Here is a 60,710-nt window from a genome sequence, read left to right on the forward strand (position 1 = left end):
TTGTAAAATACTCATTGAAGTCCTGTTCCATTCACCGGAATAGAATGAGACTTCACAGCAAGTCTGGAGAGCTCTTCTGAGGGAGATACTGTATCTATCATGGAGCAGTAGATACTGGAAACTTGAGAGCAAAGCAACACGAACACTGCATATATAATAGCTTCACAAAACAGACATTGAATGCTGGGTGGGGATAGAAGAGAACTCTGCAGTGGAACTGGTACAGTGGGGCAAATGGGTCTTTTTCTTCAGACCTTTCCTATACCTTTCATGTCTTACTTACTGTTTTTTTAAGTAGCTAGGGTTCATAATTCTATTTAGCATTTTCTGTTCTTTCTTCTACCTCACTAAGGAAAAGAAATTCTGCAGATCCTAATTCACAAGGAAAGGGAAGCAAGTCATCAGCAGCGTTTCCTCAGGTGTTGATTAAACAGAATGGAGAAAAAGAAAGGGACTTCAAGCTATGCTCCTCCAAAAATAACAGTGTTCATTGATACCTCTTCTTTGTTCAAGACATGGGCAACAGTAGCAGCCTGTGGAAGATCAGATGCATCTTGATTTTTCTCCACTAACACAGCCTGCCAGTACTTTTGCCTCAGTTTCTCTCATTTGGTTCAGGCTCTAAATCCTTTTGAGTTGACTACGTCCTCTTCAGAGAAGACTTTGTTATTTTAAAAGGATGAGAACAGCCCAAAATAAAGCCAAGACATACGTATTCTGCCCATTCTGGTTTCTGTCCTTGGCTGGTACTTTGACCATCATGGGAATTACAAAGTGTCAAAATAAATAAATAAATAAATAAGAAGATGGAGCCCTATTGCTGGAAAGGCTGAAGTAGCTGGTGGCAGTCAAACCAGTCAATCATTTTCTGACAGCTCTACATCTGACAGAAGGATTGCTTGGCCCTAAGTCTCGGCAGCTTGCTGTCCTTTGCAGTCGGAGTTGAATGGCTGTGGAAAGCTTCCCCTTCCTATACACAATCAAGTGCTGTTCCCTGGAGGAATCTCAGCTGCTACACTTGTTCATGCCTGTGCTCTAGTACAAAATGTATCAAATTTAATTGGCATTCTAGCAAGGGTAGAGTAAAACTACACAGCAGCTAAAATAAGGAAAAGGGAAAAAACTGTACAAGGATGCTGATCTGGAGGCACTCTCAGGATATTAATAAAAGAAACAGATGCCAACTTCAACAGGTAGGACCAGGAGTCAAGCACAACTGCTCTTCTTGCTAGTGTACGGCAAATCAGGGAGAAAAATGTTATTTTTTTAAAGCAAGCTGGCAATTTAAGTTATTAATTTATGCAACACTTTCTGGTATACTGGAAATATGCTGACAGAAGGCTTGTGCCCAACTTGAATTCCTCATGCTGAGAGTGAGCAGATGCAGTAAGGGGTGAAAACTGCAAAAAATATGACTGTACTGAAATCAGGTGGGGCACAATGCCTCCTGGTAAAACTTTTAACTTACTCCCAAGAAAGAATGGCTGAACATACTGGAAGAGGTTTATTTTCTGCAAGACAATAAAAATACAGTTCTAACTGCACCCATTTTATACTACACAGAGTATTTCCTGGGGCTCTTGCCAACCTTTCCTTTATTTCACTTCCTCTTCTTCAACCAATAAATCATCGCAAATCTCATCTCCATTTGTAAGTCCATTACTGCAGCCACTGACTCTCAGCTGAACTGAAGGTCTGAGCTATTGAATTATACCTACCACTACATTTCTACAAGCACAGTGCCTCTTTCTTGGAAACAATTTTCCAATTGATTTTGAAAACACCTGCCTGAAGCTTAAAAGGCAGGCTGACCCGAAGCATGTTGTATAGTGGTCTCCTGGCAGGGGTGTTCCCACACAGCATCCCTTCACTGAGTCAAAGGAGGAATTTTATGTGCTGACAAGAAAGGAAAGGCAACAAAAAGAAATGTGAAGGAAAGAGAAAGTCAGAAAAAATGAGAGAAAGTTATAACTGGTAGGGGAGAAAATCTTTGCATTTTTCATATATAGGCTACGCTTTGCTACAAACAAAACTAAATTTGAAGACAATATCCCAAGGAATGAAGAAGGTGGGAAGAGAATGACTGCAACTAGCAGGATTTGATCAAGCCCTGTTATCAGCAAACCCGGTTGTACTAATCACATCCTTAAGGTTCTTTGTGGCATTGCAGCACACTATAATGGCACATCCTAAGGATGATATTTCCTCATAGGGATGATTCATTATAATTCAAGCACTGAATCTGGGAGTCTCTGAATGAACTAAAATGTTCAGTCTAATTTCAGGACTAAATGCTAATGGTCAGAAGATATATATATTTTTTTAAACATATAATAAGAGTATGATCCAGTTAGAACTGAAAGCTTTACTGAGTAAGAAAATATAATTATAACATGTTTGGAAGATTTTCTGATACAACAGTTTCTCCCCCAGAGAAAAGAAGAAAATGCCTGTAGAGCTTGGTTTTAAATGTAATTACTAGCTGAGCAAAATATGAATTTCAGATGCAAAGCCAGGCTCCACGTGCCATCAAAAACCTCAGCTCTACCCTCAGCTATCAAGTACAGCAAGAAAAAGACAGTAAATAATAATTTAGTTCACTTTTCACACTACTGACTTTCTTCCGCCTTGGAATCGCCTTGCTAAAACATGTTTTGGGGTAATCTTAAACTATATTCTCAAAATATGGACAAGGTCTTCCTCTGTACTCTTTGCACCATTACAGCTACCTGAGTTTCCCAGATAACATCAGCTGTCCTATTTTATTCTGAAAATTTCAGAGTGATCATACTCAATTAAAACTGTTCAGTTGTTATGGAAGAGCACCAAGACTACTCAATGATTCTACACCTTAAGAAAACCATTGTCAGGACATAGGTACTTGAGCTTCCAAAAAGCTCAGGCCTTTATACAAGAAATGCAGGTCACTTGGTTTGACAGTTCCACATTACTGAGCAGACGTGCCAGCCATTCCAGATTATATTATCTTTCCTAGGGTCTCAGTCATTCATTACTTTTACTGAGAGGTTTGGACTGAGCTACCATTCTGTTTACTGATGAATTTAGGATGTGAGTATCCTCAGAACGGTCCATACATGCCATGCATTAGCAGCTCCCATTCTGCAGATGTGCCAAAAACAGGGTCAGTGCTCTCTCTGGCACTAGACAAGCACTACACTGCTGAACTAAACTAATAACTTTGAAGAGTCTTCAATTCACAGAAGCACAATGAGAACCAACATATTGGGGAAAACTTCTATTTATTTCAGCTGGTTTTCTCTGCTTCTCTGCTCACCTCCCTTAGCAGAAGAATGTGCAAGAAAGATGCTTTAATTCCCCAGAGTCCATTGCCGCTTCCCCGTTTTCAGATTCCTGAATTTCATCACAGTTTTTACAGTTTCCACAATTTCCACATCCAGTTCGGTGCTGAGAGCATCAAAAACATAACAGAAGGACTTTGGAAAGAGTACTTTGGTGCAAGTGTCTAGCATAATTGAGATTTAAAACTATCATGTCACAGAATACATGATTAAGTTTACAAAGAACTTTTAGTTATACTTATCAAATCATGTTTGTGCCCAGAAACATTTCAGCAACAAGTAGCCCAAAGTAATTCCACATGGGAAGCAAAATGTGCATTCTAGTCTGTTAAAACTCACAGATATGCTTTTTAGGGGTACAATGAGCTGTCTCTCACAGCTAAGATAAAACTCAAACTTTAAATAAATAAAACTTTCTCCCACCTACTATCTCTGTCCATATCTGTTTCTGGTTCCACTACTGTTAGACTCCCCCACATTTTATTTTACGGTTCTCGTGCTGTTTGACACCCGTCATTCCTGCCTCTTACCCTCTTTCTCACAGTGGTTCTTTGTTGTTGCTTTTGTTTTCCATTTCTCTTCATCCACCTGCCCCTGTTTTGAAAAGTAGTTAGATTGCAAAAACAGTTTTCCTCCTAAAGTTAAAACACAAGCCTCCTCTTTCTAATACAACCATTTTCTTCAATGTTAGCAGTACAGAGGACTCAAACCTCTCGGAACTCTACCGAGGGGAGGAAGGAGAGAAGTGATTTGGGCTTCATTCCGCAAAACATAGGAAAGTTAATACACTCCTTCAGTACTTACAGTAACACTGCATGCCTCTGCTGCTAGTTCAGCATCTGAGTGTCTAAATAAACAAGTTTAAAAAGAAACACTTGATATTAATTGGGTAATCTGGGTAAATACGATAACAAAATGTTTATATTGCATGTTTATATAATCCTTTATATGCTTGCAATACCCTTGGAAAACGCCTTTGTTTCCTCCCGTGCTCGCAGACACGCTGGCAGGGACACAACTTGCAGCGTGCCCCCGTGCCTGCCCCGCGCTCTCCCCAGGCCCCGCTGCCGACACTGAGCCGGGAGCCGAGCGCCCCTCTGCCTGGGGCACCACGCGGCAGCTCTGACTCCAGGCTGCAGCCTCTGTCCTCTTTCTCACTCCATCAGCTCCTTGGTTGTTACACTTGGCTAAAACTACGAGGATGAGTGAAGATCACACTTCGAGCGGCGTTAGGGCAGGGTAACTTGATAAGATAGCGGGAACGAGCCTGAGTTCCCGCTGGCTTCAGCCGCATCACAGCAGCTCTGTCGGCTACCGCCTCCGGCCGGGATAACAGGACTGATATCCCCACTCCCAGCCCCTCCCGAGGCTCCCAGCACGGCGCTGCCGCCGGCTGCGAGCCGCAGGGCTCCGGCGCGGGGCGGAGCGGGGAGCGCTGCCCGCAGCTCGCCGAGAGGTGGCAGCGGCGAGCCCCGGCCCGGCCCCGCCGCGGGCAGCCCGGCGGCTGCTGCTCAGGGCGGCCTGGGGGCTGGGAGCTGCCGGAGCCCCGGGTTGGCGGCGAGGCCGCAGGCCTAAGCCCCGCTCCGGCTGCCCGCAGCAGATCCTGCCAGCCGCACCGCAGGGCCTGCCTCCGCCCGAGCCCCTAGGGAAGCACGGGGCAGAGAGCTGGGTGTCGGTCAGCCCCGGCACGGAGCGCAGTAAGCGTGCATCTCCACCTTGGGGTGAGGCCTTCTGCCCACCTGCTGCGCTTTGGGCGTTCACCCTGGCGTCTCCCTCACTCTTACCTATTCCGCAGTGTGTTGCGCTGCTTGCTTGCTTCACTGGGAGACTGGAATGGGACTGCTGTATTCCTGTACTGGCCAGCCTGACTGACGGCCCCAGAGATACGCTGCTGCTAGGGCTGCCTCACGCTGGCAGCAGACGTCACCCTGATTTACTTCATGTACCACAGCACAGTCTGAGGGTTCTGCTAGCACCCTGAACTCCACCTGAAAGCCTACTGGCACCTGCCTCTTCCGCGCACTTTCTTGTGCCCATACGTCCTTAGCTACAAGGCTGGGAAGGGTCACTTGTCCAGCCTTCCACCTGCTTTGGGGTTCAGTACATGCTTGGACAACTTGGGAGTTAATCTCTCAGTTCATTCTTGTCCGCTGATAATAAGACACAAGTATGGAAGAACTCAGAAGCGTCTTTTGCATGCCCAGTCACTTCCAAATTCCTCACTAATCATATTTGTTCATGGGAAACTTGCTCTTCTTACATCAACTCTGGCAGAAGGTGATTAAACAGAGATATTAAGAGGCTTATAAGTGACATTAGGATCTGGAAAGTTGCTATTTTGTAGCAATCGTACTTCCTTACAGTATTGTAAGTTTATTCCATGCACTGAAGAATATTTGCTATTCAGTACAGCAGAAGAAAAGCTTTTCTATACTGCTCTTTAAGCATCTACCCGCCTAATTTGAATAAATTTTTAAATGGTACAAGTGCAGAAAAGTCAAGATTATATTTGATAGCTGATGCACACTAGCTGGGCACAGAAACAGATGCCTCTTCACTTCCTATCATGAGCACTGTCCAACACTGGACAGTTAAGGTATAGCACAGGAAGAAAGCAGTGTTTCCCTGCTGTGGTATTTTCCTCCCAGCTTTCAGCAGTTTCTGATATATCAGAACCTACCTCAAAAATAGTTTTCTTGGGAAACTAAGACACCCAGAAATGTAAGAATTCTTTCCCAAGGTCTTGAAAAGAAAATGGAGTATTATTTTCAGAGCCTTAGAGTAGCAGTCCATAATACATTGCACTTTCCTTTTGAAAAATTCACGAGGAGAGAAGTCATGATGGCTGCAGACAGTACGTCACTCAAAGGAAAGGGATGTGCTAATCTTAAGCCTGTGAAACCTATTACTGCTCTGTAGGGCCAGCCCTATTGTTTTTATATCATTTTGCACATCAGGTTCCAAACACAGTTGACTGCTAGGACTGACTTCTTATGGGCAAGATTTTCCAGAAGTAATTTGCACAAGTGTCAGAGAGAGGCTTGCTTCATTTGTCAATTATCTAGATTAACCATTCCCAGCAGATGTAGAAGACTACAGACCCACTCTAAATAAGAGGACAAAAATACTGTAGTAGTTGGATCTTTCCAACCACTCTGAAAAAAAGTAGCTGGGGTCTCAAGAACATTCAGCTTTACCAAAGGTCAAATGAACTTACATTTAGTCTGAAAAGATATATAAAACTATCAGGCCCACCATCTCAACTGATTTCCCCCAGACTTTCCAGAAACATTGATAATGCACACAGTTTCCTGTGACTGCACACAAACCTCCAGCTGTGTTAGTCTCTAGTTCTGACTTGGATAAGATAAAATGAATGTCACTGTTTACCCCTGCATGAAATAGGCATATACTTTCTCTAAAAAGTCAGACTTCTACAGGACAATGAAGAATGAAAAAAGTTTAGGTTCCTTGTTTCCAGGCCAACTAACACAATTTTTATTGATTCCATTCCATGAACCTATGCACCCTCACATGTGCATACACACCTGCTCCCTTCTTTTTATAAAAGCTGTCACAATCCAGTGTTGCAAGACACCGACCCTTTATTGTATCCAATGTCTACTCTTGCAGATTTACTACCTTTGTTGTACTGCCATCACAGCCAGAATAAATCCTTTCCTCTTTCGAGAAGGTCTGTCACTGAAGGGTTAATTCTCTCATGTATCATTCTCACGAACTGGAAAGAGTGAATTCTGTGCATGACAGATTCTAGAGGTTTCTGCAAGATGCAGATCAACTGAATATTCTGGTTAAGTTAGCACCACACGTTCTTTTCTAACAAGCCTCCCCTTGGGAACTGCAACCTCATTTAGACTTGTAGAGACTTGTCTTCAAGTATGAGAATTTGAAATCTTGTAAAAATTAACCTAAAAATAATACCTTAAAAGTCATAGATGCAAAAGTAATGCAAACTAAAGAGATGCAAAGCCTGCAGAAATTAAGCTATTATAATGCCAGGATAATTATCAATTCCTTCTGAAAGTCTTTAAATGGATTATCAAGAAGAGACGTTTCTTTTTATTGCTATCTTCAGTGATACTTTAATATCCTTGACTTGCCCTTAAATATCAAATAAAGGCACTCTGATTTATGAGGATTAAAAATCTCTTTATTTATGGTATTGCAGGGGTTTCACAATAAACGTAATGGCGTGTTGCCAAGGAATAAAAGCAATTTCAGTCATAGTCCTAGGTGAGAGCTACCATTACCGTTTAGCCTTCAGACTGGGCAAAGCAATGGACTCCTTTTATAAACAGGTGAATCAGGGGTCAAACCAATTAACAGATAAGCTTTCATTTAAAAATGAAAGTGTATAGACTCTTGTGAAATGAAAAATAAAGCTTTTTCTGTCAGTTATTGAAGTCGATTTGAGAGAGATTTTATCAACAAGAACACTACTCTGAGGTGGTGAGGTGTGTACTGTCAGTTTCTACCCCTGCTTACAAAATAAAGGATTTATTTCTTCATATAACTCAAGTGTGTCTGCCAGGCCAGTCACCAGAGCTCTAAAAGAACTGATTATTATGGCAGTGCCAAGTTCTTGGTAATTGGACAGAGTAAGACTGAAAAAACATGACAGAATAAGTTAGAAACTTACCAGAGATATCAGGAGCGTGGACAGAAATACAAAATTATTCTTTATAGGAAAGCTCAAACCCTATGTTGTAGCAAAACATTCACTGAGGGTATGTGTACTTGTATAATTCAAGTTATGTTTCCTACCCTGGAGAGCATTTTGAGAAAGGTACAAGGAGTACTCCAGACCATTTTTCAGGAGGAGCTCACAATTACCCAAAGCGTGTTTTATGTGCTTTTAGTCCATGTGATCTAACTCATTACTTCTTAGAGAAGGTGATTTTTCTTAATTACTTCAACAAACTGAAGATGCTCAATGTATATTTCTAGCACAGTTTATATGAATTTCTTTGTCCAAGGTGCAGTCACAGAGGACTTTGTTCACCATGTTTTTCTGACAGTTTGTTCTTGATTTGTTCAAAAAAGCATTGGTAAGAAAGCTAAAGTTACCTGCAAGGTAATTAGCAGGACAGGTTTGTTAGCAATAAATTCAAGAATGTATTTTGTATTGAAAACTATTTAGCACATCCAGCAGCCATGCAATCAAAGCTTGAAGGCTAACCTCCCTGAAAACCACGGTCACCGGCCTAGAACATAAGCAAGTTCTAATCCTCTTGAAAATGGGGATTTAGTAGCCTAAAAAACACAGCATAAAACAGCTGTATTCTAGTTCAGCAATTTCAGAGTCACATTAAAATGGATTACATAGAAGAGTTGAATTATGCTCAAGTGCTCTTAAACACATTACAAAATTTTACCTTCCCTTTTGTGTTTCTGCAAAGACCTTGATTTATACCTGTGCTTTGGGCTCTACAAGCTCTTTCCAGGCTTCCTTCTAGATAAAATAGTTTTTTGGTTTCGCAGGATAACATGACTGTTAAGAAAATGCAATACCTAGCGTGTGTGGTTTAAATTACACTTGTACCAGTACCCAGTACCAGTACCCCACTGGTGTACTTGGTACACCAGTACCTTCACGTATTCTGTGTTGGCACTCATGCTTCAACATGCACTGGATCCAGCATGTACTAACTCTTCCTGTAAAGTAGCCCAAAATAATGGATTAGTGATCATACTGAATGCTGTAAGAAATAGTCTTGATCTATTCACAATTTAGTAAATGATTTAAAAGTTATTTTGATTGCTTTTAATCTTATACAGCAGAGAAAGACCATGTTACTCAGAATCTCATCATAGCTATAGCTGCTCATATGTGGTTACCCCATGCCTGACAAATCAGGAGCATCGTCAGTGAAAGCATGAGTCCCTACACAGCCCTTCCTCTGTCTCTGTTCCAGTATTTTCACTGCTTGTAGGCTTTTTATGGTTATAGAGATAGGAAAAAAATAGTTTACCATTATTACCTCCCAGTCCTACAATGAGTCTTGAAGTGTTTGGAAGGTATTCCTTGATATCAAGACCTTAGGCATAATTGGATTACATTTTATTTTGCATGCATTTCCAGCATTTGTAGTTCTGAAGAAAACTGATGCTTTGCATATGCAGAACAGGCAAATAAATTCAGTGTCTGGAGCTTTGAACTTTTTAAAGTGATCTCAAGATTTTTCCCACAGCTTTCCAAGAAATGCAACAATTTAGGTGAAGGATAGCCTTTGGAAAACAGTGAGGCTTTGTCATTAGTAGATCTGCAGTCAGCATACCAAGCACTTCCTCTGTTTCTGGAGAGAATAATGTCCTCCACTCTAGGGCCTCTCATGAATTTCCTGGTACTAAGCCAGTAGAGTAAGACATCATAAAAACACATGCAGTTGGGCCCTCTAAAGATTTCACAAAAGGAATTTAAAGTTTCATTGCTCACAACAAAATACTTTTATCTTTGTGACACAACAAAATGCAGTATTGTTGGGGGTATTGCCATAGCTGTTCGGTGCTACAAACAGGCATTTTGTGGCAAGGTAAATGCAGACTTTGCAGACTATGAGATGTGCAGCTACAGGAAGCTTTCACTTACAGTACCATAGGCTTCATCTAGAGTGCAGTGCAGTCAGTGAGGATCCTTCAGTAAACTCACTTTAATTCCCATGAGCTAGATCGCAACAATAAGGACTTAGGCAGTCCTTTCTGTTTCCTAGGGGAAAAAGGTAGCATTTCCTGGACCCTGATGTTCTACTCTTAACTGCTACGCTCAAACTAATTTTGAATATGAATGAATACAAGACCAATTGCAAAAGCCAGCTTGCACAAAGGAAGGGCCAAGAAAGCTACCAGAAACAGTCCAGAAACAGAAAGACAAATGGTATGTGTGAATCAGCACAAAGAATGCCAAGCAGAAGAGAGATGGTAACATGCCAAGTGTCTAATGTGATTTCACAACAGAAATTCATAACAATAGACAAATAATTCATGATAGACCTAATTTGATCTCCTTTAGAAGGTTTTTCTTATGAGGTATTAAAAGCTTAATGATATAATGCTACATTACAGCAGAAACTGAATTGTTTTATACAATGGCAGTAACCATTAACATACTCTTACAGCACAGATTGTAGTAAAGCCAAATACGCAACTGTTCATTACTTCCATGCAACAGCTTTTCTCATGATTTTATCCAAAAATCAAGGTCATTGAACTATTTCTAGATCAGTTCCTTCTGTGTTTTAGAACAGGAGGTGTATCACTTCACACACTACATCCATGACACATTCATACTAACTCCTGAAAAAGAAGGGAAATGGCAAGGAAGTACAGCTCGGCATTTCTAATGAAATGCTTGATTCAGTATTCTAAAAGGCTGCATGAGACTAATTCTTCCTGCACCGCTTATGCTTCAATCTGTTTTGGAGAGGGAGGCATATTAACCGAAGCATCAAAAGGACATGAATCACTTTCTTGACCATTGTGCTCTTACCCTGCTGCAACTCCTGTTGACCAAGACTAACAAATTACATGCTATAGACTTCAGTCTCTGCTGTCCACCTTCACATTCACAACACATTTAGAAACCAGTTTCACAAGTTATTTATAACACCTGCTGCATTCTTACAATGTTTGCAATAATATCCTACCTCATCTAGCATCCTTTTTATTCCTTACACTTGGATTCTACAGAACTTTTTTTTTTTTTCTAAAACAAAATATTAAAAATAGGTTTTAAGTATTCTGTTTTGGCTGATTCTATATTCCTGATACAAGTCCCACCAGCTGAGTTGATTATTCTCCTTCTCCCCAACTGTTATAAGTAAAACATGTATCTAAGCCTTTCCTGCCTTTGTCTTTTATTTCCATTTTAGTTATGCTTAGGTACTTCTAACTCCAACAAGAAACTCATTATTTAACATAAAGTCATGTTAATGTCAATGAGCTTTAGATCAAACATCTAATATTAACAAAGCAATCAAAAAATGATAATTTTACCCTGATTTTTTAAAAGTTAAATGTCAAATAATTTTTAGCTGATTTAAAAAGTCAAAATTTTGGTGTAGTGCCAAGTGTATCATACCATTTGATTTAAGCATCTATGAAAACATGCTGTTTTAAAGAAGAACTCCCCACTGAAACCCCAAAACCAAATCCATAGACTTCAGTGAAAACTTTCCCACTGACTTTAATAGTCTTTGGAAAAAGGCCTTATAGTTTACAGAAGCTCTGTTGCAAGTGGTTCTAGCCAGGGCTATCTGCTGACATAATTCAGGTGTAAAAGAGGCTGCAGCCTAAGAAAACTGACCTTGTTCATTGGCTAAGCCTGAGAGGATGTAGTGGGTTTATGTGGAAAGGTTTTGGTAGCCGGGGGCCATAGGGGCGGTTTCTGTGAGAAGAATCCAGAAGCTGCCCCATGTTAGGTAAGCGTCCCGCTGCTGACCAGAGCTGAGCCAGTAAGCGATGTTGGTTGTGCCTCTGTGAGAGCAGATTTACAAAAGGGAGAGAAAAAACAGACAAACAAACAAAAAACCAACAAAAACTGCTGTAACACACAGCAGCCAGGAGAGAGAGGAGTGAGAAACAGCCTTGCAGGCACCAAGGTCAGTGAAGAAGGAGGGGGAGAGGTGCTCCAGGTGCTGGAGCACAAGTCCCCTGTGGCCTGTGGAGAGGCCCCTGGTGAAGCAGGCTGTCCCCCTGCAGCCCATGGAGTACCACGGGGGAGCAGGGTTCCGCGCTGCAGCCCGCGGAGGAGCCCCCAGTGGAGCAGGTGGGCCTGCACTGATGGGGGCTGCAGCCTGTGGAGGACCCCTGCTGGAGCAGATTCTGGGCTGGAGCTGTAGCCTGTGGAGAGGAGCCCAGGAGCAGGGGATCTGGGGGAGCTGCTGCCTGTGGGGGACCCAGGTTGGAGCAGTTTGCTCCTGAGGGATGGACCCTGTGGTACGGAGCCATGTGGGAGCTGTTCTTGAGGAGCTGCTGCCTGTGAGAAGCCCACACAGGATCAGTTTGGGAAGGACGGCATCCCGTGGGAGGGACCCCACATGGAGCAGGGGATGAGAGTGACCGAGAAGGAGCGGTGGAGACGAAGTGCTGTAAACTGACCACAGCCCCCATTCCCCTGTACCACTTGGGGGGAGGAGGTGGAAGAGGGTAGATGGGGGGAAGGTGCTTTTGGTTTCTTTCCTTTGTTTCTCACTTCTCTAGCTTGTTACTAATCGGCAACAAATCTTACTAGCTCCCTACTCTGAGTCTGTTTTGCCTGTTATGATAATTGTTGAGCGATCTCCCCATGCTTATCTCAACTCTTGAGCCCGTTGCATCGTATTTTCTCCCCCTTCCCCTTTGAGGAGAGGGAGTGAGAGAGCAGCCATGGTGGAACTCGGCTGCCCACCTGAGTAAAACCACCACAGAGGAATTGCTCTAAAGAAGGAAAATAGTAGTGTTTTGTGCCTTTAGTCTTGCTTCTTGCAGGAGAACGAAAAGTAGACATTGGTAAGAGGAATTTGGTTGGCCCAAATCCAGCTAATTCCTTTTATTTTTTGTCTGATGTACAATTTAAATGCAACTTCCTCCCCTTTTTGAAAGGCTCTAGGTCAATGTTTGTGTGTATGTAGTAACAGGCTACTCCGATCTATTTCCTAATTATACCTGAGACTAGTGGATGCAAACAGGTATGAAAAATTAACATGCTGCCAAGGCTAATAAAAGAAAGTCCTATTACTTTCTGCCTAGTGCCCATGGTTGCATAGAACATGAGCTCAACTCACTTATGTGGAATAGTCAAAATTCAGAAGACATACATACTGTTTTTAGTGTACTATTACTACCCCATTATGGTAGCAGCCCTATAAACAATATACCTGGAAAAAGATATCTTCAAGGTGAGTACTAAGGATAGAGCAGTAGAAACAGAAATATTTAGCCCATTTTGTACAAGCTGGAAATCATTTGCAGTTCATCTAGGTCTTGTCTTCATCCAGAACTTTACAGAACCATATGATTTGTTTTTAAAAAACAAACTGGTGCATCTTTTTTCCTTCCTTTTTTTTATTTAAGTCAGACTGGGTTAGATTGATTTTGACATAATCTTTATTAGAGGCATGGGAAATTGAGGGGCGTTAGTTACTGACCACAGTATACCATGTTATAAACATAACAAAACCAGGTGATATTCTTGGTACTTCAGTGATACTACAGAGTTTAATGTTCCAACACTTGTTGCCAAAATTACTTGCAGTTAGAGTTTCTGGTGGTGACAGTTACATCCCTAGGGATATTTCAGCATGAATATAAATCTCAGGTTGAAGAGCTGGATATATGACAAGTTAATACTATTACTCTGAAAATATAGTTTTATATCAGTAATTTTAATACAGTGGTATGTAAGTTGCATTTGACTTGTAACGGTCTCATCAGCAAGGAAAGTTTTCAGTCTGGGTGCACAGCCTCTTTCTGTAAATACTGGAAATTACACATTATTTGTATCATCACTTCTTTTCCCTGATGTGTTGAGTATGCGACAACAATTCTTTCCAGTTCACATGCACCATTCAACCTAGCTTTTCTTGGCCTTTCAGACCTCTGCTTAGCAGCAATGTTGCATTAAAATAGTTCAGTTGCTTAAAATAGTTCAGTTGCTTAAAAATGGCCACAGTTATTTTTGTGGGCCTTTCCAGGTGTTTTTTCTTTCATAAAGGAGGAAAACAGAGAATCTAGCATATAGTTCAAGCATGTTTGTTCTAGTAGTTGGCTGATGCACTGAGCTTTTAGGAAATTCACTGGTGAGCATTTCAGGGTGGTCAAGCAGATTTTCTGTAGCTGCCTGCTAGGATATGGAAAAGGCCAGACCTTCACCCATGCAACTGGTAAAGCAATGGCTGACACCTCAGATTGAATTTCACAAAAATTAGCTAGTTACATCCATTGTTTTTAAAACAAATTGCTACTCATCTTGTGTTTGAAGGCAACTCATTCCAGAGATTGCAGTATGGACAAAAGGCTTATTCTGGAAGATTTTCTACGGTTTAACTTCCCTTTTAACATCTCCTTCTCTGCTATAACAGTCTGCAAACCTCCATTTTTTCCTCTTGTGAGAATAGATGCTTGCCTTTTGCAGTATTTGGGAGTGTAAAAATTATTTCAGCTACTCATTTGTACTGTGGAAGACTTGATACTTTATTATACTAAAGGCTGAGATGTAATGAGAGCAAGTCTGGTGGATAACCTGGTGGTAAGACCTTTCTGTCATCCGTGCTTGAAAGTAAAGGTCAAATATCATCCATCTGAATGCAAAACTTGCCAGCAAGTATGTTTTCTGTACTTTCCCCCCCTAATAAACAGGTCCAACAAAACACCCAATATAAGACAATGTCATCTACAAACTGTAATCAATACATCATCATTATCAGTGTTTCACAGCATTTCCCTTAAACCTGCAACAAGCAGCTCTACACCAGCCCCTGGTTGCCACTACACCAGGATTCACTTGGACTTAAGTATTTTCTTGGAGATTGGTTAAAGACTAATTGTTCTAAAAAATTTATCTCCTCATTTGATGGCACAGAATGAGAAAAGCAGTAATAATAGTTATACAGGAAACAACTCCTAAGAGCACTCAAATTATATCATTAATTAACAGTATTTGGTCCATTTCAATTTCCTAATTCTGCTTCTGCTTACATCACCTTCCTAATTCTGCTTACATAACCTAAAATGATGAGGTACCTACCAAAAAACATTGAAAGGTTTTGGTAACGTTGGCCAAATTATCTAAAAGGTTTGAGGGAAATAGCTCAGACATGAAGCACTAAATACATATTGCTTATTATAGCGTTTTGTGAAATACGATATAGTGTTGTACCACAAGAGAAAAGGAAGTCCTCAGGATCTACAACGTGAGAGAAGCAATGCATGGTTATTGCCATAGCCTATTCCAGATATCTCCTAATATTCAGAAAGAAAGGTGAAATACTGAAACCTAGGGTATTATATGTTAAACCTTGAAAACTGCTGCTTGCATGGCTTCCTTTCCCGAGTCAGATTTCTACTTAAAAAGTCTTTTCATAATTAAAATGTTCCCTGTCTATTTTTGACCAAGTCAAAATTCCTACAGAAATTTATTTTTAGTGAAAACTGGACATAAAGTTGCCATTACACATTTATTAGACTAGGACTCCAAAATGGGTGTTCCAAAAGGGGCTGTTCTAGGGAATACTATAAAACATAAATGTAATTACAAAAATACAAATATTTTGAATTAAACACCTTCCAATTATTCTTCCTAAAGGATAAAAAGCCTGACTGCAAAAGCAGTTCAAATATGCTGTAATTACAAGCCCTTCCATTAAAAGAAAAAACTCTAAACATATGCAGAGTATTGCATTTGATCCAGCAACTCAGTTCCTGGAGTTATGCTTATTTAGCCAGCAACCAGAAGCTTTTCTGATCTTTCCTGTGGATTCATGGGCATAGGATATTTAGTACAGCAGCTTAAAGAATGAAATTGAGAAATTAGGACATGCCATTTTATTACATAGGATGAAACATCTAAATTCTTCTGCTTGAGGATATAAAGCAAATATTAACAGCCTGTGGGTTAGAGAAAGTCTATCCTGTGGCAAGACATTCAGTAATGTGTGAATAGACATTCATTTACCTGCCTCTCAAAAGACTAACTTTGGCTTCTGAGCACTATCTTTAAATGGGCACGCAGGCTGACTGTATAGATCAAGCTGTTCCATATCCAGCTTCATGTACTCACCATAATTCTAAAAGCAAAAAAAAAAAAAAAAAAAAAAAACAACAAAACAGCAGAAATCTCTTTTCAACTTTTAAAATAATAATATTAAAAAAATTACTTCCACTTGACGCTATTTGCAACAAGAACTGGGCAGTCAGAGTGCAGTGAATATCTGTTCCCTGGACTAATTGTGATTGGTATGCCCTTTTCCTTTTGTCCTTAGCCTTGTTCATCCTGTTTTAAGCTGTAGCCTACTGCAGTTCTTTGCAATGTCTGAATACCTCCTGATATAAGAGGAAATACCCACTGAATGCTACCTAGGTGTTACTACAGACCATAACACACTCGGCATTCAGATCACATACAAGAGAACAGGCAACGATTCTCTTCTCTAATGTGCAAGTCATTTTTAAGAACACTGGTTTAGCTTTCTGCTAGTTTCAGTGGAAGCTAAATTCCACTTGCCAAACTTCTCACAGCTATGTCTTTTAACAACAGCATCAAGACAACCTTCAAGAAGAACATTCATCCTGGATCACAGCACTCAAGATCATAGTTTCTACAGTTAGCCAGCACAAACTTTGCCTTGTTATTCAGTTAGAAGATACTATTACAAATAGTGAGCAATAGCTAAGACAGATGGCAAATAACAGCTGTGCAGTTGTGGTATAGTCATTTTGTTAGAACGTAATCATCTAAGCTGTCAATTTAGCACTATAAATTAAAATGGCTGGTCAGCCAATAGCACCAGTGCTACTAGGGTGACTGAAGAGGACCAGAGGTTTTGAAACAGGAGATGCTGCTGCTTGTTTTGGACTCCAATCTTTGTGAGACTAATGACTGGTTTACAGCAAAAGCTGTGCATAGTTGCATTCCAAAAGGAATTATCTTCTAGATATCACTCATGTTGCAGATACTATTTGATACGAATAGTCATGTGATAACATCAGACCTGGAATGTCTCTTCTATGCCAAAGAGGACACTAAGATAAAGAGAAGGAAATGCTATCATCTCCAACAGCATCCGCCTTACCCTGATTCACTGCAGAACTTCAGCTGGAATTCTTCTGGCTTCCAGTTAAGTATTGTAAACCTGTCTCAAGGAGGGAGTTGCCTAAAAAGTCTAAGGATACAATTCTAAAACCCAAGGAAAAAATAGTTCTTCACAGAACATACAAGTCTTCAGACAAGACTAGTCCTCTAATATCTATCAGTTGCAACTGTCTTGCATCTTGCAGTCCTGGTAAGAGTCCAAGCACTAGGCCCCAGCTTCCACTTTTTTTCAATGACATCATGAAGCAAGACATGATCCTCAGAAATGCTGAGAGCAGATGGATGTCTTCACAACCCACTGCTACAAACTTACCTATTCATAGGAACAGAAGTGAAGCACGGTAAGTTGCCTTTGCAGACAGAGACTAAGAACTTGGTCTGGTAGATGCACGCAGTGGTAGGGAACGGGTAAAGGCCCTTATAAAACTGTAAGAACATTAAATTCAAAAGAGCAAAGAATACTAAAATCAGACTAGGTGGAGCAAGAAAAGCAAAAACGATTACTTATAAACCAAGATTCTAAGAACATACATTCCATGTTTTGCAGCTGGGAAATATCCAATTCCATGAGTCTTAATAAATCACATACCAGGATTGTAGTCCAAGTCCCAAAGGTATCAGTGGAACCTCAGCCATTTCACAGGTGCTACTCACATAAGTAACGCTGAAGAATCAAGATTTAAGATACACCAAGACTATGGAAATAACACCTGTGATACCATTCTCCTAAAGTTATACTAGTACCACAACTTCAGTGTTCTACTCAATTTCAGGAGTATGGGCCTTTAACTAAACAAGCTGAAAGTGTCTGGTGTCTGTCTTCTTAGTTACTACAGATAATTCTATTCTATTACCTTTTTATTAGTATTTATAATTCAGTTAATAAATACCGTATTTCTTAACCACTTTCCTTTTTTTTTTTTTTTTGTATCTGAATAAAGTCATAATCTTTGGGAAAAGTAGAAGTAAACATAGTTTCTACTTATGCATTCTACTTTCCTCCTCTATACTGTCCCCACATAAAGGCATATTAAACAAGATCTGTCCCTATCAAAAATATTCTCGAAGCATGGTTAAAACAAAACTATCCCAGAATGAAAACAGCTCTGACAAATCTACATTACAGTTGCAGCAAAGTCCCTTGGGCATGCTTTACTGCACATTGTGCTGCTTGGGTGGTTGAAGGCATGAGAATCGAAACACCCCTGAAGTAGTCTATTATGGAGTAATACGTGCCTTATTGTGTTTTTGTACTCAGATGAACCACACAATTATCAAACTAACACTTCATTCACTTCATCTCATTGAACTTAACCTATACCATTTTACAATTCTACACTTACTTGAGCTACTTCAGCTTAATAGTAAATTAAAAACAGCAGTTTTATGAACTCCTATTTATGCTAAGAACATAACTTGTTTTTGCCTGCTGTAAGATTTGCAGGTTAAACAGTCTCATTAATTTTGTGTATGATGTCAGCAGGACCTGTTGAGTTAATTTAAGGATTCAGTATGTAGAGAACAAATCTCCACAATTGTTTCTGGAGCAGTGAAATAACTTTTATGACTTTTCTTCCCTTTGTACATGGATCCACTGGATCCTTTATAGCTAATCTTATAAAGGACTGAAACCTAAAAATATAGTGACTTGCAGAATTAAATGCAAAGTTTGGAAAAAGCCTAATTAGGAATAACAACTACACCTAGGAAAATTGAAGTGCTAAATATTTTGACAAAACAGTATTTGGTACCACTGCTTATTTTTAAACTAAAGTTTCTGTAGCTCAAAAGGCTTAATTAACTGGTTAAGAACAGCAACAGCCTTGAAAATCTCCACAAGCAAAATAAACTGTTATAGCTCATTTCAATGAAATTCATGGCATACTAGTCAAGGCAAACACTTTATAAACGCATTGTTTTTACATCCATACGTGAATCACAATCAGTCTTAGCTGCTACTAGGGATTTTGCTCAATTGTGAAGCTGTAATATATTGCATGGCTTTGAGATTTCCCTTTACGTTTTGACTCTTCACTCTTCTTTGTTCAAGTAATAAGTTTTCTTGTCAAAGGGACACAGGAATATCTTGCTGGACATTCCAGTAGATAGTTTTACTTTCTTCAGATAATGAGGAATAAAAAACTATTTGCTAAAACATTTTACTAACACAAATGCTTCTGCATCTGTGCCCAGATAGTCATATAAATCAGAATGACGTCTTTTCCTGGAAAGCATGGCACACTGGACACTTGACAAGACACTTTACATGCTACTTTAAATTTATTAGCTACTTTCCTACTACTGCTGAAAGAGAAAGTCACTGTCCAAAGGTCTGTGTTCTCTCCATATATGCCAAATAGACCTTTTTTTCCTTCCAAAGTGTACCATCCCCAAGGATTAGCTGTTTCCTTATGCAATTGTACAGTAGAAAGCATTTATACTTTATAGTAACCAGAAATTGTTACGATCTTCAGGCAAACACTAACTAAAGGGGGTAACTTCCCAACTATAACAATTTCTGGAAGTGAGTTGTCATCAGCTGAAGCCTTGAATCCAGAGACGGACAAATCCAGAAAGAAAGTGTCTTTAAACAGATGTGTTCTACCTTTCAAATACTTACAATTCATAAAATATTTCCTTAATGTATAAAAATGAATATTTACTGCTTAGATATCAAGTCTGCTGCAAGATCTATGAGCATCATTAGTAACTGTAAATACATCCTCCTGAAAAATAAAGGATTTATTCTTTTAACAAGAGAAGTAGTTATTTGCCCTTGACTTTGGCATATGCAAAAGTTGATTTCCCTTTATGGGTAAAAATTACCGAGGAAAAAAGGAATATAACTGGTTGCACATGCTAAATTTCTCAAGTTTCATCCAGGCTTTGATTCTTCTTCCATACACTGAATGAAGTCCTGAATATACTAGCTGTCAAGCTTACATTAATGATAAAGCCTAATTAGAAGGGAAGACCAAACTGACTGACTTCATTCAAAAACTTACCACCTAATGCTCCAGTAGCACCACTAACTGTATGTGCAAGGACAACCCAATTCACAATCACCAGGTAAGTCAGTAACCACGTTGGAGCCTGCCAGTGTCAGTTCTGGTGCCTACACATCCCTGCTGACTCTTCCTTTTTCTTCCATTCGCATATCTGACTTGGTGCCATGCTGCACAAGAGAAGCTTTATCCTTTTCTTCCCAATGTGCAAACTAGAAAGATTTTTAGCTATGAATTTTTGAAAGTTAACAAAGATATTTACTTAGTGAAGATTTTATCAGCTTTACCTTAATTGCTAGAAGGGAATAACTAGTGATAAAAATCATATGCTTTATTAATATATAAATAAATTATGATAGCAGCCTTTCTATCTCTCAGAAGTTGGCTGAAAAGCAGATTGTCATGGCTGGATGGCATTTACTTTTCTATTTGTCAATATTTGTAGAATTTTATTACTTGCCGTGCCAAGTTTAAAATGACTAATGGAAATATTAAAATGGAATTAACCTAACTAAATAAAACTGGTTTGGTGTTATTTCCCTGGAAGTGACTTACTGTGCTTTCTGAAACAAAGCACGGGGGAAAAAATGGGTTATATTCAAGCTTACAAGTTGTTCATTTACTTATTCACTTTCAGAAACTTTCTTTTCCAAGCAGAGGCCAGCCATGGTGCTTTATAAGAACTGTACCTCAAATATTTACATTTTTATTTACACAGAAGAGAAGGTTAAAAATGGCCAGAGGGTTCCCAGCCCCACTAACTTATCAAATGTTCTACTTCAATTGCCACTGTAGTACTGCTCTTTTCCTAATGGCCCATGCCAGTAACATCACTGCACTGAAATAAGTCACTGCTACAAAGTTTTGCCAGCCTAACAGTGTTAGCCTTACATGAAAAACACACACCTCTAGTTGATACGAAGGTGCTAACAAAACTCCAGCAGTCAAGAGAAGACCTCTGTCAAAAGAGGAAACCTCTCGTCAAGTTGGTTTTGCTGCCTGCAGTGACAGCATAAGTCATCACAAAAGTCAACACACAAGTCATCTGTGGAATGAATACAGCTCGCATTTCCTATACGGCATTCCACCATCACAGCCACAACAGTTGCTGTTCAGAGACATTAGTAGCTGTAATATTGTTGGGCAATCCATAAAAGAATCAGAATAAAATGATTAATCTCCCTTTACACTTTTCATGCACTAATTTTTAACTTTTTCAAAAGACAGAAACCAGCATATGAAGTAATTCATTGAGTTACTTGCAATAAAGTGGAAATAAATTTACTTAGGCAAAGAAACAAAGCTTTGAAAGCCCTATAAGAATTGATTGCTGGAAGAAGATAGCCTAACTGAAAAATCAGAAAGGAACCAGAAGCCAGAAAACAAAACACGATCTCACCTTCAAAGAAGTAGCTCTCTAGCCAAAAATATTTAGGGAGCTGTGGGAGGTACAGAGCCAGACACACATCAGGTATCTGCATTACATCTGTTCTATACAGACAACATAGCAGTGCTCTAGCAGATCCCGCAGTCGCTACCAGCAAAGCTCTCTTGTAGCTGTTATCACATGTGCTTAAGTTGTTTCCACGGGAAGCCCAGGCAGAAACATTGACAATCCAATAACATACTCAGAACCTGAATGATAGAAACCACCTTTCCTTTTCAGGTATCAAAATGTACTGTTAAAACACCTACTCTATATTAGGAGAAAAGGGAGCAGGAAGACAGTATGACTTTAGTTCACTCCTCTTACTCTTGCATTGCTTTATCCATACAGACAGTTAATTCCAACTCCACTGCCACTTACTTTTGACTTATAGATTCTATATTAGAAGCATGTCAGCTTTTTCATTAAACACAGACTCGGTCCTAGGGAAAGCACACCATGGATGTGGGAGTTTTTGGCACCTTAGATTTATGACCCTTGTATTCCTCCTTCTCTTCCAACAGCCTACATGCAATCATATTCACACTTCTTCACTCCAATCTCTTAAGTCACCACTACCAGTATTAACATCTCAAAGTCTTCATTATCACTGCAGGGAGGCTCCTGCAACTATGAAGACACATTTTTAGTCCACATGTGATAGATGCAATCCATCTATTTCTAATTTAATACAGTGAGCCATGTTTAAGTCACTGGAAGAAATTTTCTTGAGGCTGAAGGCAGAGTTTATGAGCCACTCCTCACCTCTTGGCTTCTTTACCTGTTTTTCTTTTATTCTTCCAAATACTTTAAAGATCAAGAGAATAAACGGGAGTTGCAGTACTATACCATAGAAAAGGTGTTCACTGCTGCATTCTGCAGGTTTCCAAGTGCTGGAATAAGAGAACAATTGCTGACATAGAACTTAATGCATTTCTTAATTCACTTTTACCTGGTTAAATAATAAGCTGTTATTCTCACTTCATAGATAGGAATACGAACAGACTAACATGGCTTTATCCAAGGTCCTTTGACACTCACTGGTAGAGCTACCATTAAAACAAGTTGCAACTTTTCCTCGTTTGCTGATTATAGGGCCATATTTCTTCCTGCCTTCTTTACCTTCAGTGGCACCCTTCATTCTTTCTTTAGAACCTTCTAAGCACCAGGTCAACTGAAAAACTCAGACTGACTTACTGGAAGATGAGTTGTGTTCTGCAGGCAGTTGTGGTGCCAGTACATTGCCACGAGTTGAAATCCATATAGTTTGTGGTTACTTCACTGTGAAGCAGTGACTAAGATGACTGGCTTTGTCTCATTGTCATCTACGGCAAACACCAGTATTGGCTTTAAGGTCTATAGTATAAATGAGTCAACTTAAGCACAGTAAAAAGATTTGCAGAACATGGATGCAAAAAGCCAAGATGCTCATGCATATCCAAAAACCTGAATCTTTTAATGTCAACTTACATTATATAAGGGTAATAGGATAACATGACCCTTAGTCTAATTCTGCTTTGCAATTGCTTGCAAAATTATGCAGCTCATGACAAATAAAGTTTAGCCATAAACAGTTTTTCTGATTAAATCTCATTGTTAGCAGTGCAGCACTAGCTGGGCAATCTGCTAGCACTGAACACGTTAATGCAGCAGTCTTCCTCTTCATTCCAACTTCATTTTTTCATTTTTTGTACCTTGAATTGGTACGTAAAACATTTCATGCCTACATCGTTCAACAGACTCAACATTCAAGACCGCATAACACAACTGCTCAAAAGTTAAACAAAGGCACTTGAACTTAGAATGAAATGCAATGGTTGGTTTTAGTTTGTCACCACTCTCCCTTGCACATTTCCTTGAAGCATCAGCTCTTCCTTATCAGGGATGTTTGGTCAGTCTACTTGCGAAAACACTTGCCACACTACTGTCACAACAAAGGTCACCTCCAAAAATACACATGGCTCTAGGATTAAAACCTTGAATCCCAGCCCTTGTATCAAAGGTATTAGACTGATACATTGCCAAAAATGTAATAGCGTGCAATGATATACTATCTGCAATTAAATGTTATCATTACATGGTCACTGCAAGAGAAAGATCTCAAGTTAACAGAGCCATGCCTCCTGCAGTCTGCAGTTACAAGAAATTACAGGAGTGTTGAGCTTACACTAAGATTTATGTACTGGGTGTGGCTTTCCGTTCAAGAGTAATTCTTCCCAGAAATTTATGAAATGTGTTGACAATAAGTACTTAAACACTTCAATAAACTACAGTTTTGCCTACAGTCTCGTAGGCTGTAATTAACTTGTTCATTCTCAATGCTCTGATCTTGCCAACTGCAATGTGGATCTTGGTGTTGTGGTACAGCTTAGGTATGTGCAGGAATAGTTTTGTGTGGATTATCTTCTTCCATAGAAAAAAATATTCAAGTTCCTGCTCTGGACTGGAGGGCTTTTCCCAGATTGTGGCCAAACCAGATGAAAAAAACTCTTCAATCTTACTTTCTATATGCCAGTTCAATATTATAATAGCCTGAAGAAAATACCATGATCTCTTTGAAAAATATTCTGTGGAGTAGGTTTTAATTCTGATGGGACAGCATAATTATTTTTTTGGCTAAACAGTCCATACAATTAGAAAATCTTTAAGTTGATTTCTTTAAATCAGAATCACAGAATCTCTTCACTTAGGAATATTTTCTAATGCTAAAATGATTTTATTACATTTATACATACTGTATCCAAGTAAGATAAACATTAAACTGTACAAGCCAGTGAATTTGCTCCAGGAATTCAAAAGATTAGCTGAACCTTGACATCCATACTGCTGCCAGTGTGGTGGCCCAGGGTCCATGTGTTTCCTCCTTCCAGAAACTGTTCCAAGTACTGAGTTTTTTTGTTTGTTTCTTTTTAAGCATGTAGGCATGTAGGTACCATCAAGATGATTTTGTGGCCTTCATATTTCCTGGGGATTTGATTCTGTGCAGCTCATAGCCTGGAACACTTCTCAAGCTTGTCATTATGAGCCTTCAGGTCTTCCTCCCTCTCATCAACACGGAGGAGATATACTGACAGCAGCTCATTGTCATTCCCATGTGCTTTTCTGATTGCCTGAAGTGATGCTTATGCACTTCCATTATCAAGTCATCCTTATTCATTCTGTTGCTTTGCCATCAAATTCAGAATCTTGTCACTGACACTGATGAGTGATCTCCTTGTTTGCCTGGCCATTCCTTGACAGCTCTAATACTGTTGCACTTGTTCCTGACAGATTGAGGAGGGAAAAAACTGGCTAGTGCCCTTGAAAATTCATCAATTGTTTTCTGTCCACAGGCTTTCACATAATACCATTGTGCACTGTTCCTTTTTCTTACTACTGTGCCAAACTTTATTTTACACTTTTGTAAAGTTATCATCCCAGCCAAGGAAATGGCAAGTGAACTTCACCTTCCAACTATCCAAACATTTTGGTGGTTTGGGAGGGAGATGAGGAAGCAATGAGCAAAGACACCCAATAGAAAGACAGCACAGCAATAAGTGGTATTCTCTGGCCATCTTTCAGCCTGATGCCATGCCACAATACATTATAAAGGTCCAGGTATCAGAATCAGAATGTCTACTTCAGGCACCTAAAATGGAATCCTCTATGACAGAAGTATCTGCATCTTCCTGCAGACTCAAAAAAGAGCAATGGCTGAAGTTCAAAACACTGGCCAAGGGATGTTTGCCTCAATAGAAAATTTCAAAGATTAGATGAAATTGTTATTTACATTTTATGTGATATTCCATCTCAACACCCCAGAAACAGGTAACTCACATAAATAACAAAACCCCTCCTGCATTTGTGATAGGGTAGCTCAAGGAAAGGGTAGTTTGACACGGTGATGAGTGCCCTGAAGTGCGGTTCTACAGTAGCCAAGGCTGGACACGATTACCATTTTCTGAGATGATCTTTTACGTTCATTCCTTAAGCTACCACTTTTACCCTAGAAAAGTTATTTCCCACAGGCCAAAATTTTGCTGTTTCATACATGAAAATGGGAAAGCCAGAAAGACTGCCAAGTGCATGTGGAAGACTCACACAGACAAATAGAGCAGTATGCAGTAACACGTTTGTCTGTGGTTCTTCCAGGTCTACACAAATGCAAAGTTGCAACACCTAATGTGTGATGACAAATACTGCAATACTTAAACCAGGATAAGTCATTAGACATTCTGATTAAAAAATATAAAAGTAGTCACAAATCACAACTAGTAACTAAGTCTATCTAATCACAGTATTAAAAAGATCACATTGATAATATTGTTGACATTCATTTCAGAAAGTGGCACTGCAATTCCATCTCTAACAACTTAGCCTTTGCTCACGTGTCAAGGTGAACTGCTACTTTTGATGTAGGTGCTTTAAGTCTACCATGTGTTAATTCTATTTTGCAGTTCATCAGTAAGTAATTTTGCTAATTTCATGTCAATCCAAAGACAGTAACTATATATAAGTTAGCACAAATACGGAAAATGATCTTAACATGAGAATGAGGTGCCCTGCATGCTCAAAGTTTACTGCCAAGAGCTTTTTGTAAGAGGTACCTCAAATACCTGAAGAATCATATATGCTGTTGAATTATGCTTAGCCATCTTGTTCTGCTTACATACTGCAGACATTGCTGTTGAACTCTCCTCTAGGTGTGGAAGATATCTTGACATTTCAAAGGCAAAAGTAATGTGTGTAGCTTGCAAAACGTTTTTAATTATCGTGCAGTTGGTTGGCAAGATTGATAGTGAAAGTAAGACAGCTAAGTTATAATCATTTCTGTGCGCATGCAAGACATTCAATGAAAGAAAAATAAAATATGGTTGATTCAAAGAAGACAATCAGGGCATTTTTAAAGAAAACTGAGGCCATAGTTTCTATAAGTACTCAGGCAATGAACTGGTCATATATATTCAAGACTAACTTTAATAGTTAGACTATATTCAATTATTTTATGTCCTGAAAGGGTCTTTTTTTTTTTCCTTCCTATTCTTTAGATTGAGAAACATATCTTGGATTCGCTGTTTTATAGTAAGTAGTGGGGAGGAAGACTGAGCAGCTGACTTGTTGCTGCAAAACTGACACATCAGATCTTTGGGAAAGGTACTTGCTCATCTCATCAGGTATCTCGCGTACTAATTAAATTGATGGATTATTGGACAGGGAGAAATCTTCAAAGCTGTTTTAGGAACGCTGGAGGCATTCTGTAGAAACAGAAATGCAAACAGCTTGATGGTTAATGGGATACAACTAAATGCACAAGTAGTATGTTACAATACTGCCTATGGGCTGTTAGAGAACCTTCCCTCTCCCCTAAAACACGTGTATTAATGGTGATACATTAAGGAAGCTTTCAGCACTTCAACGTGCAGCTAGCTTATTCTTTAGGAAAGTCTGTTCTTTAATCACATTTATTTACCATATATTCGCTTGTAAGCAGCACTGACATGACATCTCAGCCAAGTGTTACTTGCATATAGGATCAAATACCAAGTCAGGTATAGTGCAATATATACACAGACAGCAATTTATGTCTCTAGTATTCTATTAAAAAAAAAAAAAAAGAGAGAGAGAGAGAGAGAGAGAGAGAGATGTCTGATTTAACTGAAAAAGAAAAATCCTAGCCAAAATGTTACTTCTGTTCAAGCATACATGCAGTTTGATACCATGGTGCCCAAAAAGCATTTAGTAATACTAGAACTTTATTTGAAGTGTGTGGGAGAATAGAGACCTGTGCATTCTGGCAGGATGCAACTATCTGACGATTTCATCTTTACCACTAATTATTGATTTCATATTTAAAGGCTCCACACAGTTCAGATAAAATAAAACACTTCCAAGTTCTCACAGTGCTTTAGAGCATGAAGTCAGATTTCAGTGTTGACCACCATAGAATGGAATGGGACACCATGCCCTCCCTTCCACCCCCATCCCTCAAACAGGGCCTCAGGTTCTGGGAGGCTTAACCACACCAGCCACTTAGTCCCTAACTTCAGTCTTGCTAACTCTTAGCAAGGAGAACTAAAACAAGAAAATTTTCTGAAGTTGTTATGCAAGAGACTTATTCTGAAATCACAATTCCTACATGAAATCTACAGTCACAAAACTTATGGTATGTAGGGTTACTAAACATCTTCATATTGATGGAAAGAAGTTAGAGGAATGCATAGTATACTTGAGTCTCAAAAGATCATGACTTACTGAATGGTTTTGAATTCACTGACCATAATGGGACATCAGCTTTCTGGTTACCCACATGATACAGAAACTGTTCCTTGCAGCTCTGACCTTATGGTGGAGGGGGATCACTGACCATCAGGATTCTGTTACCTGGGGAAAAAACAGAAGCTAAACTTCACACGTGGCAGTAGAAAAGGGATAAAAGTTGCCAACCCTGCTTTATCTCTGAATGCTGCTAGGACAGACCACCTTCACAGATTCTGAGCAAGGCAGAGGCATGACCAGGTAAGCCAGTGCAGGACACAACTCACATCCCTGCAGAACAATTTCAGCTTATACCACTTAGCAGTTCACCCTTAAAAACTTTACCGCGATGCCACTTGTCACTCATCACTAAAACATTTATTTCTCAAGGATGTAAGCCTTGACACCACAGTGATTTAGACTGAACCGAGAAGCAGCCTAAGGCTACACAGCATTTATGTCACACGACCTCCAACAAACACGTGCTAGGAATGCATTAAGAACAATCATTTCACTAGTATTTTGAAGTCTCTTGCTAGTTTGCGATTGTGATACAACACAGCCACTAGATGATGATAACTGAAAACAAATTTGCTAAACATGCTTTTGCTATCAGTCCTCCTCAGAGGAGAACTAAATGACAAAGACTTAGCTGTCAGCAGATATGCACAGACAAAAAGTTGCAATGGTGTTAGAAATTACATACAATGAAGCTGAGACCTACTTCATGCTTTTGGCTAAAAGCAAAACAATTTCAGATGGTGCTGGCAATTTATTTGAAGTCACTTATTCTCCAGAACAAATTTGAGCCAAATATTTGATGGTATTCAGCAGCTTAGTCTGATTTTTCCAACCTTGTTTATGAACAATGGCAGCACTCCAGTTTTATGAAATAAAGAAAAATGACAAAAAAGCTGCTATATTGGATTCTGCCATTTGTAGGAAATAAAGATAATGTGATTACTCTTAATGGGTTTAAAGTTTGGCAAGTCAGCCCTGTTAAAAAATACACCCATCTAAAATATCAGATCAGCACAGAACCTGTAACTGATCACTGTTCTAGGAACTGAACATATTTCAGAGTTGTTTTTAAAAAACAGAAGGGGAAATATTGCAGAGTATGTTTTTCACTACAATAATTCTTGTAAAGAAAATGTGACAAAGTCTTGGTGTTCCTTGAGTCACTAACACTGATTTTATTCACATACATGAGGCAATACCAGTGTCTGGCTAAATAAGAATGCTCTTAGGTGAAATTCACTTTCCATTTTATAGTGTACAGGAGCAGAAATGATTACAGGAGAGAAAAAATAGCTGCTTCCCAAATGCCTGACCAGCATGACTTCCCTCTGGATGGCTGTAGAGTCCTTGCTACCAGGAAGTTAGAAGTATGCATTGGTGCTTTACCTACATGAAGGGAAACTGCATACTTCAGGAAAGGCTCATATGACTACACCGGCAATGACCCCAGCAGAGAAAGAACTTATCTGGCAGAAACATTACTTTGACAGTATAGTTAAACTGTGATTTAGAGACCACATGCCTAGCTCTTACTGCTAAAATTTACTGCTCCAAGTGGAAAGGTAGCCTGCTGCTACAGTATTACAGTACTGTGTACTGTAATTGTGCCTATTCCAGCAGGACACAGGCTGGTGACCCTACCGGAGAAAGCTTACATTCAAAGCCTCTGGCTGGCTAGAGAATGGACCTGATATGTTTGCTTTAAAGCAGTATCTAGAACAGCTGAAGGATGATGTTGAACAAATGATTCAGAAAAAGCTTAGATTGCTCTTGGCACCTTGCTTTGGAAGTGCGTTTCACACAAACTGTCAGCGCAGGGCTGTGCTGACTTGGGTACCTATATGTAAAGAGGCCCAAGCAGGTATCATCTTCCCTGCTCAGGCCTCTAAAGAAATATAGGTGTTCACAAACCATTGCTGGTGTTTGGCACTTTCTCATTGATCAGAAAGATAGATGACAGGCAGGAACAAAATCAGGACTATTTATGGTCAGGAAACTGTTTAATATTAAACATTTTTTCCCCTTCTCCCCTTGGTAAGGACAAACATTTCTGCTAAAATAACTTCTGGGGAAGCCTCATTCTTTTTAGGCCACTAACAAACTTCCTCCTAGACAGGTGAAATTCTCATTCACAAGGAAACCTTCCTCATGTTCTCCAACAGTATCGAACAAGTAGTCAGGGCCACTCTCAGACAAAAAGAATATAGAAACTGCTGACGGCATGCTGGAAGAAGAGCTTTCAGCAAAAAGCAGTATGCAGCATCATGCTTCTTCCCAAGTTAAAATCTTCAGCCAAGCAAATTATATTTCTTTAAACCCTGTTATTTGATAAATTCTTAAACTGGGTATACATTACAGGACAGCCTAGTGCCTAGAATGAAACCAAAAGGTATCCTTCCTGATTGCTTTTATTTTTAGTTTAATTTGTGATTACATCAATTCCAAGCAGTTTTAACATAAATCATAAAAGGCATAGAAGTCATTCCATTCACACTGGAAAGAACTGATCTCTAATACCATCTACTTCAGGATACCGCTTATTAAGAAAAACAAGCTACTGAGGACTTCTCTTGCATTAGTAGTTTTATCACTCTCCTACAAGTAGTAGCAATGGATTTTTACAAAGCCAGATCAGTCCTTAAGAAGTTGGCTTAATTTATAAAGACATTGTTTTTTTTCATGATCTAGAACCTACAAAGCCATCCCAGTGCTTTATGACCCTTATATATGCATTTTGTTACCCTTTACATAGGAGACTACTTTGCATTGACTGTAAGGTAAAAATATACAGTGAAGCAGGTACTGAGAAACAATGAATCCTGCAGTACAAGACACCCAAATGTTAGTTACTTGTTCCTGCTTATCTGAGCCAGCTGAGGCTTTAGGAGAGAAAGTACCCATATTCCATTATCTAGGTACTTCCTTCTTACTATTTTCTGCTAGAGCCTTCTGAAGAATATTTTGCTATTTTTGACCAGGCCCTGGAACCAAGAAAGTTAATATTCCACAAGAAAGTTGGACTGGAGTTTTATTTGTTGATTCTCAATAGGCTTTGCTTATCAAATATTCTCATTTCAGCAACTTCTACAGTTTATGGCAACACAGTTCTGTATTACAATAAACCACTCTTCATGGTTTAAGAGAATATAAAATTAAGGATTAGCCAGTAAATATTACTACAGCGACCAGACAACTGTCAGTACCACATGACTCAGTTTGGAATAATCTTTCCCCCTTCTCCCACCTCCCTGATTTTCATGGAGATTTTGATTTTCAACTCACATTGGAGTTACTTTTTATTAAGTTCTGGGACCTACAGATAAGCAAACTGGGAAATTTCTTTTTACATGTAGCCCTCAGCATGCTTTAACCCATTTTGGACACAAATTATATTCCTAATGCAGAGTGCTCTGCTGGCTAAATTTATCTGCCATTGTTCACAGAATCAAATACTCAAATGTAGCAGTCTTGCTTTCTCAGCCCTGCACTATTGTACATACCCACTCAGCTTCCACAGGCATCCCACTGAAATGACAAGTAGGGTTGGCTTGTTTGGAGCACAAGGAAACACTTGCCAAGTCATTAGACATCTTCCTTGATACATTTAGCTTTTTTGATCTCACAGGTAATCTGAAAAGTTCTAGAGGATTTTTTTGTGGTTATGTAGAAATTGTGTTACTTAGAGCAAAGAAAGCCCCAGGTAAGCTGAACTGAAATGAAAAACTGAATTGAAACACCTTTTAAAAGACCTCCATCAATCCAAATGTTGTGGATGATGAATCAATTATTTCCACTAATCTATACAGATATATACTGTAAAGGTTAGTAAAATTTCATTTAAGTTTTCTGCAAAATACAAGATAGCTGTTGCTGAAAGTAACTCAGCAACAGAAGATTTTCTTGACTTCATAAACTCTAGTAACTTAAAATTATCTACTTGTTGAATTCATGGCTCAGTCCTTTGTGACCATCTACCTTTTCCAGGGGAACTTCACTAAAGATTTTCTGAATATTTGCCTTATTGTTGGTTTATAAAGCAACTATAGCACATACGTGTCTTTCCAAACCACTCAGCTCCCCCTTTCTCCCTCGAATAGTCTTCCTCTTTGATTTAGTCCCATAAGTAGTATTCTCATATGTATATGTATTCTCATAAGTAGTTCAGATTCCTAAAGGTATGCAGGAGACCAAGCACTGAAGAATGCAGCTACACATACCTCATTGAGACAGTTACCTAATATCCTGGTCATCATTTAAGATCTCTTTAAGGATATACACATTAAAAGATGCTTGTTGCTTTTGTATGACATTTTGGGTAGGGTTGTTGCAGTATGAGATTATGGGAGAGCCTTCTGTGGTTTCTGAACCAGAAAGGTTTGGTAGGTGTGGCTTACCCCTAGTTTAGCCCCCTTGAGTTCCCTGCTTTTGATTCTCACAGGGGACTTGCTGAGGCAAGAAAATGAAGTCCTTATTAAAGCACCAGGTATATTTTTTACTTGCTGTTCTTCAAACAAAAAAGTCAGAGGCTCTAATTTTACAGTCTCATTACTCTATCATAAAACAGTATCTGGAATTCATGTGTTGGGAAGTAGGAGAATAGGTGGGAAGATACAGGTATGAATGATTTCTCTAAATCAGAAGAAGTGTCTCAAAGATCTATTACAAGATGCAGCACTCAATAGGTTCTTATTCATTATATTGATACTGCATCTGTGGCTATAAGAGCAAACAGTACTTTAAAAAAACTTTTTTCTGACGGCTAGTATTTAAGTCTATATTTGACCAGTAATTCTATATGTTTGCCAAAATATAGTCGATTTGCAAGAAAAGTATTGAATTTTAGTATCTTATTAGCAGAGTAGCCTATTCAAAAAAATTACAGCTTGGATTTTTTTTTTTTTTAAATATTGAATAACAGTAACTTGTAATATTGACTGTTTTTACAGTATATGTTAGAGAGGTCTTTGTGGACTTCCATAATCCTTCATTAATTAAGTATATATGTTCAAAATCACTTTGGCATTTCTCATACACTATCATACAGAATCAGGCAAAGAGGTATGAGCTTCATTAAAGAGTTACTAAAAACTGCGAGAATTCACACTCAAAACAGGGACAGTACAGTTACTCAGTTCTTACCGCATTTATCCTGGTTTACGTAACTAACTTGAAGGAATACAGTTTGTCAACAACAAATAGTATGGTCTACACAAAGTCATCTCTCCACTCCTGTCACTGAAGCACTCTCTAGAACAGCCCTGCTCACTGACTGTATGTTGTCTGCTATTAACATTCTGCCCCATCTGTGCCCAAAATTACTTTGCCTCCTACTTTTGAGTATTAAACCAAAAACCACAGTAATAAACATTGTAGCTCAAGCATTAAGACCTTCTATAATTACAATTAGAGCGCTGATTCTTTACGGAGAGGTCTATTGCACAGCTGTGAAGTACAGAAGATACTAACTACAGAATCTTAAGTTTCCGGGTGACAGAAGAGGGATTTCTCAATTATAAGTCACTTAGAACTGATTTGTTCAAGTCTTCACAGTGCACAGCTCTTCCTCGTAAGATTGATGCAGACTTGCTGGATAAATGCACAGCTGAAGTCATCTAGCTAGTATTTTTTCCTCATTAGTTTTTCTAATCCTCTCATCCTGAATTACTTTTAACACCGAGTTGAGCCATTTAGGACTAAGCTGGCATCATGCTTCTCTAGGGTAAAATACTACTTTTCCAAGAAGGTCATAGGCCTTCATTGTGTTAGAGCAGAGGCTCTAGACCACACACAGTCTTCCCTTTCACATAAATGAAAATACCTGCCTTTTTCACAGACCCTTCAGTCTGAAGGTTGTCTTTTTATTGCATTTATTAAACCTACCCATGGACCAGGCAAGGCAAATATGTTCCATCCGCCTTGTCCACCAGTACATGCACACCCCTCTGCTAAAGTCAGCAGTGAAAGGGGGAAGAACAGGGCTGTTTGTCTTCAGTTGATGTCCTCAAGATGTCATTAAGCCACAGGCCGCTGCAGAAGAGAACTGATGGCATGCTGGTTCCTACATGACAAAACTTTCTGAGAGTGGGGGGGATGTGGAAGTTTACAAGTTCTAACAAGCAAGGCTTTGCTACTGCCCCTTTGCAGTGGTCTCATGGTTGGCCTCCACCGTCATGACTGGAAGAAGGGCAGGAAAAGGGACAGGCAGGGAAGCCAGCCAGAACTTTGGCCAAAGACACTGAACAAGAGACAGAAACCAAGGCCACAACAGTGTTCTCAAGCTTATAGCCAAAGACCCCACACAGGGTTCCTTCTGCCTTCCAGAAAATGTCTATTTTATGTCAAGGAGTATCACTTAGCTTCATATTAACAGCTCAATAGGATTTTACAGAAGTCAGGAATTTCACTTTCCCATTTGGCATCACTCTGACATTTCAGGGCCAGCTTAACTTGGTTGATTCCGGTCTGACAATACGGAGCCTTTTCCAGCAGTTACTGAAAGGATTGCTATTTTAAAATGCAAAAAACATCAATATTTAAGCAAGCAGAATATATATATGATATAGATTTTAAAATCCAATTTAGTTGCCAGTATTCTGCAACACTTCATTATCAAAAAGTGGGAAGATACAGTTCCCAGCAAAAGGTACTACGCTGCACTTAACCTAAAACAAAACCCAAGAAGCTCAACTTTCACATGGATCTAAAATAGCTCCTCCAGAATGGCAAGGGGCAGCATTAACATTCTTGTACTTATGCAACTTAAACTTGTTTCTGTAAACCTACTACAGGTGAAATTAAATGACCAGCCTTTATAACCGAAGCCCATCCTACTAAAGTACAGTAAGTTATATCATCTCAGCATCCAACCTATATCAACTATAACACTACAGATGCAAAGACAAATGTGATCTCCATAAGAGCCCTGAAGAGTCTGTACATACCTTTCATGCAAGGTATGCAACACTAATGTGTTTAATTTAGGATTTTCTGTTTGTTCTTAAGGAAGTTTTTAACTTATCCCAAGTTACTGGCAAACTCCTGACACTAGACAGTCACTGGGAACTTGCATGGAGTTATACTTTTAATGCATATGTCCTTGAAAAATAAATTTTCTTTGTGGGGTTCCAGCCTTTAAGTTTACTACCTTTGTTAAAGCATTCCCAAATAGCAGCTCTAACTTCAAAGGCCAATGCTCCCTGAAGGGACTTGGCTCTGTATGTCACCCATCTAAACTACATGGAGTTCTACTAGCTGTGGGAAGCAGAAAACTGAACTTGAGTTTCAAGAAAAACCTTTCCAGCACATGAAGCACAGACCTCTCAAATATCTGACCACAAATCTGAAGGTATCAAGTCTATTCACATTGCCCAGCTACAAAAGAGTTGGAGGCTTACAATTTTGACTAAAAACAAATTAAATATATTTTAGGGGGCCTGCTTTCTTCAATTCTAATACAGTAAGTAGATACTTTGAGAAAGGAAGAAACTGGAAAAGTCATCTGTAAAACAATAGTAGGTTGAAACAGGAAACAAGTGTTCACTCTTTTCCCCTTTCTCACGCACAGGTAGACAAGGAATGCAGTTACTTCACTGCATAGCATTACTTGGGACAGTTCTCTAATGGGAAAAAAGATCTTATTTCAGTCTCCCAGGAGAGATGGATGCAAACATCTGGTTATGATGTTGGAATCTATATATAATGCTTAATTTTCAATACCTCCAGGCAAACAGCATCCCAATTTTAAGAGTAGTATTTATATTCCATCTTCTTTCATTCTACTTGGTAAACCACATTTTCACAAATTTTCCTACACTTCACTTTGCAAGTAGATGAGTTTAGGTAATCTTCCTGTCTTTTGGGAATTGTGGTATGTAGTGAAGTGGCAACCAGCCACTTCATATGGTTTTCATCGCCTTCAGTCCAAACGACCCTTCTCCATTCTATTATGTGAACTAAAAGAGCTAGAAGAGAATTTACATAGCACGGATATGAAGATATCACATAAAGTGTAAAAGAGGAAAAAAATTTAAGAGCCATACATTTTTTTTTTTTTTAAGAGTCCTTATTTGTTTCTTTTAGGTTCCATATAAGGTAGTTATTTACCGTTATGCAGTGACTATTTTTGGTTTGATGAGAAGAGCCCTTGCCAGCCCTCCTGGGTTCTCATTCCGTCTGGGTAGCCTCCCCAGCCAAGTTCTCTGAAACCATGAGTTCATAATAAATATTTTTTCCTAGCTGCTTTACAAATATCATCATCGCTATAATCCCATAGAAACACAAGGTTGGAAAGGACCTACAAGATCATCTAGTCCATAAGACTTCTGAAAAAGCTTCTAACAGTACCATTTGGCATATTACCCATCAACAGAATTTTTCCAAAGCTTCCTGATTATTCATGAGTGGACCCTATGTTTTAACAGTTATGGAGATGTGTACACCAAAAATCTGGGCTGCTGTTTACCTCATAGCACAACTAGGGATAAAAAAAACAACCTGCAGCTCTTCCCCAGCTTTTCTATTACCTGACCAGATTATGCCCTGCATTCCCAAAAGCTACACTAAGCAAAGGCAAAAGTATGCATGCTTGCATTTGCCATGAATGCTCCCGGAACAATGCTAAAGAAGCAGCACCACTATAGCAATTCTGCAAAGCTGCTACACAGCCAGTGTAATCTTCCTTCCACAGAAGGAAGAGCTCTTCTGCAATACAGAGAATAGTAGTAGATAATAGCATCCAAATGCAAATTAAGATAGTACTATTAACTTTGTCTCTTGGATTTTAAGCAGCAATCTATTAATATAGAGACAGAAAATTCATGCTTGCTTGTTTGCCAAAAACTGGTTTATCCTGATTTTTCTCATTCTTAAGAAGTCTATTAAAGTTAAGGACTTATCTAAAGAGATGGATACTGTAGCTGATGAAGTCTAGGTAAATTGTTCACCAGTAGACATAACTTTGCTGCCTCCAGTTTGATTGAACCAACCCCAGTTGCATCCAAAATTCAACTCAGATTTGAGAAGATGCTCCTCCCTTCTATGAATAATGCCTTGAATAAGCTTTCCAAGATATCTTTCAGGCTGTCAGCAGTCGTTATACTTGTCATTTAGTAGCTGTACTGCGAACATGCCGTCAGCTAGAAATGCATTCATCTTATTAACTAACTTCTGAAAGCCCATGGTCCGTTTTTCATTCCAACAGATTCAGAAAATTCAATTAAAAATTACATTCACAACAGAACCATCAAGACATTGACATACCCCCTTCTGCTATGAGTAATAGCCAGTGTTTCAATTTTTCAACTTCAATAGAGACTGGAGTTTTTCAATTTCAGTGAACTCCTTTGAGATACAGAAGCCCTTTGCAGCAGATTGGAGATGAAATAATCAAGCCCATATATTTTGCTGATAACACTTCACTTCAGAAGTCTCAGGTGAGTATTAGTTATTTACTAGAAGTCAATCCATTATTTAAGTAAGGCTTTTTCTAGCTATATCGTGTGGTCCTGTAGTTGGAAACATGTAAGTGAAGATTTAAACATTCAGAAAGCCAATCCTCTGAGAGAAATGAGAATCCCAGTTTCCAAGCTCTTAAGGTGACAGCCTAAAAATATATTTCTTTTTAAGTACTAAGAGGAAGATTGCCATGACCTTGTTCTTGTCAGCATGCTATTTAGAAATAAAATCCTGATTTGCAAAGTGTCAGATAAACACAGCTGTGCACATGTGCTCACTTGATTGCAGACTGCATGCACAGCTTTGTTTACATGGGCCAAATCAGCCTCAAATTGCATTTGCAATCTTCCATCTCACCAAGTCAGCAGAGGCTTCACAGGGTCTGCTGGCTATAAACTGCCATCATGGACACATTTAGCTTATTTTTTTATACTTGAATATCCATACTTCTCTTGTGTTGATACTATCCTAATGGTTTCTAACAAAGTTATAAGGGCCATAAATAAAATATTTGAACAGAGATCTAGAAAATGACCCTATAAAAGGCCGGCTGTTGCATCATTGAGAGTTGGTCACAGTTGTGTAGCAAGTCTGTTGCTAAGTTTCTGGTCCAGTTCCCCTTCCACAAAAAAGCCTGTCCAAAGTCAGTTTTTTTTTCTCCTTTCATAGTTTTCATCATTTCAGAACGGGAAACTCAGTAGTAAAAGGATTGCCTCAATAAGTTTATATAAAGCTTCATAACCTACCTTGAGTATATTTTAACAGGTATTCTTAATTAAATTGATGTGCAGAAGAAACTCATGCAAGCTTAGCTATGTCTGCACAGTGTTCTTTAAAGGGTACAATATGCTTTTGAGCTAAACAGTCACCATACAGCACAGAAATTTCCCTTCTAACGTATGCAACCCCAAATCTATACCAGAAGCAAAGAGCTTCTTCATCATTTAAAACACCTAAAAGCTTTATGACAGTTCAGCTTTTTGCACAGAGTAAAGTTTACCAGCAAGGTGATGTTCTACTCCAGAAGAATTACAGCTGTTTTATCATTACCATTTTTACAGGAAGAAACAGATCGGATACATAACTTTAGGAAGTGCTACTTGCTGCTATGACTGAAATAACTTTCAGTTAAAAGTATATGCGGGTTTGAGTGAGAAACTTAAGTATCATAAGATTTCAGCTTCAATTTCAAATTTCTTTTGCTTAGCTAGAATTGATCAGATCCCAAGGGAAGGTGAAGACTAGTACACTGGAAAACAATTTTGCTCCCCCAGGAAGGGTGGTAGCAGCAGATACAGCCTAATGAAGACATGGGATTAACTTTGCTTTTACCTCAGAGGCAGTTTGACCAAGTCAAACACGGCTGAGAAGACTGTCAGATAAAGCATTTTGATGCAGAATTTTTAATCAAAGATGCATGTGATAATTTCTTAAGTTTTAAGGCCAACATGAGCCAATAAATCTAACAAGACCACTGAAGCACAGGTCATTAAGGTTTCTGCACACTCCTGCATTCAGTACAGAAATTCAGTATATTCAGCCAGTCCTCAGTAGACAGCTTCTGCCACAAGGAAGGATCAAGACAGGCCAAGGCTGGGCACAGCCAGGGGAGATTCTACACAACATCCATATCCTTCTAGCAAGTTAGCCTCCTTATAGCTTATAGAATATATCCTATTTTAATCTGGGCAAAGTTTTCTTCCTGATTGCAAGTTGAATAAAAGGTATGATCTTAAGGATTCATAAAGACAAACCAAACAGACATGTAAGAACAATTAATACTTAAGATCCCTATCTGATCCATTTTTACCATGTCTTATTGTGCACAGCTGTTCCGAATTAAAAGGCAGGCAACTTTCTTGCTTGTGCATAAGCAGTTATATTCAAAACAATCTACTCCAGCCATTGGAGTTGAGGACACCCTGGCAACAGCAGTGATTTCCTAGTTCTCTTCTGCTCAAAAGGTAGTTGTTCACAAGGGTCTGGAATTAAATGAAAACAGGTTTCACAGAAGAATGAGACTAGGAGAGACAACTGAATTTACCAATTGCCAAGGAAGTCTGCTAATTTTATCATGATGCTAAGATGCTTCCCTAAGTTCTCTGAAGGTTACGTGCCCAGTTTCCAACCTGCCTGATAACTCTTGGACAAAGTTACCAAGGAATTTAAGACACAGCACAGAAAAAAGAACATTCAGCCAACTGCTGCGCCCACCTGCCTGGCAGCAAGTCTGCATTCAGCAACATGCACACAAAACTGCTCCTTTTTTCCATGGAAAGGGGTGGGACTATAGCCTTTCTTCATGTTTCATCTTAATTGTGCATCATGCCTGATTTTCAATAGTTTCTGTAAGATGACTCAGTGAGGTCCACAGTCAGGAAGCTACAGCAAAAAGCTTTTACGCATCAAGAGAAACAGATCCTTCAAGATACTTATAATCAAAGGATACTAAAGAAGGTTGTCTCATTTTTATCCTTCCCAAAGTATCTACTTTGGCAAGTTACTGAAGGATTATAGCTGCAGGTCAGCTAGAGACTCCTTGATGTCTGAGAAAGGTCTCTTGTGTAAAAAAAAAAATACTACCAAGCTGGGCAAGTGGTCTCAGTAGGTCAAGAAAAATATTGACCTTCTCTTCAAATTCCAGAGACATGAGGGATCTGAGAAGAAATGCAAGTTTTTTCTTCTAATAAAAGTTACACGAAGGCTCCCTTCCTGCAGTGGCCTACACCAGAGATTCCCCAAAGCAACTTCACACTTGGCTGTGGCTCTGTGGAGAACTGTCAGGGCAAAGGAGGCCTACACTAGCTGGTTAGCTTTCAGCTGTTCTGATACATAACTTCTTCTAATACATTTCCATACACACAGCTTTAAATGTATCCAGAAATTACCACTTGAACAAACAAGTCTCAGAGCCAGGGACTCAGTACTGCGAAGGCAGCAGCAGTTTAATCAGCTCAAGCACAGAATGAAATTTGGCTCCCATCCCTTTCACAGCTGCACGACCTTTCCTGCCCAGCTCTTGAGCATGGAGCCTGGGAATGGGGAGAAATGTTGTACGTGAGCAGAACGCAATAGGAACATTGTTGTAGCTCCCATGAGGCAACAGCATTTCGGAGTATGCTTATATGCACACTTTGAGCAGACATTAGTGCTCACTACTCTATTTTTTACCATGCTTTTTTCTTTGGAAGATTTTAAGCTAATAACTAGCAATAAAGACAGATTTTGGAGTTAAGATGTGGCAGCTCCCACTTTCAAACAGTAAATTACTCAAATGAGAGTTCACATCAAGAATATTTACTTTTATCCAAGGTACTCATTACAGTGCAGAAATAAGTGAAAGCTTGAGTTATTAATAGAACAGCGAGCTTTCAAGACCCTTCTTCAGCAGGAGGAATAGAAGTTTCAGCACCTTAGTTATTTCAGGAACTGTAAGACCATATATCAATTGAATACCAATAGGTTCACAAGTATTCCAATCTCAGTTTGGAGTATATGGAAGAAGCTGTGTTTAGGGGCAGCTATAGAAGTGATCATTTGCAGTGAACTTACAGCTACAGCAGAAGCCGGTCACCTTTTGCAGAGGATCTCTGCAACACAGTCAGATTGGATATTCACACTTACTGAAGTAGACCCAGTGGTTAACAATCCACTTCAGAAGATATTTTAAAGCAACAGTTATTTTAACGTACTAGTTCACTTAGTTTCCAAGCAGGTTTTTAAGTGAGCAGCTCCATCTTCTTCCTTCAAAATTTAGGTGAAAACACAGCATTTCAACCATTTCACATTTATGCTCTAGCTCTACCTGAAAGATGCTAACCATTGCTCACAGCAGGATCTAGAACCTAACAGATCAAAGTACTCGGGAAGAAAAAATTAGTATCACAAGTTGAGATGAACAGCAGCCCCCCCTCCCCCCCCCCCCCAAATAAGAATGACAAGACTATTTTACTTTTGTAGCAAGGGAGCAAGGGGAACTGTCTTTTAGACCAGAAATTGACTAAATATTCAGAAAGATGTTTTTACAAGAACGATTAATAGCTGTATGTTCTTGCCCAGTTACAATAAATACTGCCAGCTGGATTTGGAGACTTGAAATAACATGAACTTTAAAGTTCACACACTGGACTAGGATTTTTTGTGCCATACAATTGGTAGCTGATGGATTCCAGTTGATAGATTCTCACTGGTCACTAGTCCTATTTAGAACTATAATCAGATTGAAGAAGGTAGAAATCCCCCCAGACCAAAGTTCTACAGAAAAAAAAGACTTCAGGAGAAAGTCTGATTCTATTTGTTTAGTCTACAAGAATGACCAGATTTTCTGAACTGATCACATTGTTTTTTCATTGGCACTTAATAGCCCTATTATGTCCAAAAATAAGGGTTGCCATTTTAGGTGTTTACACAATTACAGAAATTCTTATCACTGAAGAGATACTCTGGAGTTCATACCATAATGAGAAAGGCTATACTAGGCGGCTATATCTTTACTGCTCAAGACTCCTCCATTTCTCCAGCGAAACTACTGGTCGACTCCTGGAATGAATTTTTTAACTACGCAATGCTACAGACATGCATTGAGATGCTTAATCCATCATTTATTTTTTTTAAACTGCTGATCAAAACCTATTTCACAGATCCCAGGATAACATTCCATAAATTTCTGGCCAAATGCCCTTAATACAGATCCAGCACTTTCTTCGCATTTTGGTTCTTGAACTGCACATCCACACTGGTATAATTAAAGCTGATTGGAAGAGGAAGCTGGATGGGGACAGGAATGCCTGCTCTACTTGCTTTGTGCGAGCAAGGAATCACACATCCAGGAAAAGCAGTTGATTGTTTCAAAGTCAGTGGGTGGCTCCTGCTAAATCTGTATTCCTTAGGGAAGATACTAAATCCCTATCCAGGACAGTGGCAGGTGGTGGAGCCGCATTGTTTCAAGATGAACTTACACGGGGAATGTTGCAGACTTTGGCTTCTGCAATCCTTTTCTGTAACCTGCTTCCTGGAGCTGTTCCAAGCTTAGCTACTGTATATTTAGCTATGGGCATGACCAAAGGTAGGCAGCTCAAACTACGAATTGTTGCAGGTCTTCAGACAGGTCACAGCAGAGCGGGTGCAGACTTGAGGATGCTGCAGTATCATGACAAAGCAGCCATCAAGACCCAATTCTACCTTTACACAGAAATCTCAGGAAATGCAGTGGAAGTGACCTGTGCCAACTACTTGTACCCTGCATAAAAGGCTAAGAGAACAGAACGAGTTACAAAGATTGAAACTACTTTTTCTGTACATGTACAGGTTGATTTACAACACAAAACTCAAACTGGACACAGAGGGAGAGCAGACAACAATTCAGACACTTCATAAAGATATCCTACCTCTGAGAAGAGGCTCAAAGCCAGGTAAACTGCCCCAGAGTACAGCCACGTCATAATATATCAAACTTATCATTATTGCTGCAGGTCTTAAAGGTGGCATCACTTCAATTGTGATTAGTTTCTGTTTCAGACAACTCGTGCAGAACCCAAAACAGCCTGAGATGACAGTGACATAAGGACCGCTGCAGAACAACTCTGTTCCAGGACCACAGGAACAGAGAAGGCCTTGAGTCACCTTTAGACCCTTTCAGCTACAGTTACTGGCTGGAGAAGTTACAGCTCATGTTCAAAACAGGATCTGGTCATACTAACAGAGTGCCAGGCTGCAAGCTGCGGAAAAATCTAAGATGTTCAACTGGAATACAGCTTTGACAAAAACAAGATGAACTCCTAACCCTGCAGGGCAGATTTGCTTCCACACAAGACTTCTCTGAAGTAGTGCAACACACTAATACATTAACAGGAGATCCAGAAACCTAATACTGTAATGGTTTTTATTCCATTGATGATTTATTCTGTCCATGATTTCAAGCTTGCTCCATAGCCATGATGTTTTTTTTTTTAAACAGAGTTAAGGAACTTATGCTCCAGAAGGCCTACAAAAACAGTTTTTGTGGTGGAACACAACTCAGTTGTTGCCATTTGTCAGAGCTGAGCACTGGGACAACTGAAAACCAAAGTACAAGGAAATTGCTCAATTTTGTTGTATTTTTGAAGGTCACTCATCTAAACTGAAGACTTGAACAGCGCAATGAACTTGCTGTATTTCTGTTCCAATGCCCGGAACAAATACAGGGCTCTACTAATACATCTTTAACTCTCAAGTCGATGGGTCTCCACTTAGATACCCCACTACAAAAATGAAGTCTCAACTATTTTAATAAAACCTGTTTCCACAATTTCCTTAGAATTAAGGGAATACTACTGAGAGTTAGCAGTAATACAGCTAATTAACTAGGATTTTCTGCCAGCACAAATGTCAAAACATCTGATACCTCAATTTTTGTCTGTCCTCCACAGCTATTCAGTAGATAATAAATTTAGAGAACTGAATTTTAAGAAGGTAGAAGTATATAATATTTTGTATTCCACAACTTAATGCATCTTCATGCTGTTATTGCTTTTAGTGATGAACTACTATTGCAATAGTTACACACTGTGCACCTTAAATATATATATGCCTATTAAAAACAAATGTTTTTATAACTTCTTAGTATTTGGAAAATGTCTATGTAGCTCATAGTACTGATACATTTTGTTTCAGCGCTATAACACAGGTTTGGACACCAGAACTATGTCGCCGAAGCAGTACTAGAACACCCTTTAAAAGTAAATGGGCAAGCAGCTACCTATCTCTGTTCTCTATACCTTTCACATCCTAAAGCAGGATGTTACTTTTCAATTTATCCTAAGTTATTCAGAAATGCATGTTTTTAAATATCTTGAATTAATATTTAGTTGCACACTTCCAGCTGGGCATGTCCATCAATACTCTCCTGAGTAGAGGTCTACTTATCCCACTACAGAAAAAAATAAAAATCTGCATGGTTTACAGAATCACAGAATCATCTAGGTTGGAAGAGACCTCCAAGATCACCCAGTCCAACCTCTGACCTAACACTAACAAGTCCTCCACTAAATCATATCCCTAAGCTCTACATTTAAACGTCTTTTAAAGACCTCCAGGGATGGTGACTCAACCACCTCCCTGGGCAGCCCAGTCCAATGCCTAACAACCCTTTCGGTGAAGAAGTTCTTCCTAATATACAACCTAAATGTTCCCATTACACAATTTAATAGGAATTACCTTGTCAGCTTTGGGTTACAGATTTCCATTTTCTCTACTTTTCCAGTGGGCTGACTGAACTTGACCATAGTTACATATGGAAAATCTAAACCCAAATTTCTAAACTCCATAAAGGGGTATAGTCAAAAGGCTGCCCTCCTTGTTCTTCCAGAACACGTACTAAATTTATTATAAATTTTTTTAATCAGCACATTGGTATGCAATGTAGGGAAAACCAGACTTCTATATATACTGCAAGCAGTTGTGGTTAAATAAAATCACAGGAAGGAAAAGTCACAGAACCTTTCTTCCCACAAAGTACTAGATATCACCACCTCTTATTTACAATTTCTTTTCAGACAAAGGTAAACAGAACAGAACACTGAAATAGCTCTTCTCAGCCAGAGAAAGCATACAGCACTTTTTGGACTGAGTGTGATGCAGCTATAGATAGATATAGGGGACAAATGAGGCATTAATTCTGAGTGCTCCACTGGTGACCTGTCCATTTTGTGCTATTTGTTATGAGGTTAGCATGAGGCTAAACAGAGGTTAACCTCTGATGTGCACACAGCATACAGGGTCTACTTCCTAACATCATTAAATCTGCACGGACAGTCAAATGTTTCATTTCAAGCCAGAACATTTTCAGGACTCCTTTGCACTGCCACGTTGACTTGTCCATTAGGATAAAGCAGAACTCCAGCTATACTTGCTTCACCTTGCTTTGAAAAGTCCACTTTGCTTTTTCCCTGTTCTTGTCTTTTATCTTAACTCTGCATAGTATTAGATGAAAGAGGGTTGGTAAAGAGAAAGAAAGTACAAATGTCTTGCTAGGGTATTTTATGGTTCCTTTTGGCTAACAGAACACCACAAAGGAGCTTGATCACAGCTCAAGATCAAACCATGCACCTATTTAGGCAAATTTACCCAGAATCTCCACAACATATATTAATCATTAGAATTCAACCCATAATCTGATCCCACAAGAAAGCCTATCCTGAACTAAAAAAGCAACACAGGAGAAGAGAAACAACTTGTTCACGCAGGTCACTTCCATCAGTTTTGCTTTTTCTATTTAAGTTTTCAAGTAAGCTTTAAGTAAAATACACAGTTTAAAATGAGCACCTACCGCTATTACCTAGGTGCATGGAATATTAAGCTGCTTCAACATTAAGAATCTCCAGTGTTTTGCTTTCTTCAGGATATAACTTTTATCTTCAACAACAGTCAGCTAGTACAAGGGTTTGGGGGTACATGACATGTATCTTAATTGCCCTAATTAAAATCAAGGAAGCTGCCCTACTATAAACCTTTGCCATCAGATGGCAAACTGTCCCTATTCCTAACAATATTAAAGCTTTTAAGCCATTCCACCCTGGAAAAATCTTTCCAAGTGAATAGTTAGGTTTTTGTTCACGCTTTAGTCAAGATAAATCATACATCCCTTCACAGAAAACAGATTCTGTAGTTTTCTGGTTTCACAGAAAGATAACAATGCTTTAGCTGCCAAACTAGGTTTTTAATCCAGTGACGCTCATTTCTAGATAAATCCTACTTCTGAAGAGTGATAATTCTCCCATTTACACAAATATAATGACAATCTCTGTAATCATTCTTACATCACACTGCATTAAGCAAGCAGAACCTTGTCCAATACATTAGTTCTGTACTTTGTGCAGTCACTTATACTTTTAAAAGTGAGTGACGTATTGCCCTATTAAAATCCCCCGATCTTTTCCCCAGCAGAGGTGTTTTACACATTTATATACAGAACATCATGGAAGCTAAAAGCCATAGGATACAAAATCCCAGGGGCTAAGTCATCCTCCTCATACCTATTAAGCAGTATTTTGGCATAACTGAATAGCTCGCTGCCACTGATGGAATCCCATCTGACTTATTTTGAAATGCACATCTGACAGACAGGTACTAGGATGTTACATCATTTTAACCAAAACTTGGATTAAGTGGTCAAGGATAACATCTACTTCATGCACGTATGTTTAGTTTCAGCTCAGAGGATTCTTCGCAGATCTTTCAACAACTCTGACTGTAATGCAAACAAATTTGGAATAAATCAAAACTTTTATCGGATAATACTTAAATACCTAACACCCAACACTAACCACCTTATCTGATTTCTCCATACAGGCTGAGTATAGTGAATCTCAGTAATTACAGAGTGAAAAGACAGGAGTGTCGAAAGATTTACAGCTCTATTTTTCACTTGCTTTCCCATTCTGATATTATGATCAGATTTGTGGATATTTCATTCTTAATCTCAGAAAGCAAGCCAGCTCCTGGTGTATCCCCTTTCATTATTACCATCTGCAGGAGTTTGTCTGAACTAATGCTCAGGGGGGCAAATCCTCACCCAGAATAAAAGTAAGCTGCTGTTTAATGCTGTCTGGTCTGAATGACTAATCTCATACTGGAAACAAAATATGAAGATATGCAAAATCATGACATTCAATTCCATCTACTGCTGCATGATAAAGTAACATTCTACATAGCAATAGTGATTTCACAGTGATTTCAGTCTCCTTATTTCCTCCCAGGCAATCTTTGTGCCTTGTTAGAGTATGACAATTTTCATTCCAGTTATGCAGTGTCATTTCTGTACTTTACCTTACCTGTTCCCACTTGTAAAATATGCAACTTAGCTTTGATGTTATTTCAGCTTTGCAATAAAGTTGCAAAAGCTACCTTAAATTGCAGGATGCAACTGTTAGGTAATACCTTTAACACTATGTAGCCTTTTTGGTTATCCCCTTTATTCTTCAAAAACTCTTATTTCCCTAGTAGCCACAATGTCTTGTGTCAGCCTTAGAAGCCTTATACCTTATCACAATGCCAAATAAGATACTAGCGCTAAGGACTCAGCATCACTGCCTTATAGGAGCTCCCAAAAGCTATTTTCTGATTCAAGCTTCATGCATGAGGTTTTTTTTTTTTTTTTTTTTTCCAGCTCATCACTGACTGTAGATTCAATCTGCTCGAGGGAATCATTTATCACCATACTTGATTCGCAGGTGCATAAGACATGCTAGTAATTCTCCATCTTGGCCATTTACTTCATTGCAATGAGACCAAAATTTTTATTTGTGGTGAATTCTGGTATGCAAAAGATCATTTTACACAGAAATGCTCAAGTTGCTAGCTGTATATCTCTACCCTTCACTTTAGCTTTTTTCTTTAGCCAATTCATCTGACTTAAGTAGCAGCACATGTATGCTGGTGCCACCTCATTAACTCACTAGTAGTAGACCAATTTAACCCCACCGAAGATTTGGCACACTAACTTCTATATTGCATCAACATGCATTTTCTCAGGCTGTAATGAATATATTGTGATTCACACAAACACAAGGAAAAAGCCAAGACAAATTTAGCCTGATCCTCACAAACAACACTAAGCTGTATTCAGGACAAAGCTACAAATATGGGTTGAAAACTGTCAGTTGCTTCCAGTGAAAACAGCTGGTAACAATCCTCCAGCATCTCTGAAAGTAGTAAAACCTAGAGCATCGTCACAGCCAGCTGTTCACCATCTGGGATTTCTCTCACATTGGAAGAAACCTTTGGCTCTATCTGAGGTAGCTTTGCAGCTCCTTCAAGCAGATGTGCACAATCTAAAGCAAAACTAAGTTGCAGAACTCAAAGCAGATTTGTTTTTGTTTTCGGTCCACAGCTTAGCTTGCCCAGGTCTGTATAGGTAGCTCAGTGACAGGTCTAGTGCGCTGGGTCTGGCTGGGATGGAGTTAACTTTCCCTGCAGCAGCCCATGCAGTGCTGAGCTCCGCACTCGTAGCTAGAACAGCAGTGGTATCACACCAGTGTCGTGTCTATTGCTGCACAATACTGGCACTGCATCAGGACCCCCCTCCAACCCCCCAAGAGCCAGCAGGCTGGGGGTGGGCAGGGGGTGGGGAGGGGACATCACCAGGGCGGCTGCCCTAAACCCACCAAAGGGATATTCCATACCGTATGGTGTCACACTCAGCAATAAAATGTGGGAAAGGGGAAGGAGGGGGGGACTCTCGTGGTGGAAGCGTCTGTCCTCCCAAACAACCGCTATGCGTACTGAGGCCCTGCTTCCCAGGTCGTGGCCGAACATCGCTCCTTGATGGGAAGTAGAGAGTAACTGCTTTTCTCTCTCTGTGCTCCCGCGTGGCCTTTTTCTTCCCTTTTCCCTTTAATTAAATCATCCTTATCTCGACCCTTGAGCTCTTTGTGTCGTATTTTCTTCCCCTTCCTCTTTGAGGAGGGGGAGTGAGAGTGGCCGTGGAGGAACTCAGCTGCCCACCCGAGTAAAACCACCACATCTAGACTCTGCTCCACTAGCTCTTTCTATCTGCTCACCTTTTATCCTGTCACCTGCATCCCTCCCCTCCTCTGCACTACTCTACATGACCAGAACAGTAAGGTTGTCAAGTTTAGCCTCACGGAATCTTTCTCAAGCAGATAGTCAGGTATGAAAAACCGAGTGCTGTTACATTTTAGCCAAACCCTATCTTCCGTTGCTCACAAGAGAAGTATCAGCAGTAATAACCAATTATCAGCATCAAGAATAATAAGTACACTACTGATGTGCATATACATACATATCTTCCTACTGTGTATAAATTTCCTGCACAATACATTAATTTCAGTTTTCCTATGCTTTACTGTTTGTTTTTTAACAGTTGCAGAGAAGTGGATAAAATACCAGTGTTGAGTATTTGCCTGATAACTTATTTAATTTCAGTGGTTAAGGGGAATAGTGCATGGCTTCCTAGACAATACTTCCATCAAATTGCTTCTGAATCAGTCTGATGTCACCCTGAGTTAACGTGTTCATAATGAATAATGCACTAGGAAAGGTTGATTTTCCAGATACAACAAGGATACAATTTTAACTTGGTATCAGCACTGTTTTACTTTTCAGTATCTTCACACAGTTATTTCTGCTGCTGCAGCATCACTAAGCCAAAAGAAAAATATTTGTCGCAAGACAATATATTCAGCTGAATTACATCATCGCCTTTGAAAGTTTGCGGCTTGAAAACTAGATACACAAGGCCATGTGAGCTAAGAATTGTCTGGAGATGCTTCTAGTCATGGACTTCTATGCATGGAAGCCTGTACCACCAGACCACCTAACGCAAATCACAGCTGTTCCTCCACACTGCTGCAAACCCAAAACACAACTTGGCCTGTTTACAGTTTCCCTATTCATCAGTTAAGTCTGACCTGAAACTAACACATTGCAGGCTAATCATCTTCAAAGGTGCTCCACAGAACCCAACATTTCATTCATCAGTGCCTGGAATTAAGCACTTTTTATTCAGACTGGCTTTGTATCAGTGCAATGCATTACAATAAGGGGCAGTAGCTAATGCTTTAAGCACTAGCTTGAATAAAGGTATGTGTTTTTTCTGTCACAAGTTCTAAGCAGTTAGGAAAATTTAACAGCAAATTCCACTACAACCTAAACCGAAGTGGAGCTTCCATGATCTGATAGCTTTGGGGTCAAAATTCTTGATGCGTGTGCAATAGGAGTAGACTGGAATAAATTCATATCCTACTTCATTATCTATTCATATCTTACTGAACAAATTTCTAACAAGTATCTTCTAACAAAGATAATTGTAAAACCCAGACATCTGCTATTTGCCTATGGAAGTATATTGGTTTTGGAAAGAACAGCAGCATGACAGAATTGTCTTTACTATGGAAATTGTTTAGCACACAACTCAAGCAGCAAATTTCCAAACAGTGCTCCTAGATTAGGAAGAGCTTGTCAAGAAAGCACTTCAGTCCGCCTTTGAACCAAGCTATTTCTGGCTAAAAATACTATTTATGAAAAAGCATAAAAAACCAGCATCACTAATAAGGTACCATAGAAAGCAAGTTGAGACCATGTGTGTCTTGAAGTTTTATTAACAGCAGTCACGGCTGTCTTAAGAAAATGTTGTAATTGTCGTTGATAGCTAGCTCTTAGTACCTCAGCTTTAGGGAATAGGTAGGTGGTAAAAAGACTGCATGAGTGCCTGAGCATCCAGGATACGTGATTCTAGCTAAATACTACTTGGTAAGGATGTGGGAGGAACGACAGTCCCAAACACAAGCCTTGTAATCAAGCGGACAGGAAAACATTCCTGTGGTGCAATAGCCCAGCCCCAAGTTTCCAGTAATTGATAAATCCTTCACTTCCCTCAAAGTAAGAGTCTTCCTGCTGCCCTCCATTTCCTCTGCAACTCTAGGGGAGATTCAGCTTCTTGCCATTCGTTAGCATGCTGAGCTTCTCAACTCAAATGAGAAGTTAACTGACAGAAGGAATCGTGTTAAGCCATTCTAGGCAAGGTTTTCATTACAAAACCCAAACTGCCCCACAGAAGTTAAATCCTTCCCCAAAACAATTCCTCTGTGCCTCAGAAAGGCACAAATCAGTATATGGACTTCATAACTTGGTACAGACTGTCTACAGGTACACTCCTTATCACTCAGTTTTGAGTCTGGTCTTTCAGCAACTTACTCTGATATATTAAAAAGAGACTTGCTCCAGAAAGAAGCGAAAGCATTAATTTCACATATATCTGGCTGCCATAAATAACTGAATAAACGAGATTTTAGAGGACACTACACTAACCAAGTACTGCACACCCCAAAATAAACTTGTACACTTTCTGCATTTCAATGAAGAATGGAATTATTTACAGCCATGCAGCAGCAGGAAGTCTAACGGGGCTGTGATCCCACATTTATGATGCAGGCTTTCAAATGGTTATTTCCCTTTGAAACAAAGACCATTCACGGAGGCCCAAACAACAATACAGTTCTATTCTATACTCCACTATGATTTTTACTTAAACCTTTTACCTTAGACATCTCCAATCTGTTTTTCACAAAGGGGGAAGCATCTATAGCTTTTATTCTGACCCAAGGTCAATCAGGGCCTCGTTAATTCTCTGAATACTCAGAAACGCTATTTATCAGGTGTAGTGTACCTCCTAGAATACTAGCTACATAACACAAGGCAGAAGACAAATCTAGTATTTCCATAATAAAGCAATCAAGCCATTTAAGCAAATGGAAATAGCTGCAGAAGAACTGTGTAGCATAGGCTACAGCATCAAGCAGAATACAGAAGAAACCCTAATTTATATGCTAATTAACCCATGTGCAAGAATTACAGGGTTAATTAAGCATCTCATCCCTCCCACAAATTTATCTGCAGCAGACAGGTAAGACAAGAAAGAAATCTTACTATTTGATTAAATTATCCATAAGCCATAGTCATTCTGGGGCCTCTTCTCTAAACAAACCCAAGTTAACAGTATTTACTTCAAAACATCAGGATATACCAAGTTCTGGTAAAGATTTTGGAAAACATTTAATCTCAGATTGAAAACAGGATGGATTCTGCATTTAGATTACATCCATTTTTAGTACCAAACATGAAATATCATTTGATAAAGAAAAGTCACTTCAATAGTCACACAGTAAATACTTCTCTCACAAACACAAACTCCTAATCAATTTAGAAATAACTAGCATGCAAGAAACCCATTAAGTTTAAATTAAATTCTTATTTTCAAGCACAGTGTGACCATGTCTCAGCACAGAGGCTTTTTACCTCATAATTCTTTTTAGCTCTATTGTTAATTATCCTGTGCATTGTCTGTGACACCACCCCACCTACTTCAAAAGCAATATTCTCTACTTAGAGTCAAGCAACTACGTTGCAAATGTTAAGAGGAACCCATATGTAGATGAGATTCTTGGCTATCCTAATTTTTTTCTTTGAAAACTGGAAAAAATCCTTAGAGTTAAATTTACTATTGTCTTTATACAAGTATTGACTTGAAGAAACATCAACAGCTGCTTTAACCTTAAGACGTAAAGACTACAGAATGGCTTCTTAGGGAAGCACACAGAAGCCTTTGTGTTGGGAGCAGCTCTCAGGCACACCTCTAGCTGGCAGGGCCAGTGAGTAGCTCAAAGCCTCCAGTATAAAGGCTATCTTGGCAAGTTGGCCAAGACCCTGGCTTAAAAAAGCTAGAGACAAAAGTTAGTTTTCCAAAGACTGTCCTGCAGAAGAAGAGAAAGTGGTGCTGGTCTTTCATGGATTCCAAATCCACACATTCAGGAGGATATTTTTGACCTTGCTAGAATCCTGCACCAGAGCAGGAGGAGAAAACTGATTTTTTCTGCTGAGATGAAACAGGCTATCATTTTAGAGACTGCAAGAAATCACATTTCGGTATTTCCTTCAGATGTAGAAATGACTCTTCCATGCTAATTGGGATTAAATATTTCAACTTTCATCTTTAAGAGAATCATGCTGAGAACACACACACACAAAAAAAAAGATCAGTTTTAAAAGGCATAACAGTTCATCAGACATCTTTCCAATGATTTAGTAAACTCTGAATGTAGCTTCCAGCATCAAATACATATTGGAAATGCAGGAGCATCTAACACAGAAAGACAACGCAACAGAATCTTCCATAACTGCTTGTGCAGAACAGTCCTGGCACAGGTTATTTCCCTATTGTTACAGGCAGTAATAAAATATATTTGAACTGTTCTTATAAACCTGTCCTCACAAGTAGGATGTAGAAAAATACACAAAGCATGCATGAAATAAGTTGTATTTTAACAATAAACAGTGATTTGTTCAGAGCTAACATACAAAATATTGCATGGCAGTTAGAAGTTACTATTTCATAATATATTGTATTAAGTTGCATGAGTTTTAAGATGCTCAATACATCAATATAGTTGGTCAGCACTGTCACCTATGACATCAAATAGAGATGCATAGTAGAATGTTCTATTAAAAGCTTAAGAAATTAAGGGCTTCATTGGGATCTGGTGATACTGAAGTAAGGAAGTTTTTTGTTACCTTTTCTGCCATTATCTAGTCCCAGTGGCTACATTATGTATTGATTCTCATTTTTGAATGTTTGCTTTGTTAACTGTCAGTTTTGTAGAGTCCAGCTGAGATATCTCCTCGTTTGCTATCTGAAATAATCACTATCTTTAAGCTATGTTAAATGATTTTTCAAATTAGGCTTTGTAAATCCTTACTTACTATCAGTCCATGTTTCTGAGCCAAGTGTAACACTAGCTGTTCTTGTATACCCTGTCACAGGCACATACTAAAGGATTCATCTTGGCACAGACTAGGTCGCATGCTTCTATGAAGCCAGTTTGCTACTTTTACATGGTTCTCTTCATATTGGGGGCTGGCAACCCACTTTCTTCAGACTTAGAATCAGTCTATTGAAAGAGCAAGAGACAGAACCATCCGACTGGAACACCTGTGTGATTTAACCTCAACATAATGAGGTCAGCAATAGTTGCTCAGCAAGCTCAAGATTCCTTTCTGCATTCTGTCATCCATTTAATTTTCCAAATGTGCTATGTATTTCCCTACGCTGCGTCCTCACCAGCTACTCATCACAGTTGATTTAATCCAAAAGGTGTTATGACGTTAGAAATCCTTGTTAGGTTTCTTGTGTTTTCTCTAAGAATTATGCTCTGTAGTAAGGAATCCAATATTTTCCACTGCTGTCCAGTGGAACAGTTCCTTAAATAATTTGCCCTGAGCTTTAATCCTCAATCAATGCTGTCTCCAGAGAACAGCCTTATTTGAGAGAGTTCACCCTGCAGCTACTGCCTCCCAAAGTGACTCAGAGATCAGTATCCTCAGAATCTAACACTCAAACTATACCATGAACTGTGACACCTGACAAACTCACTGCCTCCAAAAGAGTTAATGACAGAAAAATACTGAATTGAAAATCCCTATCCTTTGGACTAAGCCTGATGGAGAGATAAGACTTATTTTAGGAGCTAAAGAGTCAAGACACAGCAGGCTAAACCTCTCATAGTATTTTTCTGTCAGCACTTCAGAATTCGCTAACATTTATCTACCCATTTTATAGGGCTCAGCCACTTCTCAGAGCTCCCCCATAAGCCAGCCACTTTAATGTTAACCAAATATTGAACTTCCTGCAAGTCAGTAAAAACATTTATTGACTAAGTTTCAGTCTATAAACACATACAATTAGAGGACTTCTGTTATAAATGAGTGACAAAGTAGAAAGAAATACAGTAGTTAATTGATTTGTTTGGCAGTTAACTTAAAAATCATAAATAATCCTCTAGCATTACTGTTGCATGCACACTTCCTAGCAAGGAGATTCAGGAACTTAAGTAGCACATATGCCCACTGAAATAAATTTTATATAGTATTAAAATACAGAAAAATGCATTTACAAGGCCACACCAAGTTCTACTCTGCAAACTTTAGCAAGTACTCTTACATTCTTACTAGCATACTCACTAGTAAGCATACTTACTAGCCCACCTAAGCCTTTATCATTTATATTACATGAACAGATTTCTCAGATTAGAACTCCACTAGCCTATACCAGCAGCAAGATTCTCCATCTCTTGATGTTCAACCTCAATGTGAAATTTGAGAAACCCGTGAAGGGTCCTACCTCAGTTTAACAGGTAAGAAACATGTGGAAAACCACATAATCTAAGGTCATAGAAGGCACATCTAACAGAACCACTACCATATCTGTTATGTTTAGGCAAGGGTTAACATGGCTTCCTTCCCCGCCGTGAAACCCCAGATATCACATTCCCAACTGATCCTCTCTATCAGTACTTGTTAAAGCAAGTTTTTCTCTACAGTTGAAAGCATCTCTACAAATAAAAACCAAAGCCCTCTATTAAAAATGAAAAATGAAGTTATCTTCTGTTGAAGCGGATTTTGTGCTGTGAAATCAATCAGGAGTGAAGTTGCATTTGATCAATTCAAGAAGCTACAGCATGCTTGTAAAACCATAGGGAAGCATTGCTCCTTAAAGCATGAGCACACGTATCTACGCTCAGATATTTTTAATGACTAGAAAACCATCTCCAATAATTTTAGATTTCTTCCCCTCTGAAGCCACAGGTATCCTCATGGCCCTACTCCAGACCTGCTCTAACAGGTCCATGTCTGTCTTAAGCAGGGAGCCCCAGAGCTGAACGCAGCACTCCACGTAAAACCAAACAACACAAACTGCTATATATCCCAGTTTTTAAAGCTTCATATTAGACTTAACATTTCAAATTAAGATTCTGAGAAGCAACCCGTACTGTGAAAGTCTGCTAGAACAAATGAGTTCTCACTACAGACTCAGGAGTTTAGATTGTTCTATAATGCATCTGTTTCAGCTTGGCTGTAAAGGTAAAAGAAAGTACATTCCCTCCCGTTGCCACTTAGTTATATCATCGCTCAACCACTACCCCCAGCCAGCTGAAACTAAGCTTGGCTTACACAACATTTCATTAAACTCTTCTGCAGTTACTTATTATGTTTAGCTACAGTCTTTGAGAAGCATTATGCTAGCATGATGCTGCTGAACTACACCAGAAACCTCACTTGTCAGAATAAAGGTACAAAATTGTATCTGACCTACAACAAGGGTCAGACTTCGGAGGGGCCAATCTACAACCAGTTACTGCCTCCTCATTGTGAGCTTCACAGCATTTGCGTGCATGAAGGTGAACTATAAACTGAAATATTTTTAGGGCATACAGCCAGAAAGTACTTCTTTGGGTAAGGAAGCATTACACTGAACTTCTGGAGCAGTACAGTAGAGAAATCAGAATGGGATCAGTACATTCTTAAGGCTGTAAAGCATAGAATATTATTTCTTGAAAAACAAACTGGTTTCTTCTACTGATAAGCATGTGTTACCTGCCTTTCCTTATGGAATTGATGAAGTTTAATGTCAAAAGAATGATTACATATAACAACTACAGGAAAACTATAGTTCTATATTCCTGATGATTATAAGGTTCATAATGCATCTCGATGATTAATTTTTAAATTGTATACATGATTAAAATAGCTCTAGCTTTAAAATCCCGATGAAATAATTGAAGTAATTAAAAATTACACCTACTTGAAGACTCAGTCAGTAAAAGCATCTTTAATCATAATCAAAACATTTTCTTCCCTGAAGAAATAGTCTGTTCTCCATTTTACAGCGTTCTTTGGTAGCCTCCCATTCATTTTCTTCAGACAAAGATTTAGAATAAACCTTGTCAGTGGCTGGATAGAACACATTAAGAATGATTTTACATAGTTAATAAAAAGCAGTATCCCATTCCTGGTATTCAGAACTCTTTTCAGTTGACCTTATTCCTTAAGCCTGCTTTTTTCCTTGTTTCTTAAAAGGCCTTCTTCTAAAAATAACTGTATCAAGACACTTGTACGCTTAGAAAAAAGGCACAAATTTCATCATACAGTATACTACAAGCCAGTCTATCAGAATGTTTGCTCTGGAACTGTCAAAGACTGATTAACAGTGTTGAAAATCAAGATCTTGAACACCTTCTCAAGCATAATCTCCTTCTGACAAAGACACAAATGGAATAATATCATTTAAGACAAACACAAAATTCTGGCCTTTGGTAATTCTTAGAAAAACTTCAGAAAGATTACCACAATCAAGACAGATGGCATGAAAAAGCAGACCAGAGAAATGTAGTTTTCATACGGAAGACCAATATTTCGTGTTACACTTTGAAGTTCAAAAGCTTCCATACCTCCATTTTTCAATTTCATCCTTCCTAAAGATGTCAGCTTCTTGCAGGTTTTCTAAATTGTACTAGAATATAAGGGTGCTGGCCAAATCACCATGTATTTATACTGGATGCAAATGTCCTATCCCAATGTTTAATCAAAAATTGCAACAAGACAATATACGAAGTGTTTTAATGTATTCAACTTCAGAGCACTCAGTCTAGCTCTCCTACACTCAAATTTAGAATTATCTCTGGAAGACTTAAGTTGGCCAACATTTCTGAATAAAACCCAAACCACAAAAAAAAAGTGGCACCCTCACACAAAGTCACTTCTGCGTCAGGTTGCATTTTTCATGCCTCAGGTATACCATTCAACTCCAAAGCTATCGTGATTTTTCTAGAAGTCCGAGTAACCATCTCTTGAATACTGATAAATGCCAACTGCAGGCATTTCCATTGGTCCTTAAAGCAAGTTTTCCCAGATTTTAATGCTGTACCTAAATCCCCTCCCACAAATCCCTTATGGAAAGTCATCATTAAGCTACACCAGAGTCATGCTGCCCCATCCTCTCAGGCTGGCATTTCTCCTGTTAATATGTAGAAAGTCTTCAGTAACAGGCTTCAAGAACTGGGAAAGTCTCTGAAACCAAATATACAGGCTGTAATGCAATCAATCACTTGCTTTTCATAAAACTTACAAGGCTGTCAGAAAAGCAGCTTTAGTTCTCAGGCAAGAATATTTGCTATATGATCTTGCTGGAAAAACTGTTTATAAACACAGAAGCCTTAAGTCCTTCACATTTCAAGTTCAGTTCTTACATTACATGTGTTCTGGCTCAAACTTCCAAATTCCTGAAATACATGATCATCCATTGGTACCCTCTCTTCAGGGGCCTTAACAAGCATCAAGAGAAGAACTTAACCCAGCAATAACTCATGGTACTGTTAACACTAAACCACTTTTATAGTTGGAGATACAGAACGGAGTAGTACATATTACTCACTCATATGAGACTGAAATCACATTGGAGGACCTGGATATCTGGTAGTTCTCCAAAAGAATAAGTTAAAAGTAGAAACATATATCATTAATAACATCAAATGCCTAAGGCCCCACTCAGGGCCTGTGAGAATTTCAAAGTATTTTTCTTCAGACTTGCACACGAGGTTAAACAATGCCCTAGGCACTTCCTTTTCAAGGATATGATATCCTTACTATGAAAAGTTAACTCCCATGAATGTCTTTACTATTACTTAGAACTAAATCAGAAAAGCTGAAATCCTCACTTACGTTATACACCAGTAGATTTGTGGTCTGAAGACAAGGGATTCAGAACCTCCAATCCCATCAGGGATAAGCAGTTATGCACTTATACCCAATAGTTTCAAGCTGAGTTTAAGCTATCATAGCATACATTAGAATAAGACGACACATTCTTTAATTGAGGCAACTGTTTTAAGACGGATTAAATGCAGCTAAATAAAGATTCACCAAACCCAACTTTAGCTTTTTTTTTCCTTTAAGACATGCTAGACAGCCCTTTCTAAGGAATACCTTTACAAACCAAGACACCCCCTTAGAATAGGTCATGCCAAAAACACTCAAGTTGCATTTACATTAATGTTTCAATAGCAATGATTTTTCAGGCTGGATCTACAATTTATGTTTTTTTTTGTTTTGTTTTGTTTTTTTTCTTTTTTCCCAGGCTTGTGAATGAAGTCATTCACCAGACCTGTGTGGAGATTTCAACAGCTTTGAGGAAACATTACGGATGATGCGTAAGCCTGTTTAGTTTTTCTCATTGGATCCCTTTCCTCCCCACCATAGTGACATTTAGAGAAGCAAAATAAAAATACACTTACTATTTTGCGCACAACACATTAGTTTTTGCTCCCTGGAGTCTAATGCTTTTGTCCCTCATTGACAGGTTTTTCATTCAATTCTTTTAGGTGCAAATGAGGCACGGCAGTCTGCCAATAGATACAGAAGTACTATCAAGTTATGCAATCCTATATCACTTAAGACAAACAAAATCGCTGCGAAATTTCAGTTGTGTCATGCAAGTTATAGTAGTAGGGGCCTAACTAGTCTCTAATTGCAAAAGCTCTTGATTATTTCCTCAACTGTGCCATGGCTGGATGCTGAGTTTGATTACAAGAGGGTAAGTGAGAAGAAAATTAATTTACACAGAAGTAACAATTATACCAAATAGAAGCATTTATTGAACAGATACTGAAGGAGGGATCTTCAGCTCATGCTTAACAATGCTAAATTGTCACTGAGAAGTAACAATTTAGTGTACAAGTTTAGCAAGATGAGATTCTTCTGTATTTCCTTTTAAAGGAATGGGAAAAGGAAAAGCTTTTCATAGAAGGTTTGGTCTGAACCCTTCCCTGCTCCCCACTCTTTTCTTCCAGGCAGGATGCTGCACAGGGCAGATGCATGTTCTAACAGCTAGAAAACACCAGAGATGAGCTCCACAAACCATGCAAGTTTTGAAGTCGGACAGTAGCCCCCAGCCATGCAGTGGTGTACTGCTTGCTGCATAAGTAAGTTGCTGTCAGTAAGAAGTCTCCAGACAATCCTTCCAATTTCCCACTTAAGGAAGACTTAAATATTAGGATAGGTTTTTAGATGCAAGTCATGGTTAAGAGGGGTCAGTTATTCCTTATGACAGTAGTTTGCTATAAGTAGTATTGAATTACAAGTAGAAAAGCACTGTGTGAGGCAGATCTGAGTAAGAAACTTGACCTTAACCAAACAGAATGGATGTAGATGGATGTAGATTCTGTAGAATCATCCACATACTGTTTTCCCTTGCTTATTTCTGACTCTAAAGAGCTGCTGTTCTTCACTCAAAAATATAAATAATTAAGCAGATCTAAAACATACAGAACAAGCAAAGTAGGTAAGTTGATATTGCCAGAGCAACTTTAACTTCTGAGCTGCAGGGAATACCAGTACCTGACCTTATCATCTGACTTCATATTGAATAACTACTAACAAAACCACAATTCTAAACAAGTGCATAATTTGATAGTTAAGCTATAACCAGCAATATAACAGCAAAAATATACAATAACAGTTCATTTAATTTAGAAGCCTAGTTATTTTTTGTATTGTAAGATTTTCATATGATTATATTAAAATATATATATATATAAACAGTTATTTAACAATAAACCTTAATCTGTCCTGATTTTTATTTATTCCAGTGTTGCAGACAGCGAGAAGAAGCTCGTTTACCTTTACTGAGAGCTGGTATTACTTTTGAGAAACCTCTCTAATAGCTCTAGCTTCCCTAATGAGGAGAAACAACTCAGTAACTTCTGCTAAGAACTTTTAATTACCTTTTAAGAGTATTTCTCAATATTTTAACATAGCTGTAGAATAAGAATGAAGAAACCGCGTAGGAGCTTGTATTATCTTTGAGAAACATCTCGGACGTGGTTGCAGCTTGCCGAGGCCTGGCTCGGAGCTCCCCGCAGCCCAGGCCCGAGCCCAGGCCCAGCGCCTCACGCACCACCGTGTGCTCTGCAGGCCGGGCGCGGTGCTCGCTGCCCGGGTGCTGTTGCCTCGTGAGGAGGTCGGTGGTGTCTCCTGCTGGCTGTCACTGTTTCTAACCGTGGGTGTTGGGGGGCTCTGCTGCTGCTGAGGTAAGCTGTATCAGGGTTGGGGTGTTGCAG

At 39.1% G+C, this 60,710-nt stretch overlaps 1 long non-coding RNA gene across 8 annotated transcripts; it reads right to left on the reverse strand.

Moving 5' to 3' along the window:
* Positions 1-370: 370 nt before the first annotated feature.
* LOC308200076 lies at positions 371-60,506 on the reverse strand. 8 transcript variants are annotated; one of them, XR_013955207.1, is made up of 6 exons: positions 60,375-60,506; positions 58,887-58,994; positions 27,790-27,918; positions 17,441-17,553; positions 3,851-3,914; positions 371-3,426 (listed from the first exon to the last, which is right to left on the reverse strand). It is a non-coding gene; the product is annotated as an uncharacterized lncRNA (long non-coding RNA). The 8 variants fall into 8 exon arrangements; XR_013955208.1 differs by having other exon boundaries at positions 371-3,914; XR_013955209.1 differs by lacking the exons at positions 371-3,426; positions 3,851-3,914 and adding an exon at positions 14,486-16,102.
* Positions 60,507-60,710: the final 204 nt, after the last annotated feature.

Source organism: Anser brachyrhynchus, assembly GCF_964034855.1.
Source record: "Anser brachyrhynchus genome assembly, chromosome: 9".
In the NCBI taxonomy this organism is placed as follows: domain Eukaryota; kingdom Metazoa; phylum Chordata; class Aves; order Anseriformes; family Anatidae; genus Anser; species Anser brachyrhynchus.